This window comes from Chlorocebus sabaeus, chromosome 16 (genome assembly GCF_047675955.1).
Source record: "Chlorocebus sabaeus isolate Y175 chromosome 16, mChlSab1.0.hap1, whole genome shotgun sequence".
NCBI classification, from domain to species: Eukaryota; Metazoa; Chordata; class Mammalia; order Primates; family Cercopithecidae; genus Chlorocebus; species Chlorocebus sabaeus.
In genome coordinates, this window is record NC_132919.1 from 53040189 (window position 1) to 53111476 (window position 71288).

Below are 71288 nucleotides of genomic sequence, written 5' to 3' on the forward strand. Positions count from 1 at the left end.
CAGAATCTGGTGGAGGAGGAGGCTGTTGCACACATCAGGCTGAGGGGAGGCCAGCCCCCTCAGTTGTGGGGAAGCTGACTTTGGGGAATTATCTAAGCTCACAAGTTATCTGATATTAAACTCTCATAGCTTCCTGTACTTCTTTCAACACCTCTGTCACAAATGCAAATCAAAGATGTATTATGTTATTTGCTCAATATCTATCTTGCTCACCATAAGCTTCATGATGGCAAGGGCTGTATCTGTCATGGGACATGGCATCTCCCCGACACTAGCAAGGCGCCTGGCACACAGTAGACAATGAACATTTGCCAAACGAATGAATGAGCAAATGAAAGAACATTGGTGTTCTTTTACCAATGCTCACACCCCCACTGTGATTATTTTCACATCTGTTTTCCTTCTAGACTGAGACCCCTATGATCACACAGAGTCTTACTTATCTTTGTATACATAGTTCCCAGAACAATGGCTGGCATTGTTTTGTTTTTAGTTGAACCCAATCAAATTCTAAAACTCCAGTGGATCCCGTTGCTGAAAAGATCATCTTCCCTGCCCAGAGAAGGAGGGGATGTCAAAGTAGGAGTCTCCAAAATATTGGACTGAATTCCTTTTTCATGATATACTCATAGATTATAACTCTGTGTGGGTAAGACCAAGGGTCACGTTTCCTGGGTACCAGGACTGAGCCAGGGCAGGGCTCAGCCTTGAGCAGCTTAATCCACAGGGTAGAGAGGTTGAAGCTTTGAGGTAAATAACTCCGGCAAAAGGACTCCATCTGACCTTCTTTTCTGTAAATCTAAGATTGCGAGTCAACTCTCAATTAACCTCTTCTCCTAGATTCTGTTCAATGCAAAATATTTTATTCCAAAGGCAGAAAAACTATTTTAAGGTTACCTCTGTTATTGTATTGATACCAAACCAGAACAGGTCAGTGAGCTTCCTGTGCAACCAGAAATACGTCGTCACAGTCACCAAGTGGACGGAAGATGCCATGCAGCAGGAGAGGCTGTCCCGGCTGTTCCTCCTCAGCCTCCTGACCCCTCCCTCCCTTGTCCACAAGGGCAGCTGAAGAGAGGTGTTGTTATTTTGGTTAGAAATCCTGTTAAAATGATGAGGCTCCCACTTTCTCTTCCTATCCATTGACTCCCCTACAAGAAATGTCCAACCCACAAACCGTCTTTGATAGCCAAAATGGTGCCTTTTCACACAAAAGGACAGGCAGCAGCCGGGCGCGGTGGCTCACACCTGTAATCCCAGCACTCTGGGAGGCTGAGGTGGGAGCATCACCTGAGCTCAGGAGTGCAAGACCAGCCTGGCCAACATGGCAAAACCCCATCTCTGCTTTAAAAAAATACATATATATACAAAAATTAGCCAGGTGTGGTGGCACGCACCTGTAATCCCAGCTACTCAGGAGGCTGAGACAGGAGAATTGCTTGAACCTGGGAGGTGGAGGTTGCACTGAGCTGAGATTGTGCCACTGCACTCCAGCCTGGGGAACAGAGCAAGGCTGTCTCAAAAACAAAAAATAAAAAAATAAAAACAAAGGACAGGCAGCAAGTCCTAGGGAGGTCTATTTTTGGAAGATTACTAAGCTTGTATCCCAGCCTTATTTTATCCCAAACTTATTTATTCATGAGCTTACAGTTTAGGCAGTTTTGTTCAGGGCACCTGCCAGGAAAAAACCAGGGGACATGGAGAACCAAGTGAGATGATGCAGAGAGCTCAGGGCAGGTCACCTTACTCCCTGAAACACAATGCTAAGGGCTTCTGCTCCTTGAAGGAAGATGCGTCATGGAGATATTGATTTGCTTTCGTCTGTGCCGTCTTTATATGAATGAACTCCTGACTTTGATATTCTCCAGAATGCTCCAGACATACATTCATTCACCAGGGACTGTGAGAGCCACCATTTCTCATCTAAATAGTTGGGGTATTAATGGGGGATGAGGAGGGAAGGTGGGAGGAAAGTTGATGGTGGATGGAACGGATGGATAAATAAATAATGACATAACTGTGAAGGAACATTATACAGCCATTAAAAATATATGGGCAAAGAATCATTAATGACATGGAAAATGCTCATGATATAAAATTAAGTAAAAAAATGTAGGGTTTAAAATTACATATTTAGCACAAGCCCATGTCATATGTTGATGGAAGACTGGAAAGAAACATACCAAAGATTGCTTTCTTTATACATGTCTGTATTCTCCCTGTTTCCCATGATGTGCCTTTATCCTCTCTGTTTATTTTTATTTTATTTTTGAGACAGAGTCAGCAAGACTCTGTCCCCCAGGCTGGTGTGCAGTGGCATGATCTCAGCCCACTGCAGCCTTGACCTTCCAGGCTCAAGCAGTCCTCCCACCTCAGCCTCCCCAGTAGCTGGGACTACAGGTGCATGCCACCACACCTAGTTAATTTTTGTATTTTTTGTAGAGACAGTGTCTTGCCATGTTGCCCAAGCTGGCCTTGAGCTCCTGAGCTCAAGTGATCCACCTGCCTCAGCCTCCCAAAGTGCTGGGATTACAGGCATGAGCCACCATGCCTAGCCCCTGTCTAGTTTAAATTTTTCATTTTAAAACCTTTTTGAAGTACAAAAATAAGACATTCCCCATGTAGAAATAAATGCTAATTATACTGAAAAATAAATTCAAATTATGTAGACATGAAAGCTGTACCCCGCCATTAACTCCTATTAATCATTTGGTATATAGTCTCCAGAAATTTATGTATAATGTATATGTATTTTGTACACAAATGTACACAAATATGTATGTGTATATGTATGTGTATACGAATTTTAACATAAACAAGATCAATTTATCCAGATACACATTATTCAGAATTTTTATGTTGGGGGATATCAGGCTACTTTTTATACTAAGAATTGTTTAACCTTTTTTCCTTTTTTTTTTTTCTTTTTTTGAGATGGAGTCTCACTCTGTTCTCCAGGCTGGAGTGCAGTAGTGTGATCTCAGCTCACTGCAAACTCCTCCTCCTGGGTTCAATCGATTCTCCTGCCTCAGCCTCCCAAGTAGCTGGGATTACAGGTGCCCACTACCATGCCAGGATAATTTTTGTGTTTTTGGTAGAGACAGGGTTTTGCCATGTTGTCCAACCTGGTCTGGAACTCCTGACCTCAGGTGATCCACCTGTTTTGACCTGCCAAAGTCTCGGGATTATAGGCATGAGCCACTGTGCCTGGCCTAACTTTTTTTTTCTAAATACACAAGTTTTGGTTTGCAGATGTGACTTTAAAACAGGGAGAGTATCCTATCGTTATCCAGGTGGGTCTAATGTAATCACCAAGGTTTTTACAAGAGGAAGGCAGGAGGGTCAGAGTCAGAGAGGAGACTCAATGAAGGAAGCAGAGACCTGAGTGAGGCGGTTGCTGGTGGAAGGGGCCATAAGCCAAGGAATGCAGGCAGCAGGTGGAAACACGAAAAGGCAAGGAGTGGCTTCTTCCTGGAGGAATCCAGAAAGGCACAAAGCTCTGCTGACATCTGATGGAGCTCAGCCCCCTGAGACACCCACTTTAGACTTCTGACTTCCAGAACTGTAAGACAATACATTTGTGATGTTTTAAGCCACTCAGTCATATTATGTTGCAGTGGCAATAGAAAACTAAGACACCTTATCTGGCCAGGCGCAATGGCTCACGCCTGTAATCCCAGCACTTTGGGAGGCTGAGGTGGGAGGATCATTTGAGCTCAGGAATTCAAGATCAGCCTGGGCAAAATAGCAAGAGCCCATCTCATTCTTTTTCATATAGTTTTTGGTAAATTAATAAAAGAAAAAAAAAAGAAAAAGAATACACCATATCTCAGGTTACCTTCTGGAAGAATCTACCCCAAGATCCAGATTTCACTTAATTCTCTCGTGTTCAGTATGGTGCCTCCACCATGCCTGGCTTCTATAATGGGAGTCTTCCTATGTATTTCCCTTAAAAACACACACTTTTTAAGCAAAAAGTTCTAATGTGGAGGTGAGGGGATATAAAGTTGCTAAACAACTCTTATAGGCCAAGCACTGTGTAAGCATGTGGGTACCGCAGTGAGCAAAACACAGATTTCTGCCCTCATAGAGCTTGTATTCTAGCAATTCTGGTTGGGGGAGACAGTAAATAGCAAGCAAAAGAAATAAGTACATTATGTAGTAAGAGGGGATACATACAATGGAATACAAGCAAAAGCACGGGAGAGGAGAAAGATTGGGAGTGTAGGATGGAGGTGAGAAGCCAGCGGCATGTTTGGTTTTCTTTTCTTTTCTTTTTTTTTGAGACAGAGTCTCGCTCTATCACCCAGGCTGGAGTGCAGTGGTGCCATCCCAGCTCACTGCAACCTCTGCCTCCTAGGCTCAAACAAGTCTCCTGCCTCAACCTCCCAAGTAGCAGGGACTACAGGCATGCACCACCAAGTCCAGCTAATTTTTGTATTTTTAGTAGAGAGGGGGTTTCACTATGTTGGCCAGGCTGGTCTCAAACTCCTGACCTCGAGTGATCCACCCACCTTGGCCTCCCAAAGTGCTGGGATTACAGGCATGAACCAATGCGCCTGGCCCTGTCCAGCATGTTTAAATAGGGTGACTGATGTCAGCTCATTTGATTTATTCCTTTAGTAGTCGCTTATTTCACATACATTCTGGCTATAAGTCCTCTACAAATATTAAATTGTTTACTCCTCATTCTAACAGTACAAATTAATGTGATTATTTCTCCATTTTACAGAGAAGAAAACTGAGGCAAGGAGAGGTGAAATACCATTTGCAGTGTCAGGTGGTCAGTAAGTGTCAGCAAAGGCCCTCGAGGCCAGGCTCTGGGGCTCCCATCTGTGCTCTTATCCTCTGCACAATGCTGCCTTATACCTTGAAATAAGAATTTCAAGGCAGTAACGGAGTCAGCCACGCAGGTCTCTGTGGGACAAGACTTCCAGGCAGAAGGAACAGCCAGTGCAAAGGTCCTGAGGCAGGAGAGTGCCTGGGTTATTTGGTCATAGGGCCAGGCAACCAGTGTGACTGCTGTGGCGGGGGGGCAGGATGGGTAGCCAGGGGAGGCGTGGTCAGAGCGGTCACTCAGGCCACATTGCGAGGGGCCCTGCGGCCATGATGCAGACTCAATTCTTATTCTCGGAAAAGGAGGAGGTCTAAAGGGTTTGAGCCATGAGTGGCTCACCCTGGCTGCCGTGCTGAGCGTGGGCTGCCAGGGTCAGGATGGGGCAGGAGTCCTAGCTGGAGCCAGGCAAAAGCAGTTGAAATGGGGAAGAATTATGTGGGATTCTGGACAGTTTGAAGTAGAGCCGGCAGGGTTTCCCAATAGATGGAATGTGGAGTGTGGGAGAAAGAGATGCGTCTGTCCTGGCTCACAGATGTGTGGCCGGAAGAACAAACTGGAAGGACGGGGTTGCTCTATGCCGAGATGTGGGAAGAGTCTGTTTGCTTTCCGAGCGTGGCAACTCCCTCTGAGGATGAAATCGCAGCATAACACATTGGAATGGCAATAACTGTCTTGAGACAGAGGTGTTATATCCAAGAAAAAGCGTTTTCAGAGGAGGCCGTGGTTGAAATAACAATGATTGTTTTGATGCATTCCATATCCAGCGGATGGAAAGCACACTTAGCAAGTCAAGAGAAACATGAAAGAACCCTAAGGGCTCCAGGCCAAGACCCAAGTTGACATCCTAAAGCCACCTGGGAAGTTGGGAGGAAACTGTCTCCTAACTGCCCCCTCCTGGGAGTTGGGGCAAATGGCACCATGAGGACCCTAGCTTCCACCGGTGCACCATGGGCCACATCTTGCTCCAGCAGCCAAGCCTCTGAGCTGCCGATGTAGGGATGTGGTAAGGATTGCCAATGCCTGTTTCATCGCTTGTACAGGGACTCTCACAGCATCTGCCATTCTTTGCAAGGAGCATATGAATGAACTTCAGATTGAACTACACACAGAAGAAATTCTTCCTGCCAAAGACCCTTAAAACCCCTCCCATCAGCACCGAGCACCAAGAATTCTGTTTGTGGCAGAGAAAAAAACAGCCAGCAGAGATAATACCAAATAGTATAAAAATAGAGTGGGCTTAAGGCAGAGAGACAGAGAGCTGTAGTGTCTCACGCTCACTACAAACATTTACAGAGCATGCAGCTTGGAGGCAAGGCCAGCCAAGGAGATCACACCACGAAGCTCTGGGCGAAAGAAACTTGCTGATACTGACATCCATTTGTTCAGGCCATCATTTGATGACTATTGAGGTGTACAAAGCTCACAATGGTGTCATGTCAGACATGCTATTGTCTCTGATGGTGCTGATAGACTGAAGGGACCGTTTTCGACAATTTGAGCCAAGGTGCTGATGTCCAACATGTGATACCTGGGTAAGCAACCATCTCTAACACAGGCATCTATATGAGCAGGGCAAGAGCCATGCTGCCCGGGACCACCTGTCCCCGCTCCCTGCCTTCATGGTCATTCTGTTTTTACCCCTGGAGTTAGGGATCGGAGGAAGGCTGCCGTTTCCCAGCGATCATCTCTCCTTCACCCTTACTGTTCTCTGTTTCTGCTTGTGAGGGCCGTGTGGGTTTGTGCCTAGGAAGGGCATATTGTAAGGCTTTCTGTTTGTCAATCTGTGGACAAATATCTATATCCAGTTTACTTCAGGCCAGGCCTGTGCTAAGCGCTGTCATGTAATACGCTCTCAATAAATATTTGTGAGTCTTCAGGGATATAAACCTTATGAGCCTACCTGGGCAGAAAGCCAGGTCCCATCTCCAAGAACTTGCAGACATTTTCCCTCGAAGCCATGTCCAGGGAGAGAGGCCAGTGGGACATGGACCGGGGTGCCCAAGATGGGTGGGGGATGGGACCTCAGTTCTCTGCATAGAGTCGCCCCGCACCAGGCATTTGCCAGGTCTGCTGTGGCAATGACGTCCCACCCTGTTAGTTTCTCTCGCTTCCAAAGCTCCAGGAAAAGCACTCAAGCCAATGGCCTTGGTAAATACAATCTCCCAGCCACAGCCGTCACCCTCAAACCTGATTCCTTCTCTCCAGCCCTCAGCCTTGACTGTTCGAGTGAACCTGGTCTGCATTTCTGACCGACCTGTCACTTGGGTCTCTAGTCTCATGCTCTGGGGCTAATGGATCACATCGTCTGGGACAGGTGCCCATGGCTGGGCAGACCTATATACATGCAGCCATACTCGGTTATAAATATCTATAGAGTGCAATACCAAATGATTGTGGGGCATATTTCACCCTGCCTGTTGAACACATTGCAAGAAAGGAATTGATCCCTGCTGTTTCATTTATTAGATGGTGTAATACCACAAAAATCGTTTCCACAATATCCCAAACTAAATCATTTATTCTTGACAAAAATCCAATAAAGAGCTCAATCCTTCTCCATCGGCAGATAAAGCACAGATTAATGGGACTGCCTAGATCAAAAAATGCTGGGAAAATGAAAGCAAGATAGAGAGAGAAGGCTCCTTCCTCCTCCTCACTTCCCCAAGGCTGCCTCAGCTCAGGGTTTTATTACAAAAAGCCGCCTAAGTATTACAGGCTAATCCGTAAATCCCAGCCTAGTAAAATATGTGACGGATTTGTAAATTGTGCCCTTTACAAATCTGATTGAACTTTTTTTTTTTTTTTTTTGGCTGGGAATTTTGCCTTTCTCCTTTTCCTCATCTTCTCACCTTGTCCCATCTCTCTAGGTCCCCAGTGACCCGGAACCCTGCATCTGACAGTGTGGGCCCCCAGCACTGGCAACGTTCCTGGAATGTTCAACCCTGCCATGACCTTCTATGATTTGACTGACAGAGGGTGGAGATTGTTGGTGGTACGAGAGGCTGAGAAAACCATCATTCTCTTTATTTACCGTCTATGGGGAAATGAGATTCAGATGGGGCCAGAGCCCCAGGGCCAGGCATAGCAATGTCAGGGGCACAGGGCATGCTTGTAGCCAGGTATGAACGTGGTGAAGGATTTGTACATTGTTTCCAGTGGAGACAGGAGTAGATCAAGCTGGTGACCTTCAGACCCACAGACAAGCTGCTCAGAAGAGCCTTTGCCTTGGCCGGGAGCAGTGGCTCATGCCTGTAATCCCAGTACTTTGGGAGGCTGAGGCGGGCAGATCACGAGGTCAGAAGATCGAGACCATCCTGGCTAACACGGTGAAACCCCATCTCTACTACAAAAAAAAAATACAAAAAATTAGCCGGGCGTGGTGGCGGGCGCCTATAGTCCCAGGTACTCGGGAGGTTGAGGCAGGAGAATGGTGTGAACCCGGGAGGCAGAGCTTGCAGTGAGCAGAGATCATGCCACTGCACTCCAGCCTGGGCAACAGAGTGAGACTCTGTCTCAAAAAAAACAAAAAACAAAAAACAAAAAACAAGGAAAAAAAAGAAGAGCCTTTGCCAGCAGATCTCATTCTGCCCTCTGACTTGAGCCCACTACCTTCAACCACCCAGAGCAAGTGGTTCTCCAGGGTCCATCCGCTGTACCTGGTCCACACTGTCCTCGGTGTGCACTCCATCTAGGGTACCAGTCATCTCAGTGTGCCCGAGACTGATGGGGTTCCCAGAAGGCAAGACTTTCAGTGCTAAAAAGTTCCAAGCAAACCGAGATGAGTCACTCACTGGCTGTGCATCCTCTGCCTGAAGTTCTGGTCCTTCTGTACCCTGAGAAGAGCTAATCACTCAGGCCAGCTTTTAGCCGTCTCTGCCTGAAACCGCTTCCCTTGCAGAAGCAGAAAAGTGCCTGAGCGAGATCATGGGCTTGGCAGTCATCCAGCCCTGGGTTTGGGTTCAGGATACCCATGGCCATTGGAAAGTCACATAGCCTTTCTCGGCTTCAGTTTCCTCATATGGAAAGTGGAGATAATAATACCTACTTCATCGGATCATTGTGCTAATTAAAGAGACAACGAAAGTGAAGCACCTAGCACAGAGTAAGCACACAGCAATATCGTCATCATCGTTTGAACACATCTCCTTAAGTAAGGCTGAAAAAAAAAAAGTATGACAGTGGTGAAAAGCCCTTTGAAAGCTGGTGCAATGACATCACCCCCGACCATCTCACTAGAGATACAGCTCCTTACTCTTGCAATCTGAGCACTGGCCAAAGCCCAGATGTCAGTCTTTAAAGGAGCCAGTAATGCGAGCAGCTGGGATGCAGATGATGGGATGGAAACCAGGTCTTTCTACTTGGCGCTGTGCCTTTCATAGTTTCAATCCTGTGGGGCTATACCCCAGCACCCCAGGAAAACGACTGCTTCCTCTTCTGACAGATTTTACAAAGGCAGAGGAAAGAGCAAGCGGGGATGGTTGCCCTGGCAACTTTCCTCAACCACCGCCCCCCACACACTTAGGCCTGTCCAGCATGGAAGCAGGGCTTGAGAAACAAGGAGAGGAGAACGGTCCTGAACCAGCAGCCTGCAATGGCATTTCACAGGCTCTAGAAATGCGATAGAGAGTACCAGCCCTGCGAACGAGAGTGCTGCTCCCCCGATCCTGCTCATTCTGTTGCCATCTAGGGGTGAAATTGTCTTTAGAATTATAGATTGATTGACTGCTGGGAAGTTTGCCCTGCTGTTCCACCATCCCTCCCAAGGAGGAGGGTGCCTTTGGAAGGGACAGGTGCCCATGCTTGGGCAGACCCATATAAATGCAGTCATACTCGGTTATAAATACCTAGAGAGTGCAGTGGAGGCTGTGGGGCAGTGGAGGGCTCAGGACCTTTTCCAGGTCCATGAGCCTAACAACGCTGCATCTTGCTTGGGTCCTAAGATAGGCCTTCTGCAATGAGGCAGGGGAACCAGGAGCAACTTGTGGATAGCGGATTCGCCTCCCCAGAACACTCTAAAAAAGTGGAGTTCCCATCTGCTGCGTTTCTGAAAGCAGAGGGGTGGATCCTGTGACTCAGGCTGCTCCTACAGAGCCAGGGTCCTCCTTTTTGTCCCTTGGAACAGCTAGTTGGCGCCTCCACTGCCCCAGTCAACCTTTATCCCTCTATTTCCTGCTGAGAGTTAATCCTATTTCCTGCCTTCTGGGTGTTTAGCTTGGCAACCCAGAGAGCCACTCGGCTGGACCTCTCCCATTCTGCTGATCGCAGCTGGGAGGAGGTCAGAGAATGTGACTCCCACAGTCATGACCCTGGATGGGGTCTCCCAGGCAGTTTATCCTGCCATTACGGTTCTTGGCATTAAGATGCAATGATTCTAGTTCTGTTATTGAGGGGGTGTTGTATGGGTGTGAGAGAAGCAGGTGATCGGGCAGGGGGTTGAGGGGCAGTTGCCAGGGTGTGGGAGAGGAGGGGGAAGGCTATGCCCATTACTCTTTTGTGGACTTGGAGGTGGAAAAAAAAATCAATGAGACATCCTGTTTCAACTCATCCTGAGTTCAAGTTTAAGGGCATTTGAGAAAGTGCTCATTTTCTTTTCTGGGGTGAGTGGTCATGACACGAAAGAGGACGTACCAAAGGATGGGGTTCCCATTCAGCGGAGGTTTCATGTTGTTATCCCTCCGCCCATCACTCAAAAGGCCTAAGATCTGGGAGGCAGGCTGAGGTCTTCGTAGATAGCACAGGCTGGGGTCTAGCTTTGGGATCCCCTTGGTCATGACCTGGCTCCCATTCCCATACACCTGTTGCTCCATCAAGAGCCCATAGATCAACCACCAAAGCTCCATTCAGGGTCTTGTAGATTTCGTTCCCTCGTGGAGGATTTTAAAGGGAAGGCAGCTAGCAAGGCCAAGAGGCATGAGAATCAGGGCCCCTGTGTTACCACCACACCAAAGCTTACCTGAGTGGGGTTTGGCATCTCTTTTCCCCCTGATTCTCCCAGGCATCCTTCCAGAAGTCCTAAAGTCAAAATGCCAGAGACCTGGCCACTTGGGTTCCTGCTAGCTTGCTCCAGCCAGCACCCAGAAGACCACAGGGCATGATGAGTAGAGGGAGTGCCAGAGCAAACCCATTGGACTCAGGGTGAGCATCTCAGTAACTTCTTATTTATTGGCCTCCTCCAGTCCCACAATCACGGGCTTCTGCTCAATATTTTATTCTTGTTGCACCTGCTCAGGCAGCAGAGCTGCAGGCATTTTTGATAAATGGAATGAAAGGTTTGTCTGCTTTTGCTGAAGCTTCCATAAGTGCCTCTGTATCTTCCACAGAAATTGTATTTCCCAACTTCCTACAGTGATTTCTCTCCCCTGGTGACTCCTCTCTTCCTATTTGCTAACTCTTGTGCACTCTCTCTTCTCCCCATCTCCTACACACACACACACACACACACGCACACGCACACGCACACCATGCAGAGATGCCCATATCCATGAACTCGCAAACTTAACTGCCCATATGACCACTCATGGGATCAATATACAAGGGAGCAGAGAATATATCTACCCATTGACAGGGACACACATACAACAGCCGTGCACACAGTACATCCCCTCATGCACACAAGTATAGATGCACACATGAGCTGTGGCTTGTGATGGAAATATCCATGCTGCTTTTTCTGAGCTCATCCAGACTCAGACCCTGATGGCGGGCCGCAGAAACCACAGGTCCACCCTGAGCAAGGGTGGACATGGACGGGCAGACACCAAGAAGGAGAAGCATGGCGCCCCAGTGATCCCCGCCGGGGCCCCAGTGAGCCTTCGAGGAGCCCTGCCCCATCAGCCGGCTGACTCCCCCGGCCCCCCTCCAGCCCTCCTTCATCCTCACCCGCCTGCCTGGCCCCAGCGGCCCCAGTGGGCCAGCTGGAGGCTTTATCCCAGCCACATCTGAAACAGCTCAGGAGCTGTGCCTGGCCGCCAGCCGTTTCCATAAATAACTTGCTGGGCCTGGCTCCTTGCCCTCCTGGTGATGTCATTGGCCTTGGCCCAAATGATGAGGTCACAGGCTTCCCTTCCCTCGCCACTCCCTTGGGGTGGGATGGGGGAAGCATGAGGCCCTCTTCACAGAGCCTGTCTGCCGGGAACCTGTCTGTCTGCGCCCCATCCTGTTCCAGCCCGGCCAGGCAGTTGATGTGGGTTCTTCACCATCTGGGACTGCCTGCGTGGTGGTGCCAGACGGCAGCCTTCCCCCTCCTTGTCACCAGTTCCTGAACAGCCTCCCAACTTTTCCATCTCCCCACTGCCTTCTCCCTTCGTCATGATGTGATTTCCAGAGGACAGTGGACTTGGTGCCTGGATGGAGCTCCCCCTAGGTCCAAATCCTGGCTACCCCACCCACTAGCTGTGTGACTCCAGACAAGATGCTTCACCTCTCTGTGCCTGTGTTTTCTCACCTTTAAAACGGAGGCACTGAGAGGACCTATCTCAAGGGTTGTCATGAGGCTGACATGGGCTCATGCCTATAAAACACAGTGCTTGGCGCATTAGTAGACAAATAAATTGATTCCATGGTCACACTTCCCTGTGCCTGCGTGTGCTGGGGAGAGGGGAGGCTCTCGCTTTGTGCATTTTCAAATATGTGGCAGGCAGAGGCACCCATGGTCTCCTCTCTATGATTCTTATGTTCCCCACAATCACCAAAGCTGCCATTTTCCCAACTTGGTCTCTCCCCGTCGCCTCATTCTGTTCTAATGGTGGCCCCAGCTCTTTCCCGGAATCATTGCTTTGGTCCTGGAAGTGGGAATGGCCAAGATGTGAGAGGGTCTTTGAGAGCTCCAAGGTGTTCTGAGGCCCCACAGCCACGCCACTCCACAATTACCTCCAGTAGAAGACAGCCAGACTCCCTCCCTGGTCAGCACTAAAGTCACCAACATGAACAGTATCAGACAACACAGAATGACCAGCCAGGAGCCCGTGGGCATTGGCTACAGATGTGTGAGTTTGAAGAATGCCCTGCGGTGGCCATGGGGAGGTGGCCGTCTCTGGACTGGAGACTGGAGAAGTTTCACTTTGATTTCATCACTGTGCTGTTGGATATGGCAGCCCTGAGCCACTTGTGGTTACTGATCACTGGACACTGGGCCAGTGAGGTGCCAGACGTGTGGGATACACATAGGACTTTTAGGACCTAGTATGAAAAAGAGATGACAAGATATCTCATAACTAATTCTTTTATATTTATTATGCATGGAAATCATGGCATTTTTCATATATTGGGTTAAATGACATATGCTATTGTGAGCAATCTCACCTGTTTCTTTTCACTTTTTTAAATACGGCTGCTGGAAAATGTGAGGCTACGCATACATTCTGTAATTCTGTGTGGGTTGCGGTGTCTTTCAAGCAGGTAGCTCGGGCCTGTTCTCTTGCTGAGTCCTAGAAAACATTCATTGGCTCCCATCCCAAGGGTTCTGACATGGTAAATGTGGCGTCTTCCAGAGCTTAGGGCTGCTGCCTTCAGCCAAAATATCCCCGTACCCCCTCATCAGTATCTCCAGAGGACCGGGACCGGCCGCTGTACCAGGTGCTCTGGTTTCCTCCCCACATGTGGTCACTGCCTGCCCACCATCCAGCACCCTGAGCTCCGCCTTACATATTTAAGGGGGGGCTCCCTAAAGTTGACCAGGACACCCCCAGGACATCAAGCACTCAATGCCACGTGGCCCCTCCTATTCTTCCCGCCACACCTTGGAACCCCTGCCTAGACGTTGTGCCTCTCTTCTCCATTCATGTAGATCTTATTCATGCTTTAAAACCTAAATCAGAAGTCACCTCCTCCATGAAGCCTTCCCGGACCCCTCCACTGGATGGATCACTCTGGACCACATCATAATACTTTGCCTGAAACTCAATGAAACTGTTTCTCAGAGTGTGTGTCCTGATAGAAGGTGTTACATGCCAGGCCATTTCTGTCCACATAAATCTTCATAACAATCCCAGGAGGCAGAAAGTAGGATTATTCCTATTTTATATGAGGAAACTGAGGCAGAGAGATTAAGCGTCTTGCCAAGGTGGCAGAGTTTATAGTAAAGAAGCAGAATTCCTGTCCATGGGGTCTGATTCCCAGGTCATGCTCTATCTGTCATGCCTGATGGCCCAGTTACAGGTAGCATCACTCCTGGTACCCCCCGAAAGACAAAGACAGTATTGAGAGTGGGCCCCAGTTTATCCATCACTGTAATCCCCATGTTATTCAATCAGGTTTAGGCACACAGTAGGTGCCCAATAAATGTGGCCTGAATGAGACCAGCATTTAATTATTAGCCCTACTGTGCTTTGAAATTGGGTCCTAGCATCCATGTCCCCAAGGCCAGCCCTGGCCATCTCCCACCCCTCACCTCACCCATCTCCATCCTGCCTTCAAGGCCCAGTGGCCTCTCCCTGCCTCCGCAGGGAGTTTTGAACTGTGCTTGTTCAAAACTCAGTTATTGTCGAGGACCTCTGATAGCCGGAAATTAATTCCCCAGGTTACCACTGCATAAAAACTCAACTTCTTTTATGGCCTCTACATGCCTTGCCCTTTCCTTTTATGCAGGTCTCTCTGTACTTCTAGGGAATAAATAAGTACAGTGTAACTTTTAGCAGCCTTTATCCACTGTAGCCTTCGGGGCTCCCAGGGCCTGGAGCCACCCAGAACCCCAGCCACAGCTGGGGGTTGTGAGGTGGGGCATTGGAAGGATTCTGTGTGTCTCACCCTAGAGCTCTCTGTTGTGGGGACTCCCTGGGTCTTCACCAGCCAGGCATGGTCCCCATTGTGGTCCACAGCTGCACCCCTCCTGCCAAAGCTCCCTTGAGGAGTTGTTGCCCCCTACTGCACCCCCTTCTTGCACCTGTAGCCACACTTGAGAGTGATGCCATTAGCAGCAGCAGAAGGAATGCCCACCGAATTTCAGTAACGGGTCAACCCCAGTGCTGATAAAGGCTGGGCCGATGGGCACAGGGTTTGGGGACTCCAGCTGCTGAAATCCCCTCCCACCCCAGGGAAGGGCACCAGAGAATATTTTTGTCTGGCTTCTAGACCATGCCCTGTGATTCCAGGGGGTCCCTCATGTAGGTGGTGGGGTCTATGACCACCCTGGAGCCGTGAAGCTCCCCTCCCCAATTTCAATCAGGGCTGAATAATCTCCACCTTGCTCATGTCCCAGTGGGACCTGGACTCGATGCTCTGCTCACTAGTCTGAGATCAAAGGCCGGTAACTCTGACGATGTTTCTCATCAGGAAGGCAGGGGGACATCTCTGTTCTCCTAGTTCCCACAGAAAGATCTTTGTGTGGGTTGAGTCAATACTCTGTCGGAAGAGAGAAGCTCTAGTCTCTGCAGGGACAAGCCAGCAAAGGGCCCTGTCCATTTCATTTCCTTTTCACCATTTCACCAAGAAACATCCCAGTCTTTTTTTTTTTTAAAGTCTCCATGTAGTAAATGATGATTAACACCAAAAAAAATAAAGGCCTCTTTCCCTTCCCTTTCTAGTTTTCCTATGTCTGAATCCCAGGGCAAAAACACCTTGATAGGTAGCCTGGTCCGTATACCCACCTCGACCTGGATCTACAAGGAACCCTTTGGATTTTTGTACCAATCCTCAGAGCTGGGAATCCTTTGCCTCTAGCCTACAGTCCTTGCGCTGCCTCGACTGGATCCAGCAATTGCTTGGGGACAAACGATCATTTCTCTGCTTAGGAATTGTGAGAAGAAGGTATTTAGGCTCTAGGTAGAACTGCCAGATTTAGCAAGTAAAACCACAGAATCCCTAACAACGAAACTAAACCATGGATAGGGTTTTGGCATAAGTATGCCCCATGCAATATTTGAGATATACTAGAATCTTTCCTCTTTGTTTCTCTGAAGTTGCACTTTAGCTGGGCATCCTATCCCTGGGCTGCAGCCTCAGGCTCCCAGAAGCGATCGTGGGGGTCTGTGGGTTGTCAGCCTGCAGAGAATTATGTCTATAACTAGTCCCACCGGTGACTGCACAAAGTCTTTACGGTAAGGTGGGGTAAGTTTTGTGCTCTGGGATGAGCTGCTGTTCAGGGTGGTCCAGCTCTCCCTTTACCATGGAAGAATGAAGCCTCCCTCTCTTTCTGGCCTTGAAAATGCCCCAGCCTTTGCTCACTCTCTCTTTCCTCACCCTAAGTCCCTGTAATGGATCTCAGGGTCCCCTGTGGGCCCCAATCTCCTATAATGAGTCTGTTGCCATGGGTGTGTTTGGCTCCGGCAACAGTGGCTCTCGGGACCAGTTGAGTGATGTTCAAATACACCTTTGGAGTCCACGTGCTCCTCCACTGCTGCTGCCCTCAGCTCAGCAGGAAGCTCTCAGCAAGAGCGTTTCTATATCTGGGGCCTTCCCAAGCTCTACACCCCCATCTCACCGCTCCCTGCCCTCCATAAAAAAGTTTCCGGGGATGGGAGCAGCTATCTCTGAGATAATTGCTTAATTAAGGGAAAATTACTTAAATTTCAGCAGCGGCAGCGGCAGCAGCAGCAGCAGCCACTGTGCCGTTCTGACTACAAAAACCTCTAAAACCCAGTTCCCTCAGAAAGGAGATCACTGCCCACTCAACACTTACTCCTCCTTCTCCAGGGAGAAGGCAGGAGAGAACCTGAGTGGGATGTCAGGGGCCTCTCGCACACACGCTTGCACACGCACACACACCTACATCCATGCGTACACACACACGCGCAGGCCCCCACCACCTCAGCTGGGCTCTGCTAGACGTTGGTGAGCTTGTGATTTTATCAAAGTCCAGAGGCGGACACATGTTATGCACTGAATGTTTGTGCCGCCCTGAAAGTCACAGGTTAAAGCCCTAACCTCGAATGCGATGGTATTTGGAGGTGGGACCTTTGGGAGTAGATTAGGCTTAGATTAGGTCATGAAGGTTGACCCCCAAGATGAGATTCATGTTTTCTGGAGAAGAGGAAGATAACAAGGCTGCTTCTTTCTGCCATGTGAAGATACAGGAAAAAGTTGGCAGCCGGCACGCCAGGAAAAGATCCCTTACCAGAACCCAACCATGCTGGAGCTCGGACTTACAGCCTCCAAACTGTGAGCAAAAAACGTCTGTTGTTTAAGCCCCCCAGTCTATGATATTTTGTTATAGCAGCCGGAGCTACGATAACACACTTTCTGGAAAGAGCCTGAGAGCAAACATGTTAGGCATTTGTTTCAGCTACTCAACGAGGCCATTGTAGCATGAGAGCAGTCACAGACGATACTGAAATGCACTAGCAAAGCTGCGTCCCAATAACACTTTATATGTGGCCCTGGAGCCAGAGTCTGCTGATCCTGTCAAAGGCTAACTGTTGGGATGCCGCTGGAATGATTGGGCTTAGGGGGTTCTCGGCACCGTGGGAGAGGATCTCTGTGGGCAGCCCAGCTCCACCAAGGCCCAGGGAGCTCCGAGAAATGATTGTGCTCAGCTGTGAGGCTGTCGCAGTTGCAAATATGGGCTGTGGGGTTAGGCAGTTCTGGCCCAAATTCTTGCTATATGATCTTCGACCAGGTATTCAACTCTCTGAGTTTCCATTTTCTCATTTCCAAATTGATCGTCATCATGGTTCCCTCCTCTCAGGGTCATGGTGGCAGGGCCCGGGGATCGTGGGGTGAAGCTGAGTCTGGTCTATAGTCAGTGCGTACGGGTGTCAGCTTCTGGGAGTGTGTTTTGGATCTCAGAGGAGAGTCCTGGCAGGAGGGTTTTAGTGTTTCTCCTCCCTCTTCCCCTCCAAACTTGTCACAATCCTATCTTTCCTTGGGATTGTGCCTCTTCTGAAGAGTCAAAGAGAAGAGAGCGGAAAGCCACAGGGTTCCTGACTTCCCTGCTGCCCCGGCAGAGGCAGATGCTGGCCAGGGTGAGCTGACCCCACCCCGCCCACCCGTGGCAACCGTTTGTCCTGCCTAGCTATCCTGGCAGCCCTGGCCTGCAATGAACATTATCCTGGCGGGGACCGACCATCCTCCAGGCTACCCACAGTGGGCGCTGGAGAGCCCCCCTCCCCAGCATCCTTGTCATCCAGTGTCTTCTCTCTCCTCCTTCCAGGCTGCCTCCTGCCTGCCAGCTCTCCTGTAGACAAGGCCACCCATCCAGAGACACTCCCCTCTCCCCTGGGAGCCCAAACAGCCTCCTGTAACATTGCCATGGGCTGGGGAGAAACCTCAGTCTAGAAGGAGTAGTCCATAAATTGTGATCAGGCATTGGAGACAAGATGCCCATGCTGATATTGGTACCAGGAGAGACGGTGCAGGCACCCATCAGGCCAGCTGCCAAAGGTGGGGCAGAGTTGGCAACCCAGGGGCAGGGAGGGGAGAGAAACCCTGGTAGTGGCCATGAGCAGGAGAGTGGAGCAGAACAGGTGCAAGGGAGCTTGGGGCCATGGGTTCAGAGAGTTTGGAAGCAGAAACAATTCAAGATATGGATCCCAGGGGAGCCAGAGGCTCAGGAAGGTTAACCAGGAATAACCATGCTTGGGTGAGAACTTTGGGATGGAGATGGGCAGGAGATCTGGCAGAGCAGTGCCTGCACACATTCTTGACTGGCAGATGGACAGACGGACATCAGGCCCAGCAGCGAACTTATTCCACTATGAAGTGGGTAATAAAACTTTACATGTGGCCCCAGAGTCAGGCCAGTCCGCAACTCTATATGTGGAGTCAGGGCCACATCTAGCCTGAGAAGCCAGTCTGTTGACAGGTCTGAAAAATCCCCCAGAAGTTAATTAGATCACTCAGATCCCACTGAAGCCTTCACCATCCTCCTGGTTGCTCTTCTAGGTACTCTGAGTCCCTTGCACAGCCTCTCTCCTAGAGAGAGTTTTAATGTGTTTTAATTACTCGGGAACATATTGGTCTTCCTTATCTACAGTGAGGTTCTAGAAGCAAGGACAATAGTCTTACTTAGCATTGTATTTCCAGTGCCAACCAATGGGCTGGTGCAAAGTAGTTGCCAATACGTATCTATTGATGGCAGAAACCAGTATAACTCTTCCCGGTGTCTATCAACATCCCACCCTCACCGCCAGCCATCCTACCAAGCCCACCCACCCTACCATCTTGACACAGCGCCCACTGACTGGACCCTCAGGGCCTCCTGCTTAAAACATAACTAAGTGGTCTAAAGTCTAGATACCAGCTTCCTTTAAATCATGGTCTGATGTTTTGTGTACTTTAAATAAACTGCTGAGTGGATGAGACTGGCAAGACCACCACAGGAGAAGAGACTTCAGGGCTAAGACACAGGGATGCAGCCTTGGGGTCAGAGGCAGAGCTGAAGGTTGTCCCAGCACCAGGAAATTGGTGGAGATGTCATTTGGGCTCTGTTAGCTGATAATCTCAGGAGCACCCCTTCCTGGGGTCTGTCTGCTCACCCACTCCCCTTCCAGCCCCCTTGCCTACACCTAGGCTGCTGAGAAGAAATGGAATCAACTTCCAGCTGCTCCGCCTGTGGGCTGGATTCTTCACTCTTCCTGGGAGATGTCTCCCTCCCACAGGCAATTGGACCAGCAGCCAGGCCTTGGGACTGAAAGAGAGGTCTGAGCCGCGTCTGTGTCACTGGTGCTTAAGTCTTGAACAAAGGCTATCTGGCTGGGTTCTCCCAGGCTGGGCTGCCACTCAGGGGCCAGCAACAGAGTGCCTTTTTCTTTTCTCTCTTTTTTTTTTTTTTTTTTTGAGACAGAGTCTTGCTCTGTTGCCTAGGCTGGAGTGCAGTGGTGTGATCTCGGATCACTGCAACCTCCACCTCCCGGGTTCAAGCAATTCTCCTGCCTCAGCCTCCCAATTACAGGCACCCACCACCATGCCCGGCTAATTTGTATTTTTAGTAGAGACAGGGTTTCACCATGTTGACCAGGCTGGTCTTGAACTCCTGACTTCAGGTGATCCACCTGCCTCAGCCTCCCCAAGTGCTGGGATTACAGGCATGTGCTACCACACCTGGCCGACAGGGTGCTTTAACTAGCCTGGCACCTCATTGCACACAGTGAATCAGTCTCTCCCTCACTATTTCTGGGCCTGCTCTGTGGGATTCATACCCCTGTGCGCTCCTGACCTGCAAAACCAGGGCCATATGTAGCTGTGTTGTTCTCCCAGACATGAGGCCTAATTGCCTAAACGCAGAGAGTGTAGGCGTCTTGGCCCACTGCTCACCTCCTCAACCAAACGAGTTGGAACTCTGACCCCAGCCCCAGTCTCTGGCTCTGTCCTTGCTGCTTTGGGACCTCTGCCCTGCCTGGGATCCTGTTCCCGTTTCCTGGCTTTGCACTTCCTTGTCCTGACCATCTTCTGCTGCTTCAGCTCCTCCAAGGCCATATCCTGATTCTGCTACCCGCTCCCTGCCTCTGAGCCCTGCCTCTCCCCATCCACACCACGCCATCTGCCTGCCCTGAGACATCAGTGGTCTCTCAAGCCAGTCTCCTCATCGTCTCTCATGTTATTCCCATTTCTTTCTACCTGCTCTCCTTGCTTCCAGCTCCTCCACAGATCCTCTCTCCAACACAGTGGTTCTCAAACTGTGGTCCCTGGACCCAAAGCAGCAGCACATGGGAGCTTGTTAGGAATACAAATTCTCCAGCCGCAGCCCAGCCTTGCTGAATTAAAAACTCTTGGGGGAGGGACCAACGATCCGTATTTTCACCAGCCCTCCAGATGATTTTGATGCAGTCAAGGTTGAGAACCTCTGTGTCTAGCATATTCTCCCTGCAGCTTCCAGAGTGTTCTTTCTAAAATCCAGGACAAGCCCTCTTATTCTCCTGCCCCAAAACAGCGCATACCTCTCTCTTGCCTTCAAAGTTAACTTTCAACTCCCTTCTTAAGAACAGTATCAGGCTGGGCATGGTGGCTTACGCCTGTAATCCCAGCACTTTGGGAGGCCGAGGCGGGCGGATCACGAGGTCAGGAGATCGAGACCATCCTGGCTCACATGGTGAAATCCCACCTCTACTAAATACAAAAAAAGTTAGCCAGGCGCGGTGGCAGGTGCCTATAGTCCCAGCTACTTAGGAGGCTGAGGCAGGAGAATGGCGTGAACCCAGGAGGCGGAGCTTGCAGTGAGCCAAGATCACACCACTGCACTCCAGCCTGGGCGACTGAGCAAGACTCTGTCCCAAGAAAAAAAAAAAAAACAGTATTGGAGGATCTTTACCATCTTGCCCACACTTTCCTCTCCAGCCTTCTCCTTTAGGTTGTGGAAGGCCCGGTGGTTCCAATGTTGCCTTTCTGAAGCTTTCCCCATCCTCCTGGTTGCTCTTCTAGGCGCTCTGAGTCCCTGCACTGCCTCTCTCCCAGAGATGGTTTTGATGTACTATAATTACTCGGGAACATATTGATCTTCCCTATTCGCAGTGAGGTTCTAGAAGAAAGGATAATGGTCAACCACTGGGTCGGTGCAGAGTAGTTGCCAGTACGTATCTATTGATGGCAGAAATCAGTATAAGTCTTACTAGTGTCCATCAACATCCCACCTTCACCCCCAGCCATCCTTCCAAGCCCACTCTTCCTACCATCTTGACACAGCGCCCCCTGGTGGACCCTCAGGGCCTCCTGGGATCTCTCTCCATCCCATCGTATTCCTGTGAGTGCTTCGAGGCCAGGTCACTTCCAACCCAGTCATTCTGCAGCCAAACAGCTCATAGGAAGAGTGAAGGCGAGGGCCTTCCCGGGCCCCCTTGTGCTCACAGAGATCTGTTCTCCGTCACAGGGGTGTCGGGGGAGACAACCTCAGTAACTCCTTCAGGCCCCGTCCAATGGTACGAATGATTCCCAGCTCCCGGAGGAAAGATGCCCCGGCTTCAAACTACCCTCCTGTGACTGGACTTAAGGCTGCAGGACAGGGCTTGGGGTGAAATTCATTTTGCCTGCTCCCCTCTCCCACTAGATTTACCTTCCCAATGATGTCTGCTTGCACCAGTGTTAAAATGAGCCTGCATTCCCTGTGCACACAGCAACAGCTTGGCAATCCGGAGGCAAGGTGGGAGGCGGAGAAACACTGAAACGAAGTCTTTCTGCCTCAACCCACAAAGTGAACCACTCCCCAGGTGAGTCACCAAGGATGGTAGTCATTGTTTCAATGGGATCTGAGTGATCTAATGAACTTCTGGGGGATTTCTCAGACCTGTCAACAAACTGGCTTCTCAGATGTGTTTTGCCAAAGAACGGAGCCGAGATGCACAGAGGAACTCTCGCCGGACACTCAGGTTCAGGTTTAAGGAGCATGGGCACTTTTGGGGCGGGGATAGAACCAGAGTCCCCAGTTCTCTTGGAGCCACCCTTTATGGCCTGGTCCAGGCTCCGCTGAGCCCTGAAGCCCCTCCCACTCCAGCCTCTCCTGTGTCCTTCAAACTCCGGCTTCCGAGACCGTTGGAAGGTGGTGAAGGGGGCATGGTGTTTGTTTCTCTGTGACTTCCTGGCTCTGGCTGCAGAGAGCAGTTGGCTTGTGTCACACTCATCTTCAGTCATGATTAGATACACGCCCACTGTTCCCCGGAGCGTGGCTCCAGAAAGAGTCTGCAAGGGTCCCTCTGTAAGTAGAAGCAGCCTCCATCTCATTGGCCCCCCTGGAGACGGCCCGGGTCCCCTTCCGCGATGATGCTACACACACCCGCTCCATCCTCTCCCCACACCTTGCCCTCAGGTCACCTGGCAACCTCAGGGCAGCCAGCCTGGCCAATCACCTGTGGCTGCCAGCATCCATCTGCCTCCCTGGGCTGGAGGGGGCAGGAACTCAAGTGCTCCCCCTGCCCCTGGCTTCACCCCCACCCTTCAATACCCCCCACTTCCCAGACCATACAGAGGTAGCACAGTGACCAGCATTTCGCACCTCACCCTTTGCTCCCTGCCCGAGGCCCGCTCTGCAGCTTAATCTGTGACATTTAACATAAATAGTTTTCTATTCCCAGCTGACCTTTAATGGCTTTTATCATCAGCTGTGGTTCCTGGCAGCCGTACAAGAGCTGCTGTCGGTTGCCCAAATCTATTCCAACAGAATACCCACGGAGAGCCCATGGTTTTCGCCACATGAAGCTGGGTGGGGGGCACCTGGAGATGTCTGCAGAGACTTGAGCTTGCCACTCTTGGCCCGGAAATATCATTATGTGTTTCAATTAGAATTAGTGGGGAAGCCAGTTATTAAGTGGTTAGTTATTATGGTAATGGAGACACTCCACAGTAGCTGGTGCGGGCCACTCCTGCCTTCCTCTAATGGCCACTTTTTAAATCCCTAATCTCTCCCTAATGCTCTGTTTGCAAGTGCAGTAGGATGGAAATGGAGGGAAGAGACCAGAAAGGGGTGGGTTTTGCATCCCCCTCTTCCCCTCCGCACCCCTTCCCCAGCCGAGATACCGTTCCCAGCAGGTGTGTGCTGTAGTGACATTAGCAAACCCTCCACCTGAAATCCTAAGCCGTGTCTTCACACTCTCAGAAGCAGAAGAAGTCATTGTCAAGGCCAGCGCCCACTTCCACCAACCCCTCTGGGCGTCTTTCCTCCCACTCACAGATGGTCACTGTGTCATCACAGAAAGGATGTGAGAGGACCCCTGTGGAGGTTTGGGCTTTGCAAAGACCCTGCAGATACTGAAGGTGCAGAGAAGTGAATGAGGACTCTCAGGCTGAAGGGCAGGAGAGTGGAGCTCTGGGTCCATCTTGCTAATGACCTTCAGCAAGTCACATGTCTTCCGGAAGCTCCAGCCCCTCCCTGCGTACTGAAGGTTCAGACCAGCTCTTAACCCTTCCTCTGCTCACCTAAAGGATATGGCATTCCCTCCTCAGGGGTGACGGCCCATAGCCGGGTAAATGGGGGACGCTTGCCCAAAGTCACTGCAGCAAAGTTGGGCAGAGGCATGGCAGAGTCTGGAGGGGCGTTCCTGGTACCCTGCTCCCCTCCCTCACTGATGCTCAGTCTTCTCTGCCTGGAGGAGATGCTTGCAGAGGTGCCTTCTTATCTATCTTGCCTTTTTTTTTTAGACATGGTCTTGCTCCGTCACCCAGGCTGGAGTGCAATGGCACAGCTCACAGCTCACTGCAGTCTTGACCTCCCAGGCTCAGGTGGTCCTCCTGTTTCATTTTTATTATTATTATTTTTTGTAGAGATGGGGGTCTCACTATGTTGCTCAGGCTGGTCTCAAACTCCTGGGCTGAAGTGATCCTCCCACCTCAGCCTCCCAGTTAGCTGAGACTACAGGTGTGTGCCACCATACCTGGCTAATTTCTTTCTTTTTTTTCTTCTTTTTCTTTTTCTAGTAGAGATGGGGTCTTCTATGTTGGCCATGATGGAGGAGAGGACCGTGGGTGGTGGGGTGGGAGACTGGTGGAGGGAGAGGTGCTTAGTTTGTTTCCTGCTTAGCTGAGCCAACAAAAAAGAAAATGAATCTGTGGAGCCCATACAAGGTGGCAGAGTTGCAGTGCCGAAGCGCAGCTCAGTGGAGGAGGCGGCAGGCACGGGGCCCAGAGAAAATTATCTTTCTAACCACTACGTTGGTACCATAATCACCTTCACGCAGCAGCTCTGGTTCCTGGGGGAGGGGCCACCGGAGAGCCACTTGGTTTGATTCCTTTAATCTTTTGACACCGCCTCTCACGGAGGAGTATGTAATTAGGCCGCACTGTACCTTCCCAGCAGCCCAAGCCGCAGGCACCTCGCAAGATGAGAGCAGGTGCTGCTGGAGCCGCCGGGTTGGGCCGGGCTCTTAATTGGCTTATGTGCTTCTCTTGGAGTCTGTCCTGTTTTTCCAGGGATGCAGCTACCTCCTGGACTGTGGTGGGGGTTGCTCTCTCAAGGAATCTCTGAGGGACCAGGGACCGTGCCATGATACTGGTTTGGGGGCAGGGTGGTAGCAGGTGAACTCCGGCCTGACCAGCTAATGGCCTGAGAATGTGCCCTGCCTGCTCGGAAGAGCTCTCTGACCCCAAAGAGCCTGCTGTGCACACATCTGAACCCCCATCCCAGGTCTCTGCACCTTGCTATAAAGAGTCAGCCATGAAGATGTGTGTGGCGACCCCAGGAGCACCAGGAGGGAGGCTCTCCTTGCCTGGAAAGAGACCAGCCTCTTGTTTTCTACGGTGGACAGGCCAAAGGGATATAGTCGCAAGGGTTTGAGGATTTGGGAAGTGGAAGAAATTTGAGGGTGGCCAGGAGGGGTTTGGAGCCCTGTTTTGCTCAGCAAAGAGCAGAGTAACACAGGGCTGTTTATTCAGGCCCTCCATGATGGGGATGCTGGTGTCTGCCCAGCAGCTGACATGCTGTGGGGGTCTATTCAGGCAGCACTGCTTCCTCCTTCTCCGTGGAGCCTCAGCCTCTCCTTGGGTGTGCAGGAATCTTCCCCTCCAATCCGCAGTGGCCATTTTAGAAGAGGGTGGCAACTGTCCCCTCTTCCACAGCCAGCGCCTGCTCAGCAGTCTTCCTGCGTGAAACACGGAACAGGAGCCCCTGGTCGAATCATCCCCCAGCTGGGAGCAGCGGGGCTTCATGTAAAAGTGTGGAGCCAACCAGAGCAGGGAGAGGGGGTGACCTAGGGAGCGGCCACGTACAGGGATGCCCTGGCCTGTCCCTGAGTGTCCTCCACCACTCTGCTAGGCCTGGGAGGCCCAGGCATGGACAGGAGGGCAGGGTACCCTATTGACCGTCTGCAGGATTCTGGAAGGCTGAACGACATGGTGATAATCAGCTCAGCTCTGGGGTCCAAACGCCACTTCAAATCTCAGCTTCACCAGACAGGGGTGACCATAGGCATGGTTTAACCTCTTTATACTCTGTCTTCTCATCTGCAAAATGGAGTAGTAAAGGAATTATTGAATCCTAGAATTGCTGTGGGCACTAAAGCGGATAGCTAAGGCAAGAGTTTGGCACGGGAGACAAGCTCCACAATGTCAGCTGTGGGGTTTCTTCGGCATCGTCTCATCAAGTCCTTTGACCCCAGATGGGACAGGAGCCCGGGAAGTTTTGAGATCCTAGGTTATTCTATCGAAAGGTGGCTTCTAGATCTCCCGGCCCACACTTCTCCAGTACGTCCATCTCGGCCACCCCAGGTCCCACTTCATTGTTCAACAGCATTCCCAGAAAGGAAAGCTGTGTTCTCCTCTGGCCCAGCCTAAGTTGTAGCGAGGTGAAATGCCTTCCCCTGCCCCCTCTAAATAGTAGTTCTGGGTCTTCTGGAAACTCACCAGCAGCCACTCTGGATCCCTGTGGCCTGTGGACCCGCAGCGTCACTGTCCCCCGGGGGCTTCTGAGAGACACAGCGTCTGGAGTCCCTGCCCGGGCCTGGGGAGTCAGAACCTGCTCCTGGACCAGATCCCCCGAGGATGTGTGCACGCAAAGAGTGTGGGAAGGCTGCTCCATGCCTCCTAGGAGACCACAGTTCTCTCTCACCACCGTGACAAGCCTCAGCGATGTGTCCCTGGGAAATGCGAGCTACCTGCAAGTAAATTATTGTTAATAGTTACAGTACCAACATTTGCAAATAATGTCATTTTTGAAAAAGGAAATTAGAGCTGACTCGAAGTTATTCCTATCAAGACATCACCCTTATGTCTGCATTCTAACATGCTTTCTTGAAGGAGAATTACTGTTGTGATGCACACGCATGGGGGACCTCGTCAGCAGGTGTCCACGAAGGAGGGAGGACCTAACCCACCCGTCCTCCTGAACAGCAGTCCTACCCACTGTGCTCCCAAGAGACGGTCAGTCAGATGGTGTAGGAGGCAGAATGGCTCCAGGCAGCCACATCGATGCGGTGCAGGCCTCGTTCTCGGAAATTCTTCCTTACGTTGGTCTGCAAGACGCCCCCCTGGAACTCTTACCCTTCCTTGCTAAGTCTCTGGCTGCGCATGGAATTAGCCTGCCTCCTCTTTCACAGGACACAGCTGTTCCTTCCCGTTGCTGCCGTAACTAATTGCTACAGACTGAGGGGCTTGCAACAACAGAAACTGATTCTGTCACAGCTGTGGAGGCGGGACGTCCAACAGCAAGGTGTTGGCGGGATGCGCTCTCTCCAAAGGTTCTCGGGGAGGATCCTTCCTTGCCTACTCCCAGGTGTCCCTCGGTTTGGGACTGCCAAGCTCTAATCACTGCCTATGTCATCTGTGGTTTTCTCCTCCTCCCTCCCGAATCTCTCTCTGCCTCTCTCTGTCATGACACCTGCCCCTGGATTTGGGGTCCCCCGAATCCAGAATCTCATTTTGAAATCCTTAACTCAGTTACATCTGCTAAGATTCCTTTTCCAAATAAGATCGCATTCACAGGCTCTGGCAAGCAGGACGTGGACAAATCTTTCGGGGGCCACTAATTGACCCACAGGAGGTCCATTCAAATATTTAAAGGCATGCTCTCAACCAATTGCCTCTTCTCCATGCAAAGACAAATCCCAGAATCCTTCGGTAGATCTTCCATGTGATCTACTGTCAGCCTGACTGACACCCCTGGCCCTGGGCAGAATGTCTGTCTCCTCTCAGACAAAGGACTTGAACAATTTTTTTTTTCTTTTTTTTTGAGACAGAGGCTTGCTCTGTTGCCCAGGCTGGAGTGCAGTGGCGCAATCTTGACTCACTGCAACCTCTACCTCCCGGGTTCAAGCAATTCTCCTGCCTCAGCCTCCCAAGTAGCTGGGACTACAGGCGTGCACCACCACACCCAGCTAATTTTTTGTATTTTTAGTAGAGACGGGTTTTCACCATGTTAGCCAGAATGGTCTCGATCTCCTGACCTCGTGATCTGCCTGCCTCAGCCTCCCAAAGTGCTGGGATTACAGGCGTGAGCCACCGCACCCGGCCAAGGACTTGAACGATTTTAACCTGGTAGGGTAGGATGAGCTATGGTGGGCAGTGGGTGGTGTCACTTAGGTAGAGAACTTGAAAAAGGAGGTTCCCAAAAGCAGGGCTGGGACGTGGGGGAGGCAAGAGAGGTGCCTGGAATCTAAGGCACTGCTCTCTTTCAGTCTCATGCAGGCAGGCCTGTGAGCGTGAGTGCTTACATCCATACCCTGGGCCTCGCTCTCCTCTCCCTAGCCCCGGCCTGCCCTAAAGAAGCCAGCTGGGGGACTTCCAGGACCCTTCTCTGGAGAAACGTTCCAGAACTGAGCCACCCACCGACACGAGTGAGCTTCCTGCGAGAGTGAGGGGAGACTCCCTGAACCTCTGCTGGGTGCTCCCCACCGCTGCCACACCAGGTTCCCAGGGGTCAGTCCCATCCCTGCCTGGAGCAGAGTCAGGGAGAGTCCTGGGAAGAGGAAATGGCACATGGTAAAGGGTTTCCTTCCCTGAGGGTCTCAGCCACCGTACCTTATTCACCACGCATGGGAGTATCCAGGGATCGTGCCCCCTGGGGTTGGCCGGGGTACAGGTTCTGCGGTCGTTCCAGGCATCTCTGGGCAAACCACCGCCGAAGACTCAGACTCTTTCATGGACCTCCACTTGTAAGCCCCTCTGGAAGCTAAGGGTGAGTCCTGCCTGGCGTGGTGCCTACCCCACCTCATCCAGGTAGCCGCTGGCACTGCAGCTTAGGAGCTGATGGCTGGTCCCCCAGCCTTCCTCCCCCTCAGCCTCCTGGGCTCTTTTAACAACCCTCAGTTGCAGAGCTGTTTTGAAGTTCTGCAGAGAACTTTTTACCTCTCCTTTAATGGGACCTTCACAATGACCTCGACATTTATTCATGAGCCCATTGTACTAAGATGACCCTGAGGTGAAGGCAACAAATCTGCTGCCCCGGGCTCCACAGCTCAGAATCTAGGGTCAGGACTGGTCTCCTGGTCCATCCCTCCCAGTGATCTGCTCTTCCTTTGCCAAGCATCTTGGACTAGACGTGCATCAGGAGTGTCGAGTGAGTCCAGGTTAGGCATCAGCCTGCGGGCACAGGCCTGGTTACCTAGAGTTGCCTCTTCTGACCGAGAGGAAGAATTCATGAAGAGCCAACCTCCCGGCCTGGCAGGCAAGGGTTTCACCTGGTTATCAAACTTTTTTAAGAGGCACCAAGGAAGCAAATAGCAGGTGGCCAGGCCAGGATGGACATGGTCAAAGTGAGTCAGCTGGTTTCCTGGAGCTGCTAACCCAGCCGCCACCCTCTCCTGCCTAACAAGTAGCAAATTCTCTGGTCCCGCTCGCAGTCAGCTTGTACCTGGGTTGCTCATGCTTGAAGAAAGCTCGCTGCTGGGCCCGCCTCTGTCTCTGAGATGAGGCCAGGGAAGCTGGGGTGGTCTCACTCTGTGTCCTGGTTCCACCACACCCGACCCCCAGGACAGCTGAGAAAATCTGCAATCTTTCACAGCTGGTTGACTTTCAGCACAAATGGGCAGGTGCCTAGAGCAGCCGGCAGGATCTGCTCATCTGAAACCACTTGGGAAGCTCCAGGGAATGGCTCTCCATCCAAGCTGGCAGGAAGTGAGGTGGGCCTCAGCCTGGGCCCAGATTTGTCAGGGTAAATGCCACTTGTGGGAACTCAGGCTTTGCCTGGCAGGGGCCCTCAGAGCCGTTCTGAGATGACTCTTGCTTCTGCTGCCAGCAACGGCGGGTTCCATCTCAGGGAGGGCAGGGAATCAATCCTCCATTAATTCTCAGGACTGGTTCTTTAAGCCCACCTGGGTTTAGTCCTTGATTTCACTATTTGCTGGGTGACCTGAAACCAGTGACTCAACCTCTCTGAGTGCAGGCATCCTTCTCTGTTAAGTGGAAATAACCATAGAACCTCCAATCTTACAGGCTGTTAAAAGGATCACATTAATTGACGGATGGAAAAGTACTGGTAATGTGTAAATGCCTGGCAAATGCAGTTACTGGTTGTTTTTGGTTTGTTTGTTTTTTGTTTCTGTTTTTGTTTTTTTGAGACAGAGTCTTGCTCTGTAGCCCAGGCTGGAGTGCAGTGATGTAAACTCAGCTCACTGTAACCTCTGCCTCCTGGGTTCAAGTGATTCTTCTGCCTCAGCCTCCCAAGTAGCTGAGATTACAGGCACCCACCACCATACCTGGCTAATTTTTGTATTTTTAGTAGAGATGGGGTTTCACCACGTTGGCCAGGCTGGTCTCGAACTCCTGGCCTCAAGTGATCCACCCGCCTCAGCCTCTCAAAGTGCTGGGATTACGGGTGTGAAAATGTAGTTAGTGTTAATGTCATTACTGTTGTGATGGGAAAAATGCCAAGGGGCAGTCAGCAGCCATACCCTGCCCACTTCCCCACCTTTGTACTCTCCTCACGGTCCCCCCAATACCACGTTTCATAATGCCAAGGCTCACTGCTACGGTTATGAGCAGAAATGGGTCCCCTCCAAATTCATATGTTGACACACTAACTCCCAGCACCTCTGAATGTTACCATTTTGGCGACAGGGTCTTTAAAAGGTAATCAAGGCAAACCAAGGCCACTGAGGTGGGCCCTAATCCAGCACGACTGGTGTCCTTATAGGAAGAGGATATGTGGACAGAGACATGTGCAGAGGGAGGACCACGGGAGGACACAGGGAGAACACAGCCAAGTCACCAACCCTGCCTACATCTTGATCTCAGACTCCCAACCTCCAAAACCACAAGAGAAGGACTTTCTGTTATTTAAGCCCCCCAGTCTGTGGTGTTTTGATAGGGTAGCCCTAGGAAAAGGATACCGTTATGTGACCCATCGTAGGTTCGGGAAAGCATTTGTTCTGTAGGACATCAATAGGGCTTGTGTAAAAACAGGATTCTGCAGTGAAACAAATCTGAGAACCACTGGGTCGAGCATAGCTCACCAGGTTTTCTTTACTGGAAGCCTCCTCACAGCCATGACTCTGCTCATGGGTGTTCTGAATCCCTAGGAGGGGAGAGATTGGGGGCATTTCCCACCCTTTCTTGAACATGGAGTCCTCGCCATTGCAAAGCACGGGCTTTGTGTTCTGCAGAACAGGCCTTGGCAACATGCTGGAAGCCGAGACCAGTTGGGGTGGGGAGGAGGCATGGGGGCAGGGTGAGACCCGGGGTCCTCTGCCTGTGCTGGCGAGTCCCTCCATCTCCCTTATCAGACAAGCAGCAGGGCCAGCCAGGAGTGCCACGTTTTATGGCTCTATCATGTGTGAGATCTTGCCCATTAGGGAGAAGCTGTCAACACAAAACATAGATTTCAAGATACACTTTCTACTCCAGGATTATGAATAACCCCTTCGATCATTAGAACCAGAGCAGTTTTTTAAAAATCCAATTTGTTTCCCACTTCAGAGCCCATTTAGTTTGCTTCCTGCCCTCTGGGTTGGGGAGGGAGGGCTGGAGGCTGGAGCCTTCTAGAATCCTGGCTCCGGAAACCTTGCACCCCCCAGAAATTGTGCAGGTTTTTCATCTGAAACCTTGATTTTCCTAGGAATCATCTGTTATCCATTTCCTATAACCCAGCTGTGTATTTCTATTGGAAGGTATTCCCTTTATAATCAGACAGAGCTGCAGGGGGCCCTGTGGAGTGGGCAGCATCCCCAGAGGGTCAGGAGGAGATATTCCAGACAGTCTTCCAGTGGAGAAGTTTGGGAAGGTGCTGATTTCATCTGTCAAGTCCTAAAGCAATGCGCTAATCCAAAATTAAACGAAAACAAAAATATTCACCAGGCAAAGGAGTGTGAAAAATCCCCATTTCTGTCTCTCTCTCCTCATCAGCGACGGAAACCAGGGCTTCCTAGAAGAAACAATGCATTCCCCACCTCCCTCTGTTTGTGCTGCAGTGAAAACTGACACGAGAGATTCATTGGAACATGTGCCCTCATTCCACTCTCATCAGCCCACCACGGGGACAGGAGCTGTTCATCTTTTTGGCTCTGCTCACAGCCTCCAGAACACTTGTGAGGGGCACCTTGCGGGCACCGTGGTCAGAGGAGGCCCCTGGAGCTCTTCCAGAGGCTGGCACTCTCCGCAGTTGTTGCTCACCTACCTGCTCAGGCCAGGACAGGCCGGAGTGGACAATGTCTTCCCAGGAGGCTGAAGCTGCCGTATCACTCACCAAACCCCCTCATCTGCCGGCCTGACCCTGTGCTATGCTGGAAATAGCACTCGAGGCGGACATCCTCCCTGACTTGCAGAAGGGCAGTGCCCTGGAAGGAGAGGGCACAGAAGCAGCTGTTTACATAACCTCCAAGGGCTGCAGTGGGGCAATGGGGCGAGCAAGAGAGCGACAGGAGCCCGGGGCAGCTGGTGACTCACCCCTGGAGGCATTTGTGAGGTGTCGGAAGAGGGGGCCCCTTGAGCAGGGCCTGCAGGGATGGCTAAGAGTCCATCAGGCAGATGAAATGATTTGCTTTCCTCACACTTACCAAGCTTAGAAATGACCTCCTTCATGCATGTGAATGACTTTATTCATGTGTATGACTCACCTTCTTCATGCATGTGAATGACTTTATTCATGTGTATGACTCACCTTCTTCATGCATGTGATGATCCTATTGTTTGCGACTCACTTTCATGCATGTGATGACCTTATCCATGTATGTGACTCACCTTCATGCATGTGATGACCTTATTCATGTAGCTGATTCACCTTCTTCATGCATGTGATGACCTTATCCATGTATGTGACTCACCTTCTTCATGCATGTGACAACTTTATGAACGTGACTCACTGTTTGTCTTCCCATCCCCCTAAAACATAAACTCAGTGACAGCAAGGCCTCTGTCTACTTCTTTTTAATCAGCATGTCCCCAGTGCCTAGCTCAGTACACAGTAAGTACTCAAAACTACGTGTTGAATGGTTGGGAATGAAGGCCAAGGGAGAGTCAGGGTGGGAAAGACCTTAGAGAGTGACAGGTGCCTGCCCCATCCCCCCAATCTTAACAGGAATCACCCCCCGACTTCCCACCCTGACAGGTCCCAGGACAGCCTCACCAAGAGCTGCATGGCCATGAACCATTCCCCTTCATAACTCCCGGATGCACCAAGATTGCCATGGAGAAGGCCCAGATGAGGTCCCTGGGCTGTACCCACTTGCCAGCAGGTACAGAGCGGCGGGTGGGGGCCGCTGGCTGGCCCTGCCACGCACCCCTCAGGCTCCCGCTCCTGCCTCCCCGAGCCTCATGCCTCCCCGAGCCTCAGTCCTTTTAGTTCTCATTTGTAAGTGGGCCTCAACCCAAGCGCAAGATTCAGCGGGAATCCGGCCGGGTTCCCAGACGCTTAATTGGAGCTGGGCTCTTCATTACCCGCACACCTGTTCCCCAGCACCATATGGTCTGAGGTAAATAGTCTATAATTGTTTATCCAGAGTCCATTCTGCCGTGAGTGAGTGAGTGCGGGGCCGCCTCCACCGCCACCTCCAGCTCCCCCACCATCGCCCCTGCCACTGATCCCTCACCGGGCTGCTGAAGGACGAAGCCCCACACAAGGTTAAAGAGTTTACAGCTGTCCCGGCAGAGCCACCTTCCATGTCCGGGGGCTCACCTTGGAGCAGCCTCTCCTCCAGCTCCAAGGAAAAGTCCCTGCCCAGCTATGCAACTGCTGGGAGCTTGGCAGCCGGGTCTCCCTGCCCTTCCAGCGTGGCTGAGCAGCCGGGCCCCTCGCTAGCACTGGGATCATTTATCTCTTTCCCCGTGGAGGCTGGAGGACGTCTGAGAAGGGCCTAGGCTTTGGACCTGGAAGGCATGGGCCTCACCTGTATCTCCGCGCTGCCCCTCTCCAATTTAGTGGCCTCAAGTGAGTTTCTTCACGTCTTAGGCTTTGGCTGTTGCGTCTTCCAAAAATCAGGACATGATTTTTTTCTGCATCATGTGGTCGTTCGCAACAGAAGGCGTTAATGTTCACGGGGTACGTCCTGTTGGGTCAGCACGCTGCCCTGTGCTTTAGAGATAGGGCCTCTTGGAGGAAGGCGCTTTGATTATAAACACTTCACAGAGGAACAAAGTCAGGCTTAGGCTGGTGAACCCACTTGCCTGGTGCTCCCCAGCCAGACACTGGGGGAGCTGGAATTCTAACCCAGTTCTGTCGATTTTGGAAGTTGATCTCCTGACCACCGTCCTATATTTACATGATGAGATCATGCATCACAGAGGCCTGGCCTGGTGCCTGGCATATAGAAGAAAATCAATAAATGCCCATTCTTTTCTCTCTGCCCTTCCTTCAGTGGACAGATGCCCCTGCCACCACCACTCAGGCTTCTGGGAGGCATCCAGAGCTCCGGGCCCCCAAGACACAGTGTAAATAGAGCAGAGCCCAGTCCCCTCCCCAGTCCCCTTGCCTTTGTTCCTGGCCAGCCCTACCAGGAAGAAGTGGCCCTTCCCCACCGTGCAGCCGATCCCCAGATGGCCCTGGACCACCATGCAGCCAGGCAGGAAAAGGGGGAAGGCAGGATGGCAGGCAATGCCCCAACAGAGCTGAGCCCTCAGCCTTGGAAGGAGTCAGATGAGTCTGTCTTAAGAAAGAGCAGGGGCCCCTGAGCATTTTGGGGGATCTGACTGAAAGCATGACCCCGTGCAGGAGGCAGAGTGCTCGGCACCTTGGGGGGAACCAGAGCCACACGAGAGCCTGGACACTCGGAGCACCTGGGGCCTCTCTTCAGGGGCACAGGAGAAGGCTGCTCTTCACCATCTCACCACCTGAGTTTTTCTCTTTCCTGCCCAGAGCTCCTCTGCCCGCCCAGAGCTGCTCCAGGTGGATGGATGGCTTCCCCAAGCCCAAGAGAACAGATGCTGTGTCCTCTTAATCTGCTCGGAATTGGTCTTTAATATGATGAAGGGCTTCTAGACCTTTCAGCTCTGACGGATCCCCTATATAGCAGAGTCACTGGCTCTTACCAGAGGCTACCTGGGCAGGCAGGCGCCCTCGGGTGGGTTCAGAGACTGTCTCACCCCCAACCAGTCGGCAGCAGCTCCCCCAGCCCAGAGGAAGGATGAGACCCAAGTCCTATCCTTAGAGACACTGTCATCCCCCTAGATAGACAGACAGCAAGTTCCCAGTACACACACTCATCAGTCCACAAAGAGGAGCTCCACACATGAAGCACATGGTCACAAGGAAGCCAGGAAACCAGGCGGAGCAGAAACAAGCATTGCTGGAGCCTGTGGGGTAATTGGGGAAGTCTTCCTGCAGGAGGTGCCCCCAGGGGCCTTGAGAGCTCTGATCCCCATGAGGTACCTGCTGGCCCTGTGGAAGGTAGAGAATCAGGCAGGAACGAGAATTGCAACCAAGAAAAAATAGATATGGAAAAAAAAAAAAAAAGAAAGGAAAAGCTTTTCCTAGCAAGTTTTCCATCTGCCTGCAGGGAGACCCTTTGAAGAAGAGCCTGCGGCCGGAGCAGCAGCAGCAGCCGCCCCTCCCATCTCCCGGAAGGGGAAGGAGTTTTAAACAATACTTAAGCTGCTGTATAAATTAGCCCCTAAGGGGATGCCATGCAGCTCTGCCTTGGCCTGATGAGCATGGGGATATCTGCAAGCCCAGGCATCAGGCAGGGCTGCTGGAGTGGTCAGCAGGGTGCCCGCCTGCCCTCGGCATTGGAAAGATGCAGCGTCCTGGAAGCAGGAGTCCCACTCCCCGGGAATGTGAGCCTCTGAGGAAATCTCTGTCACTCAAAGACTTGGAGGGCCAGGCGCGGTGGCTCACGCCTGTAATCTCAACACTTTGGGAGGCTGAAGTGGGCAAATCATGAGGTCAGGAGTTCGAGACCAGCCTGACCAAAATGGTGAAACCCTATCGCTACTAAAAATACACAAATTAGCCGGGCGTGGTGGCATGTACCTGTAGTCTCAGCTACTCGGGAGACTGAGGCAGAAGAATCACTTGAACCTGGGAGGTGGAGGTCACAGTGAGCTGAAATTGTGCCACTGCACTCCAGCCTGGGCAACAGAGTGAGACTCTGTCTCCAAAAAAAAAAAAAAAAAGACTTGGAAACCAGACTCAGGTGTTCTGGTCGGGGTCCTGGGTGAGGGTCGGAGCCCTGGATGAAAGGGAAGAGGAAGGAATGTGTCCTGGACTCCTGTTCTACGGCTGGACACGGGACCAGGCACTTTATAGACACTCTCACCTAACCTTCGAAGACCTTCCTGCTAGTTATCATTGCTACTCCCATTTCACAGATGAGAAAACTAAGGGCCAGAGAGATGAGGTCACTTGCCGAAGGTCACAAAGCCAGAAGGGGCCAGAGCCGGCATTCAAACCCAAGCCATACGCTGTGCCTCTCTTTGAACGTTCCACTCTGGTTAGGGAAGGTAGAGCAGCTGGAGACAGTCCCCAGACCTTTGCAAACTGTCCTGGACTTTGTGGCACAGCCTCGAGCCCTGAGGTGCAGGGGACACACAGAGCTGGCAGGGTTTGAGATGACGGAGAAGGGCTGTTCTCCCGGGCTCGTTCCCTTATCAGAACACCTGTGTCCAGTTTCAAAGCCACGACTGTCATTGCCAGGGCCCCGTCCACACCTCCCGGGCACCCAGCGGGCAGCACATGGCACAGGCATCTGGGACTCACCTGAGGGCTTCTCTCAGCCCAGGTAGGGGCCGAGCTCAAGGGACTGGGGAGTGAATGGCCCTGGAAGCAGCCTCGGCCAATGTCAGATGGACTCAGGATGAAACCTCCAGCTGCCAAGTTCCCCAGTGGAATTGGGCCCTACTGCCCATAGCGGTAACCTTCTCAGTAGCACAGCATCCTGTATTCACTTCTTCCTGCCCCCGTCTCCTTCCCCACTCCCCTACTAGTACTTCCCCAGATCACCTCCCAAAGAAATCAATGCATACAACCCCTTGTCTTGGGTCTGCTTCTGGGGGAACCCAAGCTAAGCCCTCCCCTGTGCACCCTTCCTGCCCCCATCCCTGTGCCTTCCATCCACCTGACCCCCATGCATCAGGAGAACGAAGGTAGGTTTTCTCCTCAAGGAGACAAAACTAATAACAAGATCACAAGCAACCCAAAGACACAGACATCAAATATTACACACCCGGAGTGAGATCCGTATCTCTCTATCTGGAGCGCCATGCTTTAGAGTGACGGCACGGCTGCCGACCCTCTCATTGATGAAGTATGTTATAAGTGCTAAGTAATAATAATACTGTAAAATGCCTCAGTGCTCAAGCATGAGCTCTGGGCTCCAGATAAAATGCCAGACAGATAGATTAGCAGGCAGAGGAAACGCTCCAAAAGCCATCTCCCCAGAGCTCCCTGGGCCTAACAGATAGGTCCAATCAGCCCGCTTCAATTACTACTTGGGGACTAATAGCCAAGAGACTGATTAAATCCCCTGTCCAAGCGCCTGTGCTGTGCAGAGCTGGTGACAGCAGGACAGCAGGACAGGTGAGAACAAGGAGAATGAGACGGGATGGGGGCGCGTGCAGGTCATCTGAGCAGATCTGGGCTAATCCTACTGCAGTGCCCCATCTGTCCTTACTGAGCCATGTCCGAAGCCCAGGCCACCATCCCCCAGCACTGGCTGGGCCCAGAGCAGGGCTGCCCATCCTCTGCTGTCCTCCTTGGCTGACTCCTCTCCACTTTCCATCAAGAGAAAATGGAGAGGCTGAATGAGGCCACAGAGAACCAGAAGGACAGCTGATTTGCTTGTCCTCGGGGGATAATCTGGGGGAAGGAGGTGGTTTTGCCTCAGAACCAAACCCAGGTGGAGGGGAGCACCAGGCAGTGAGGCCTGCCTCAGAGCGAAAGGCAGGAAGAGGGAACAATGGCCAAAGCATTAGACAAGGGCCCTTGAGGACTGTGAGCCCCAGAGGCTAGAACTTGAGTAGGGGGCATGAGAAATGCAGAGAAGGAGAGGTTCCAACTCCCAGAGACGCTGCCTTCCATGGGGCGGGGGTGGGGGACCAGTGAGAGCACCCCAGGAGCCACAGCTGGGTGACTGTCAGCCTCAATCTCCACTCGCCCCCAGACACCTGCTCCCCGTGCCCCATCTGTTCCAAGGTAGGAAAGGTCAGAGTGACAGCTGTCGCTGCAGTGGGAGGGGCAAGGCCTTCCCCGGTGGAAATGTATCATGTATGTCCTGCTGAGCTGGGAAGTCTTTTTCATATAGGGCCTTTGACCTTCAGAAAAATATTTGAATCAAGGAGTGCGGGAGGAGGAAGAGGAAGAAGAGAGAAAGGGGGGAGGGAAGGAAGAAGGGAAGGGGAAGGAGAAAGCCAAGAGGAGAAAGAGGAGGAAGAGGAGCAGGAGGAAGGAGAGGAGGGAAAAGAGAAAGGAAGGAGGAAGAGAAAGAAGAGGAGGAGGGAGAGTGTGGGAGGAGAGAGAGGAAGCAGAAACAATTTACGCTAAATTTTATATTTGAGAGAGAACACAAGGAAACGTTTGATTTTTTTCCCTAGTCCATCTGAGAACAAAATAGTGTGAATGTTGCTGAACATGTGTTTTTTAAAAATGAAAAACAGAGAATGTAAAATCGTATCCAGGCCTCCCAACAAGCAGGATCTGAATGCTTACAACTGGGCCTGCTGCTCCCAAGGGACAGGGCCGTGTGAGGGAGGAGGTGGGGAAGGAGGCTCCTTTGACAACAGGCTAGGAAGCCTCTGGGTGCCAGAGACCATGAAGCCGGAGGAACTCGCCCCTCCTTGTGGAAGAAGAACATATAAATGCTCCACATATGGAAACTCAACTTGTAAACTCTCATTACTCATGAGCCGGAGGTGAGCAGATGGGAAATGAAACGGCACCAGCAGCGAGCCGGGGAGCCCCAGTGTGAGTGTGAACCGGTGCAGCGCGGGGAGGCCGAGCCTGGGAGGGGCAGCCAAGGGCGAGAGAGGGCGGGAGGAGGCGGAGGTGAGGCCGCGGAGCAGGAGCAGCGCGTGGAGGCTGTAGCCGGAGGGGTGGGATGTGGGAAAGAGAGCAGCAGGGAGGGGGCCGCTCACCTGCAGGTGGGCACAGCGGGAAACATGAGTGAGGGGCTCTTTCTTCCTTTTCGTTCCAGAGGGTCTGAGAGCGAGGAGGAGTAGTGCCCGTGGATGGCAGAGCAGACCTCGCCTGGGCCAGGTCTGGGCTCTGCTGCCACAACCCAGGTACATCCCATAACATTCCAAATTCCCCCACAACCCTCTTTTGTGTTTTCATTCTAAGAGAGGAGGCGCCAGACTGGAGTCCTGCTCCGTAGAAACAGGTCTCTGGCTCTGCCTGGGGGCCCCTCTCTGCTTTCTCTCGTGTTCCCTGGCTTCCTCCCATGTTCCTCGTGCTTCCACCCAAGCTTCAGAAGCCTGTGGTCACCTCAGTGGGATATGGGGCTTGGCACATGAATCCGTTTGCTAGGGCCGTCATGACAAAGGGTCACAGGCTGGGAGGCTTAAATAACAGAAATTTGTTCTCTCGCAGTTCTGGAGGCTGGAAGTCCGAGATCAAGGTGTTGGCAGGGTTGGTTTATTCTGAGGCCCCTCTTCTCCTTGGCTTGGAAGTGGCTGTCTTCTCTGTGTGTCTTCACATGGTCTTCCCTTTGTGTTTGTCTGTGTCCAGATCTCCCCTTCTTAGAAGGACACCAGTCATACTGGATGAGGATCCACCATCATTTTCATCATTTTAGCTTGGTCGCCTTTTTTTTTTTTGAGACGGACTCTTGCTTTGTTGCCAGGCTGGAGTGCAGTGGCACGATCTCGGCTCACTGCAACTTCTACCTCCCAGGTTCAAACGATTCTCCTGCCTCAGCCTCCCAAGTAGCTGGGATTACAGGCACACACCACCATGCCCAGCTAATTTTTGTATTTTTAGTAAAGATGGCGTTTCCCCATGTTAGCCAGGATGGTCTTGATCTCTTGACCTTGTGATCTGCCTGCCTCGGTCTCCCAAAGTGCTGGGATTACAGGCATGAGCCACTGCGCCCTGCCTTGATCATTTTTTAAAGACCCCCATCTCCAAATGCAGTCACATTCTTAGGTGCTGGGGTTGGGTGTCCACATCTGGATTTGATGGGGTTGCAGGGCAGCCCATGGCAACAACCAGCAGAGGAGATGCATAACAAGGGTAGGGTGGGGAAGGTAAGAGGCAGGGGTTTGGGAGGCTGAGGCGGGAGGATGACTTGAGATCAGGAATTTGAGGCCAGCCTGTCCAACATGGTGAAAACCCATCTTTACCAAAAATGCAAAAAAAAAACTAGGCGGGCAGGGTGGTGGGTGCCTATAATCCCAGTTACTTCATCTCAAAAAAAAAAAAAGAAAAGAAAAAGAAAGAAAGAAAGAAAAGAAAAAAGAGGCAGGGGCCAACTGCACAAACAGACCCTCTTTTAAGCCCTCAAGTGATGGTGCTAATGGTCACCAGGGCAGAAAGTGGGCAGCCCCTCATTCGGGTAGACCCCAATTTATAACTCCTGTGGCTTCTGTTTCTCCTTTTCCTCCTGCTTGGGCAGGGCCTGCTGTGTTCTGCCACCCTAAGTCTCAGGCAGCAAGTGGGACAGAGGTCTGAGAAGCAGGGGACCCGGCTGTTGTTGTCAACACCCCCCTTCCACCTTCTCCCGTCCTCAGGACACGGCAGGGAGCAGGGAGAGGGCAGGACCTTCAGCCTAAGTGGCAATGATTGTTGGGGAGACTCGAGGCCAAGCCACCGAAACTGAAGGGAAGAGGAAGGGAGAAAAGGCCAGGGATACTTGGTAAAGCTCAGAAGAAAGGAAACCAAGTCCATCTCTGCCACATCCCAGCTGTGGAGTGCTACACATGCCTTCCAGTGTTTCAAACCCTCATCACCACCATGAATGAGGATGGCATCATCAGTGGCTCCATTTTCAGAAGAGCAAACAGAGGCCCAGAGGGGTCTGGTGACTTTCTAACACCATAACCAGCAGGTAGAGGACTTGTAGTTTGAACCCAGGTTTGTCCGACTGGCCAGCTCCCTTTCTGCTGCCTTTCCTACGCTGCACTGCCAGGCTGTGTCTGTGTGGTAGGTCCCCAAGCTGGAGGGTGAGCCCCCAAGGTTACCAGATGCCAATATCAGGCAGATCGTCAATCCAGGACCTCAGGGAAGGTTTAGAGGATGGCACAAACCGGAAGTCAGAAGTGAGCCCAAAGCCAGGAAACCCAGGATGACGGAATGCTGGGAAGAACAGGTGGTCTCCCAAATCTAAGAGGAAAGGCTAATTTGGTCAAAGCCCCAGTCATGGGAGCCCTGAGGTGTGCTCTCGAAACGCATCTGAGCAGGTCTTGCCCTAACCCCACGCAGTTGCAGGCTCCCTGGGCCAGGCAGTGAAGGTCAAAACCATGCTTGCAGCATGATCTGAGTCCAAATGAGGGGAACACAAAAGTGAGTCCTGAATGTCTCAAGTTCTCTCGATTAAGGAAGATGCTGTGCTTGGGGGATCAGCCAGGTCACAGCAGAGAGCAAGAAGCAGTTGAAGATGCAAACTTAGGTCACCCAGCACTGACCTGGCCCAGCCATTGCCCTTGGAAGCAACACACTGTTGGGTGACTGGGAAGGAAGTTCTTAACAAGAGCTGGGATGGAGCTGTAGTAGGAGGGGATCACATATCTCCTCCGGAACGGGTTCTCGGCACTGACAACCGGGTGGGGACCCGAGGCCAATGAGTGAGCTTTCTCTCTCTAGCCCATCTATGTCCAGGATAATGATGATGACAATAAGACCAGTGTCAGGCTTCCTGGGTTTACTGCATGACCTTGGCCAAGGGACATAACTTACCTATAGCTTTTCTCATCTGTAAAATGTGATAAACACAGCACTCTCCTCACTGATGAGTCAACCCAGGCAAACACCTCCCAGCCTACCTGGCCCACAGCGAGCACCTCTGAGCGTTAGCTGTCAGTGTGTGCCGGGGACGGATGTTGTCCTGCCCTCCCAGCAGCTGGTAGGAGATTTCTCTTAGAGTGAAAGAACTGCCTTGCTTTTTAAAATTCGTTGGTAAGGTCCCTGGTGGAAGAAGCTAGGGCTTCATAACCCGATGGGGGATGAACTGCTCCGTAAAAGACAAGGCAGGAGTGTGTCGGTTGCACTGGAAGGGGAGGAAGCACAGAGCCAGGGTCAGGAGGGTGGGGAAACCAGGGATTGCAGAAGGCTGGGAGGTTGCCCAGGGATTGCAGAAGGTTGGGAGGTTGTCCCCACCCTGCACCCCTCGAGTCTCACTAAACTCAAAAAATTCTCCAGGCCAATGGATGGTTCTGGGGAAAGGGTGAAGGGCTGTGTCTTGTATCTTACCCATGTAAGGTCCCCAGTGGCCTCAGACAGATACTGAGGTTTGAAGCAAGCTTTCCTAAATCTCCAAGGGGTGAGGGATTCTATATTCACCACTGGGCTTCAGCTGGATCAGCTAGAGGCCAAAAAACGTGAGCCACGCAACAGAGCCAGCTTCCCATGGACACGTCCGAGGGGGAAACCAGCATCTCAATAAAACTAAGTCAGCTCCAACCCGAGGTCTCTGCCCGCTGGCTGCAACACAGCCCTCAGCTACCACCCCATGTAAGTGTTGTCACATTTCAAACAGCAAAGACAGTTGGATGTCAGAGATGGTTTGAGTCTCCGACTTTTATGGAATTCCCAGTGCGAGAGCCTCCGGGCTCAGGCAAAATTTCCCCAGCGGCAGCGCTTTGCTCCCAACATGCGCCTCGCCTCCCAGCCTCCCCGCTATTGAATCCAGCGTGATTGTCTCTGGGGCCCATAATGGAATTTTATCAGGGATTCCTATAACTGGATTGCTTATTTGCAGCCTTCCGCCAGCGGCAGCTCCAGATAAAGAATGCAGAGTATGTGCTTCGGTGTCACAAACTGTGCCTGGCCACCATCCATCATCCTGTCAAGACATCACTCCAGACAGCCCGGCTTCAAGCAGAACCAGGTTGGGGATTTTCCTCCCAAGAATAACAATCAGCAGCTAAGTCAGGTTAGGGAGCCCCTGCTTCTCCGCCATGCCTTCATTACAGATGAATGGATTTCAGGTTTCCTCATGTTGTCCAGCCAGTCCCCCTCCGTTTCCTCAGGGTCTGGAGCAGCAAAAGTCATCAACCCTCATCCAGTTTAAGATGCCTCTAAATGTCACAATAAGTTTATGCAACCCTTGGCAGGTAGGATATGGAGACTGGAATAGCAAAAATTCTTTGCAAGTAGAGAGCATTTATAAAATTCATCCATGTATCTTATCCCATTGATCTTTATGGCCACCCTATAAGGCAGGGATTGTATTCCCCAGTTGCCAGTTGAGCTGAATGAGACTGAGAGAAGTTAAGTGAGTTCTCCAAGGACACACAGAGTCAGGGGAAGTCGGGATCTGCACCCAGTTCTTTCGACTCTAAATCATGCACTCCTGGTACTCCTTATGTTTCAGCTATTCTTCCTTCCCCATACTCCTCCTCTCCTCAAGCTGTGTCTCTCAGTTGCTGTCTGTCTTTCCATACCTAGTCCTGAGCATGCAGTGAGGGTCTGGCCATCTCAGTGGCTACATGCAGTGAGGGTCTGGCCATCTCAGTGGCTGCATGGAGGGAGGGGCTGGTCGTCTCAGTGGCTGCATGGAGGGAGGGGCTGGTCGTCTCAGTGGCTGCATGGGGCGGGTGCTGGTCGTCTCAGTGGCTGCATGGAGGGAGGGGCTGGTCATCTCAGTGGCTGCATGGAATCTGGGTCTAGCCATCTCAGTGGCTGCATGGACTGGGGGACTGGCCATCTCTGTAGCTGCCCTTGGTTGTCTCCGAAGAGGCACTGATCATCAGTGAGTCTGCCCTCCCCTCCTCTGAATCATAACCAACCAGGATCAGCGAGGCTGGAGCTATGAGGGGGTTGCTTAGAGTGATCCAGTTCTTTTCTTTGATCTGTTAGATCCAGGAGCCAGCTGAGGCCAGCACAGTTCTCTCCCCTGTGAATGTGACAATTGGCCTGGGTCCTGATTCCCCACATCCTGCTGCCTAACCTGATGCACCCATCATCTCCAACCAAGAGACAGGGATCAGAGGTTCAACATGTCAGCAAACTACAACTCACCCGCATGCAAGCCAGCTGTCCAATGGGAATTCTTCTGATGGAGCAATGGGGTGGACTGAGGTTTCATACTTGCTTCCTCCAGTGATGCAGAGCACTATTTCCAAACCCAAGTAGTCCTCTGGCTCCCAAAATGAGGGAGAAGAGAGGAGGAGAAGGAGGAGCTAAGCTGCACCCATTGTCAGTGAGCACAGGTGCAGGAGAGAGGGGGTGCCAGACACATCTCCACCTCCATCCCTGGATCTATGATTGACAGGTACTCGTATAATTCATAGAGGCCAAAGGGGACGAGGCAGGCAGAATAACAGCCCCCTAAAGACACCCATGTTCTAATCCCTAGAACCTGTGAATGTTAACCTTATATGGCAAGAAAAGGATTTTATAGATGTGATTAAGTTTAAGTTCTAAAAATGGAGAGGTTATCCCGGATTATCTGAGTGGGCCCCATCTGCAATCACGAGACCGAGGCAGAGGCAGATCTGACCCCAGACAGAAGAGGAGAATGCAGCAGCGCCCGCAGAGGCAGAGGCTGGAATGGAGCAGCCCCAAGGCAAAGCATGCTGGCCACCATCAGAAGCCAGAGTACGTGAGGCACAGACGCTTCCCCGGAGCCTCCAGGGGAGCACAGCCCTGCTGATACCTTGATTTGGGCCTTAAGACTTATTTTGGACTTTCGTCCTCTAGAACTGTGGCAGAATACGTTTCTGTTTTTTACACACTTTGTGTGTAAGACTGTGTTACCGCAGTTGCAGGAAACTCACACCAGGGACTAGAGGAGCACTGTGGTGACCGCTGGTGCTGGCAGATCTGTCCAAGTGGACCAGGCCCTGATTCCAGAAGTGAGGCCCTCATGCAGAGGAGAGGGCTGCACACCTGGAAGGGAGGTGGTGATTAGGTAATGAACAGTTCTTCCATTCCTGTACCAATTGAACATGGCAGTCCCCTCTCTCCTATTCACCCTCATCCAGCCTCCTCCCCACCAACCCCATCTACCTCCCTAGAGGGCACTTCCCTTCACCTTGCCGCTGCTCTGGTGTATTTGTTTTTGCACTGCTATAAATAAATACCTGAGCCTGGGTAATTTATAAAGATAAGAGGTTGAATTGGCTCATGGTCCTGCAGGCTGTACAGGAAGCATGGCGGCATCTGCTTCTGGGGAGTCCTCAGGGAGCTTTTACTCATGGTGGAAGCCAAAGTGGGAGCAGGCATCTTACATGGCAGCTGCAGGACCCAGAGAGAGAGCAGGGATGTGTCACACACTTTTAAAAACCGTATCTCACTAGAACTCACTCACTGTCTCAAGAACAGCACCCAGGGGGATGGTGTTAACCCATTCATGAGAATCCACCCCCATGATTCAGTCACCTCCCACCAGGCTCCACCTCCAGCACTGGGGATTACATTTCAACCTGGGATTTGCATGGGGACACCGATTCAAACCACATCACCCAATATTTACCCATGGGATTTGGGTAGGGACACTGATTCAAACCACATCACCCAATATTTACCCATGGGATTTGGGTAGGGACACTGATTCAAACCACATCACCCAATATTTACCCATGGGATTTGGGTAGGGACACTGATTCAAACCACATCACCCAATATTTACCCATGGGATTTGGGTAGGGACACTGATTCAAACCACATCACCCAATATTTACCCATGGGATTTGGGTAGAGACACTGATTCAAACCACATCACCCGATATTTACCCATGGGATTTGGGTAGGGACACTGATTCAAACCACATCACCCAATATTTACCCATGGGATTTGGGTAGGGACACTGATTCAAACCACATCACCCGATATTTACCCATGGGTCTCAGGGCTTCTGCCCTCTCCCCGGGGTGTCAATATAGGCTAAGTCTATGGTCTGTCCAGGAACCCAAGCCTGGAGCAGGGGGTCTGACTGTACATTGTAAGTCTGACATGGATGGTAAGTGTCCGCCTCACTCCCCACCACCTCCCTGCATGGGAGGTGAGTGGAGCCAGCTCACCTGCTTCTTCCTCAAGGCCCCAGTGAGACCCAGGACCAGCCCCAGGGTCTTGTGAACTTTCCCTTCTTTCCTGCAAGTCCCCACCTGCCACACACACACAGTCAAAGGTTAAGAGGCTCTTTCTTTCTTTCTTTTTCTTTTTTCTTTTTTTTTTTAGATGGAGTATTGCTCCATCTCAAAAGAGATTTCAGCTGCAGGCTGATCTCAGCTCACTGCAAACTCCGCCTCCTGGGTTGAAGTGATTCTCCTGCCTCAGCCTCCTGAGTAGCTGGGATTACAGGTACACTCCACCACACCCGGCTAATTTTTGTGGTTTTAGTAGAGATAGGGTTTCACCATATTGGCCAGGCTGGTCTCGAATTCCTGACCTCAGGTAATCCACCCGCCTCAGCCTCCCAAAGTGCTGGGATTACAGGCATGAGACACTGTGCCCGGCCAACAGGCACTTGTTAAAGACCACATCCTTACAGGTGGAGAGGGCGCCTGGAGGGGGGGGTGCCACAGAGAGAAGAGGTGGTGGGCAGAGCTGTTCACCTGAAGATGGCATGCACTTAGCCCGGGGGCAAAAGTGGTGAGTAAGGGGGGTGGGGCAGGAATGCATCATGAGACTCAGCTTGAAGATGAAGAGTGAGGGAATAGGAGGAGAAGGAAGGCCAGGGCCACAGGAGCAGAGTTCAACGTAGAGAGAAGCCAACCAGGAGTGCAGGATCAGGTGCCTGCGTGGTGATCCCTCCCGAAGGAGGAAAAGGTGGTCTGCAGAGGAGATGGGCAGGTAGAAACCAGGCAGCCTTTGGAGGTGCCTGGCAACAGGGAGCAACAGTGGAGTTCATGCGAGGTGACTGGGCAGCTGAAACACAGTCCAGAGAAGCCCATTCATTAATCATTCATTCATTCATTCATCCAGCAAAACACTCACTGGGCTCTGACTGCATTGGGCTAGGCTCTGGAGATACAGAGATGGGTGAGAAACAGTCTGTGATTTCCAGATATTTGAGCCAGGCAGAGAGATGGCAGCACTACCACTTCCACTGTGGGAGGCTGGCCAGGTTCAGTGGGTACCAACTCAGGTGAATAGCTCTGTCCTCCCCTTCCTCTCCCTGTTGCACCGCCCTCCAGGCACCTGCTCTACCTGAGGAGACATGGTTTTGAAGAAGTGCCCCTTAACCTTTGAGTGTGTGGCGAGCGGGGATGGATGGGCATCCAGTCTCCTGGGGGTGGTAGGAGAGCACTTTCTCATCATGGTGACTCTCAGCCTGCATCTTGAAATGTAATTCAAACTGAACATGCAAGCAAGAGGTGCGGAGGGTGCAGGCAGATGGTGTCCCGGGACCAGGCACATTGGCCTGAATGCAGCTGCTCCCTGTGTGGCTGGAGCAGCAGATGGAAGGACCATGGGCTGCGCTGGATGCAGAAGGACGCTGTCCCAAGAGGTCTGGACATTCTCTCAGGGGCAATGCTGACATTCTCTCAGTTTCAGGTGGAGCAAGCACCTTTTTGTGTTTTATAAAAGTAGGAAAGATGCATGGGTGAGAGGAGGGGTGGGACCGGAGCAGAGGGAGGGAGGGAGATCACTCGGAGACTGTTGTCACACACCATGCATTCCAGAAGGGGGTGACATCACCCCCAAAGTGGCAAAATTGGTTCTTGGGGGGGCTGCCAGAAATCTTACCCTTTCTGTTTAAAGGCATAAAAATACACACAGCATAGAAACAGACACGCAGTCTATCTGTGGCATTGCAGGTTCATAGGGGTAGGCAATTAGGAAAAGACTTCTTGACAGGGAATAATGAAAAGAAGACTGGCCGACACTGACCTGTGCTGTGCAGGTCGGGGCCACCGCCGCAAGTCAGAGGGGAGACGAAGGATAGGAGGGTGTGGCCAAGGAGTGTCAGGAACGACTGGTAGAAGATGAGAAATGGAGAGAGGAGAATCTGCATAAGCCCCACACTTCTTGGGTCTGGGTGACTGGGCTGGGAGAGGAAGGGGAATGTAATTTACCAAAAGAAAGCTTGTTGGGGGAGAGCTAAGGGTGTACCAGGGTGAGTGGTGACCCTCTTAAATGCATGTCCAACCGGAACCTCTTTATTTGGAAATAGGTCTTCCAGTTCTAATTAATTAAGATGAGGTTATATTGGATTACGGTGGACCCTAAATCTGGGGTCTCAAAAGCTGATGTCCTTAAAAGACCGTGTGAAAACACAGAATGACACACAGGGAAGAAGTCCTTGTGAAAATGGAGGCGGAGGCAGAGGCGATGCAGCCACAAGCCGAGGAACGCCAAGGATTGCCCGGAGCCCCAGGAGCAAGGAGCGATCCTCCCTCGGAGCCTTCAGAGGGAGCACTGCCCTGCAACACCTCAATTTTGGATTTCCAGCCTCTAGAACTGTGAAAGAATAAATCCCTTGTTTTAAGTCTTCCAGTTTGTGGTACTTTGCAATGGCAACTGCGAACAGCAAGTTCCTTTTGGGTCCCTTGGTTTGGAGGTTCCTGTGGAATGTGCAGCTTGACGGATCCAATAGAGACCTGCTGTTTAGGGAAGCAGTGATGGGTGGAGACACTGATTGCTACCAGCATGCAAGCAGCAGTGGGAAGAAGCAACTTAGCTGAGATGATTCAGGGTGAGAGTGGAGTGTGAGAAAGGCAGGGGGATCAGGACCAACCCCAAGGAAATACCATTCAAGGACAAGCATGAAAGAAGCCCCCTTAAAAGGAGACATCAATGAATGAATAAATGGGGAAACAGAGAGAATAGTGTACCAGGACCTAGGGAAGGAGAGAATAAAAACCAGGAAGAACACTCTGCAGTCCCAGAACCAGCCTCACTCAGTGCTGGGATCCTTGGGAAGTTGTTGCAAGGAGTAAAAAGCTGTGGCATCTGTGCCCAAGGATGTCACAAAGGGGCATGAAGCCAAAACATAAGCAAGCAAATTTTAAATCACCCTCAAAGAGTTAACTATCAGCACAAGGCTACAGGAGAAAAAAAAAAGATGTCTCAAGGCAGCACAGTGCATGATTAATTAACAAATGAATTGCACAGGCTAAAATTATATAAGAGTTCAGAGGACAGAGAAAGCACTTAGGACTTCAATTGTCAGGGATGGATTTGCTGAGAGGTAAGATTGGACCTGAGTTTTGAAGAAGGAGGATATAACTTGTACAGGAAGACATGTGAGGAAGAGCTGGTTGGGAACTGCCAGGCTGGGAGAGGAGTTAAACGAAAAAAAAAAAAGACAAGAAATCAGGGTGCATTTGGGCAGAGGGCAGACAGGGAAACTGGTGCAAGGAGTGGGTGCTTAGGGGTGAGGCTTGGAGGTCGTGGTAGAAAGGGGTACCTGAGGGTTTGTAGGTGAGACTAACAGTTCCAGACTAGGTCCTGCCCTGGTTTGGACAAATAGAAGATTTTAAACAGGGAAGTGATATGTCCAAAGCAGTATCTCAAAGTGAATCTGCTGGTAGGATGAATTAGAGAGGCGTAGAGGGAAGGAAGATAAGTCATTGGTTGGGGAGGTCATGAACAGTGAGCAGATGAGAGTGCTGGTGGCAGGAATGGAAAAGAAGCCGGTGGATGGGAAAGAAGTTTCTGGAGAAGAATCGATGGACAGGAAGACTCGAGGTATGAGACAGAGGAGCAGAGAGGGACTAGGGGGACTTTGCCTGGCAGCTGTAGTGTTCAGACTCTGGACTGGGGAGCCCCAAAGCCACCCCACACCTACCCACACAGGAGTACTTTTTCTGTTTGTTTTTATTTTACTTTATTTAGTTTTACTTTATATTTTGTTTTTGCCCTGGTGTGGGATCAGCAGGGCTTGACCCCCAGAGTTCTACTCAGTAGCAGCATCTGGGATGGTGTGGGGAGCTCTGACTCCTCAGGCGGCCTCGTGAACTAGGCTGGCACCCAACTCTGCCCCTCCATGCGACCCTCAATGGAACTGCCTCCTGCACAGCCTGCAGGGCACGAGCTGCCTACTCCTTATCTCCCACAGCGCCTTTTACAATAAACAGACAGAAGCGGGAATCAGAAGAGAGAAATTCATTCTCATTTCTTTTCCTCAATTCAGAGCTCTATCTTGCCCACAGCCCTATTTTGCAATCTCTCCTCTGGCACGTTTTAATATTTATAGCTGCATGGACAGAATGTGGAGTGTGAGGGCTTGTCAGCCTCAGGAGCACAGACTTACAAGAGCTGTCACCCACCTAAGGCCCCAGGGATCTTCAGGAGCTGCCACCAGGGCCATCACTGGGCAGCCTCACCTGAGAGGGCCCTGGTGGTCATCTGGTCACTCCCTGTTCCCACCTAGTTTCACCTTCATGTCGTTGTTCTCTATCATGTCCCATATTGCCATGAACCCAACCCCAATTACCCTACTGCTTGAATGAGGACCAATTTTCCTTCCTTCATTAAAATATTCTTCATTGGTTTATTAGTTTTCTATTGCTGCAAAAAAAAAAAAAATTACCCCATAACGTATTACCTTATAATAACCCACAGTTATTATCTCACAGTTCTTTGGGGTCAGGAACCCAGACATGGCTTAACTGGGTCTTCTGGCCAGGGTTTCTCACAAGGCTGGAATCAAGGTGTGAACTGAGGCTGAGGTCTCATCTGAAGGCTCAACTGGAGCCAATCCACTTCAAACCTCATTATGTGGTTGTTGCCTGGATTCCATTCCTTATGGGTTGTTGGACTCAGGACTTTTATTTCCTTACTGGTTGGTGGTCAGAAGCCACCCTCAGTTCCTTGCCACATGGGCCTCTCCCACATGGCAACTTACTTCATCAAAGAGCATATCTTGATCAAGCAAGAGGGAGAATGAGAGACAGAGTACCTGAAAGAGAGAATATAACCCAGTCTTTTAAAGCCTAATCTCCTAGAACTGTTGCTGTATTCAGTTCATTAGAAGCAACTCAGTGGGTCTGGATCGCACTGGAGGAGAGAGGATGACACAAGGGCATGAATCTCAGGAGGGTGTTTCTTTGGAGGCCATATCAGAAGCTGCCTCCCACAGTGGGTATCTGCATGTCTGGCTCTTGCTGCTTCACAGTAGAAGTGATGGAGTTCTCTAGGATCCCACAGAAGAGTGACAAGTAAGACAAGTAAACCACAACTGAGTACTGAGTGTATATGTTACCATACAGCAGGCCACAAAGAATGTGGGCATCACTGACAATATTCTATGGGAATGCACAGGATGATTTGTAACCCAAACGTGCAGGGAAGGCTTCCTGGAGGAAGTGATGGGCAGGGACTTCCTCTGTCCTAGGACCTGCCATAACCCTGATAACCCCATGCATATGGCAATAACCTGGGGCTGCCTTCATAGGAACTGCTTCTGGATTGGGGAACCTGAAAGGCCAATTGGAGGTGACTACAGAACTCCTAGACAGGAAGAATTGAGAACAGAGAAACAGAGGGAGGGAAGGGAAAAGAATGGCCTCTTCAGTGACCTACAAATATCTTTCAAAGACTATGGGGTATGGTGAAGAGATGGAAATTTTAGAGCACACCCCACATGCAGTGTATTAGCCAGGGTAGACCAGCTGCTATAACAAACATCCCCCAAATTTTCTATGGTTTAACACTATACAGGTTTAATTTCTTGCAGTAATAGCCTAAAGTGAGCTAGCTGGGATGTTACACTCCTCCCAGTCTTTTGGGGACAAGGCATCTCCTTTCCAGTATCTTGGTAGTCTTCTAGGCTGTGGTAGTCTTCCAGTCTTCTAGGATGCTCCACTGCATCAACTGCATCTGGGTGGGCTACCAGAGAAGGCAGAGAGAGCCTTTTAGGGCCCAGCCCTGGAAATGGCAGCAACTCTTCTGCCCAGATTCCGTGGGTCAAAGTTCAGTCTCCTGGACCCACCTAACTGGGGAAGGGTAGAGTGGCATGAAATGCAGACCAAGGAGGAAGAGACCAGGCATATTGGTGAAACACTGCCCAGCCTCTGCCCCATGCAGGTGTCATCTAATAGATGGAGCTGGGCCCTTCCCAGCCTAGGTCCTCCTTCCCCCTGCTGTCCACCCCTTCTGCCCCCACCATGAAATGTTCTTTCCCAGTGCCTCCCCCAGATTTCTCTGGCCACCTCCCCGCAAGGCTATAGGCAAGTTCTTGGGTTCCTGAATGGCACTCTCTCATGTGATGTCTTTTCCAGCACCTCTTACTCACCTCATTGAAACCTTTGCAGGCACAGAGTTCGTCTCACTGTCCCACAAGCAGAATACATCCAACACTGGTCTTGAAGTGCAAACCCCAACTTCAACTCTAGCCACTGCACTTTTCTTTAGACTGCTAGGTCTTGGTTTATTAAATGGGTGATAGGAAGGGGAGGGGGAGATTTGAGCTAAATGATCTCTAACATCCTTCCAGTGTGTCTCACGTGAACTAACTCAAGCCTTGATTTTCACCAGATGTTCTTGCTCATGCAGCTGTTTCCTGGGGCTGCAGTGCCCCTCCCCACCCAAATCGCACACTTCTGAGTTTCACACAACTGTCACTTGCCCATCCACCACCTCCACCCCCATCCCCCTGCCACCAAAGAGGGAAGCTGCCATTCAGGGAAAGCTGGGGTTGGGTCATTCTCTGCACATGGCTACACTGTCAGACACTAGACCAACATTGCTCAATATAATTTTCTGTGATAGGGGAATTGTTCAGTAATTGGTGCCACAAATATACCAGCTACAAGCCACGTGTGACTACTGAGCACTTGAAATGTGACTTGTGTGACCGAAGCACTGAAATGTTTCACTGTACTTCATCTCCATTAATATACATTTAACCTTAATAGCCACACATGGCCCATGGCTGCCATATTGGGCAGCACAGTGCTAGAAATGAAGTCTAGAGCTTTGCCCACTGACTTGTGTCAGAGGCTCTTTCTCTTAGTTATTGGAACTCTCCATAGAAGCTCAGTATGACTGGGGGAACTGAAACCTTCCCTGGGGTTGATAACTAACACTGTGCTTCTCAAGCATTTTAGTGCATGTAAGTCATCTTATTAAAAAACTACAAAACAAATTAGCCAGGTGTCATGGTACACACCTGTAATCCCAGCTACTCAGGATGCTGAGGCAGGAGAATCCCTTAACCCAGGAAGTGGAGGTTGCAGTGAACTGAGATTGCGCCACTGCACTCCAGCCTGGGCGAGAGTGATACATCACAAAAAAAAATTAAATTTAATTAAAAAAAAAAAAGGCAGACTCTGGCCAGTCCTGATGGCTTACGCCTGTAATCCCAGAACTTTGGGAAGCTGAGGATGGAGGATCGCTTGAGGCCATGAGTTTGACACCAGCCTGGGCAACATGGTGAGACCGTGTCTCTACTAAAAATCCAAAAAATTGGCTGGGCATGGTGGCAGGCACCTGTAGTCTCAGCTACTCAGGAGGGTGAGGCAGGAGAATCGCTTGAGCCCGGGAGGCAGAGGTTGCAGTGACCCAAGATCACGCTGCTGCAATCTAGCCTGGGCGACAGAGCCAGACCCTGTCTCATTAACAATTTTTTGAAAAAGCAGGTTCTGATACCCTAAATCTGGGGTCGGTCTGAGGTTCTGCATTTCCTACAGGGTTTCCAGGTGGTGACAGTGCTGCTGGCCCGTGGACCCCACTTTCAGCAGCAGGGTACGGCAGTGTCCCTTCCTTTCCCCAGCAGGCAAACAGTCCAACTTCCTTCCACCTGGCTCCTTCATGCCATTAGCTCACGCCACCATCTTCCGCATTATTCCATATATCCGTTTGAAGGAAGAGATGCCTGAACCTCAGCTCTCACTCCCCCAGAGCCCTTAGACCAGGCTGAAATCATGGGAGAAGGGCCTCGCGGGTCCCACACTCAGCCACACTTAGACGCGCAGCACCAGCTGGGACGTTTAATAACCATTAGAGCAGCCTCACCTGCTCAGCACCAGCCCACTGGCCCCAAAGGACCTCTGACTTGCTTGTCCTCCAGGTTGCAGGAAGGAACATCCACAGGAGAGCCCTAGAGCCTTCCACTGGAAAGGTCTATTCAGAGCTGCACAGCACCCTCTGGAAAGCAGCGGTTCAGCCACGAGATTGAGCCCAAAAGGCTGATACACGGCCCAGGTTTCTTTTCCTGCAACACATAAAGTAGCCTTCTCAGCAGGTCATACACACCAACTTATCTCACCCTCACCACATGGTGTGGAAAGTGCTGTCAGCTCCTCTTACAAATGGGGAAACTGAGGCACAAGGAGGTTGAGCAAGTGATCTGAAGGTCACACAGCTAGTAAATGGCAGAGCCCAGAATCCAACCCAGGCAGCCAAGGCAGCCCACTCACCTGCTGCGAGTGCTGACCGGCCCTGCCTCACCTGTTAAAACGGAGATCCCAATGGTATCAGCCTCACTTGCTGCCCAGGGAGACTGAGATGTGGAAAGCCTTGTGTCCACCGCACTAGAGAAATATTGGTTATTGTGGATGGGGTTCGGGAAGGTCTGGGGGTGGTGTTTCCAGGGAGCAAGTTCGCCCTTTTGCCCGCACACACACTCAGGTGTGCACAACATCTCCATGACGCACACCTGACGCCCTCCTGGGAACAGGGCCTGTCAGGCTCATTGTGGCTGCTCCCTGGTGCTCGGTGCTAAATTCTCCCTGTCTCTGAAGGGAGCCTGCAGTACTCACTGATCCACACATGCATACCTTCCTCCCTCCTTCCCTCCCTCTCTTCTCCTGGACACACCTCCATCCAAGAATTTTCAGGCCGATCCAGGTTGATACTGTTCCTGTTCATGGTCAGTGACCGTTCCTTGGGCCACCCAGCCTTCATTCCTGTTCTTGAGCTTTAGGACACATCATCATCATCACATCCCATGTGAACCTGATCCCACTCCTGACTCCCAGAGCACAGGACCAGTTCATGGATGCCCATGTGCTTCAGTCAGGCACAAACTTGGCTTTTATTGGTTGAGGAAGAGAAGCGCGCTCTTTATCCCAGGGCTGGAGCCGTGGGCCACCATCTTGCCCCAAATGCCTGAGCAGAGACCAGTGCAGAAGGAAGCAGAACTGAGAAATCCAGAGACCAAATCTCGATTCCACCATCGAACCCCAGGTTTGGCCAGGCATAGGTATTTCAGTCAAGGGAACCAGTGAGAGACATGCCTGCACTTTTTCGTCTTCATGAAGCCATTTTGAGGTGCATCTTCTGTCACTTCTGGCCAGAAGATCTGACACAGCCCTTTGCCTCCTTGACCCTCTACAAGCTGCCTTCCCAACCCCACACACCACCCTGTCCCACAGCTGCTGCCCTGGACTCTCAGAGGGAGGCAGGCCTGCTCTCCTCCAGCCTGAGAGGCCTGGGTTTGCCACAGTTCAGCAGGCACCAAGACGGGGGTGCCCAGGGAGCTGCCCGCTGCCCTTCTGCTATCCAGCTGGCAGCAGTTGGGCTCAACCACCCACCACCAGGAGCTAATTCTGCAGTTCTCAAGGAGAGGGAGCAAGGATGGCGCCCCTGGCATGGCTGCTCATAGCCCAGTCTACCCTCCACATGCCTTGACTTGGCCTGGGGTGCCCTGGCAGAAAGCCATGACCCCAGAGCCCAGTGCACTTAGCAGGCTGGGTCTTGCCCCTGTCCCGGACCTTAGTGAAGACAGAGCTGCCATATTGATGCAGTACTGGGACATCTACCCCAGACCCTCAGACTGCAAGTCAGTAGCCTGCAGCTTTCTCCGCTCATGTTGTCAGGAGCACAAATAAATGTGCAAAGCTGTCATATGTTCCAACACCCATCCTGCATCCCCAAGGCCTGGACGATGATTCACAGCCCTGGGTGGTGAAGGGAACATGGGACACCACCCTCACTGCAGCTTCCTTAGCCTCATCAGGGCTAAGACCCACTTCCTCCGGGAGCTGGCCTAGCTTAGTCCAACTCTGCCCAAGTGTGTCAGATTCAGGGCAATCAAGCATAGGGTCTCCAAAACCAGACAGCAGCCTTCCAATCCTAGTCTGTCACTTACCAGCAGTGGGACCTTATTAATGGGCTTCCCTGGTCCTCAGCATCCTCATCTGTAAGACGGGGCCCTAGTGCACCTGCCCAAGCACAAGACAAACCAAAGTGATGGGTGAAATCACTGGGCCACCACAAGTGTGAGGGAGATGATGGTGGTTATCAATATGATTATTCGATTATCAGACATCATCACCCGCAATTACTATCACTAGGCAGGGCCTCCAGGGTCTCTGCCTCCCGCAATACACACAGACCCTTCATCACACACGTGCACACGCACACACATACACGCCAAGTTACATCAGCATTCATTCCCAGTTTGCCTAAAGCAGACTTTTCACCTGAAAATTCAGGACTCCTTGCCAGGTCCCTCTTTCTGGCCTGGCACGCAGGGGCCCTGCCCTTGTTCTGCTGTCAGAGACACATATCTGCAAAGCCAAGCCAGTTTAGGAAAGGAAATTTGTTGTAAATTGGAATCCTAATGCATTCCAAATAGAGGTGATTTTCGCGTTATTGGCTGTGTGGACAGAACTGTGCCACTGCCTCCCTCTGTGGGGTCGGGGAGGGCAAGAGCACAGCTATTGTTCCGCATTGGATGCTGGGTTTGAGTCCATTGCAGAATCAAAGTCCGGAATCTCAGAGTCAAGAGGCAGCTTTAAGACCATTGCATCCCCAGCAGCTCTCACAGAGGCTGCTCTGGACAGCCCGATTCCCCTGGGCCCTGGCTCCTGAAGGCCTGGCCCAGGGCTCTTCATGCAATTTATTTCCAGGTTATTTGGGCTCTATCTGTTTGGTCCTGAGAGTCTCCTGCCTACTTCTTTCAACAGGGATGCTCACAACAGGACTCCACAGCCAGTGCTGTGTGCGTCCTCTGTCCCATGCCCCACAGCGCCTGTAGCAGCTAGATCTGGGTCTCGTTCATCCATGGTGATATCGGCCAAGACCAGAGCTGGAACATCCTTCCCCTCCCAGGAAGCCTGGGTGTCCAGAAAGCCCCTTTCCCTCAGGGATCTTCAGCTGGGCTCTAAGATCTCAGAAGTCTCTCCCATGTGTGACTATCTGCATTTTGTCAACAATCTCATAGCTGCAAAAACTCCCAAAGTGGGCACAGCAGGAAAGAAGCTATTGGAAGGAAATATTTCCTGGGACCTGCCCCAAATGGGAGGTGGGGACTGCTGGACAGGCCAGCTCCATGCCTTCTCCAGCCTCCCTCTCCTAGCACTGCTGAGCAAGATGTTGATTTTAAGAGAAGGACGTTGATTTTAAGAGCTACCCATTCCGGTGGCAGTTAAAAGGCTCTGGCAGAGGCACGGGGCTTGTGCTGAGAGCTGGGAAGAGGTTTAATTAATTGCTCTAGTCCCTGGGAGCCTCATCAGCTCAGCCAGGAGCTCCATCGATCCGTACTCTCACACCTGATAGAGCCTTGGCAGGCGAAGCCAGAGGGGACACAGGGCTGAGGAAGGGACTAATCCCTAGGTAGGAGAAGGATCTGCTTTTGCTCAGCACCCCATAGCACACCCACCAAATCACACCCACCCCTACACACACATCCGGCATACACAGATGCACCTTCCCATACAAAAGTAGAGGGCCTGTGGGCATGGGGATCCTACTTTCCTGTTTGCCTGAGACACCTCCCGTTTTACCTGTTATTGTGATGTAATTATTAATAGTACCTTTCCTAGTTTAGAGGATAATTTACCTGATCACCTACTTGAAGGGAGCTTAGGAGAGCCAGAGGGGTAGGAGCAGATTGGAGAGATGCTACCGAGGATGGAGACATCGGTCCTCTTTGCTTTGTTCTCTGTCCAGATCCTGTATCCTGGGCAGAGACCCCCTGAGAGTGGCTAGTCAAGATTGCTATATCCTCTTCAACTCAGATGAGGATTCCCCCATGTCCAATTCAGGAACACGAATCATGTGATACTCTGCTTCAAAACCTCACAGTGTGGCAAAAACCCTTAGCTTTTAGGCAGGGTAAACAATTATATCTGCTATTATAAATCACAAAGACTTTTCTTATCGAGGTATCTGCATATCTGCTGCATGGTTATTGGTGTCAGGGAATCAGTTTTAAACTGTAAGTCCCCGGGGAAGATGTGGAAAGCATGTTGCATCTTGGGTGTCATCTTGGGTGTCAGCTCTGGATCTCGGCATTCGTGGCTGCCTGCTGGATTGGAGTATGCAGAAGGATTCTGAGGCTGTGTCCCAGTTGAACATAGGAATATCATGAATTACATCTGCTTGGGGCACGGGAGATGAATTGATGAGATCCTTGACTGGTATCTGTCACTCTCATCCCAGAGGGTATCAGAAGTCTCAGGGTGTCTCTCTCTGCAGAGCCCTGGCCTAGTGCTATGCTTGAATGAATGTTTGGGAGTGACCCTGGGAATACTCTACATTGCCTACAGGGCTCTCTCTCCAACTGCAGTACAGTCTCACTGCAAAGAGGGCACGGTGTTGGCTGCCTGTTATTGGGTAGAAAATTGGACAAGTCTGGGACCAAGAGATAGCTTGGGTGGGCAAGATACCTTCTCAGAATAGCATCAGCCCTTGGAGAAATGCTCTGCCCCTGCCTGGTACCAGGCACCACTGTGATACATCCAAAAGGATACTTGGACATCCTGCCCCTCTCTGTCCCATCTTCCTCCATCAGACCTCAGCCCCCAGCTTCTCAGGCAGGACAGCAGGGAGGCTGGCTCTCCCTCTTACTCTCAGAACCTTACTCTGGCCTGCTTATTAAAAGAATTCCACCCTTAAGAAATACCTAATGTAAATGACGAGTTAATGGGTGCAGCAAACCAACATGGCACATGTATACCTATGTAACAAACCTGCACATTGTGCACATGTACCCTAGAATTTAAAGTATATACATATAAAAAAATAGAATTTCACCCTTAGGGAGGCAGCAATGCAGAAGCTTTCTTGGCTCCACAGTCAGAGCTGCCACTTCTGTGGCAGGTGTTTCTTTGAGGTCTGTTTGGTCTCTTCAGTCACAACCACCCACCTCAGACAGGATGTTGTGTGTTCTCGGGTATCAGAGGAAGTATTTGCAAACAGGCCCATCTGTTCAAATGAGAACCAGGCTCCTCTCCCAAGCCTCACAAGGTCGCAAAGCCGGCGGTATCAGAAGCTCTGCCGAATCCTTTATTATGTGTCTTTCCAGCCAGCGGCTGATGAGAGATCATGTGTGTGCTGACTCTCGGCTCTTTCAAATCATGTTGATTTGAAATTCAGCTGATCCAGAAGGGGCCGGTCCCCCATGTTGGCCATTTCAGGCCAACTCCATAAAGGATGCAGAGGATGTGTTTTCAGGATGGAAACACACGGCTGATATTGGCAAAGCTAGTTCATCCAGGAACATGAGTACAGGGTGAGTTTGGGGGAGTGGGTGAGGTACAGGTGGCAATTAAGTCACTGCGGTGTGACTCCCATGCTGTCAGCGAAAAGACTGACCTTCCTGGTTGGGTGCGGTGGTTCACGCCTGTAATCCCAGCACTTTGGGAGGCTGGTGGGGTGGTGAATCACGAGATCAGGAGATCAACACTAGCCTGGCCAACATGTTGAAACCCCGTCTCTACTAAAAATACGAAAAATTAGCCGGGTGTAGTGGCAGGCACCTGCAGTCCCAGCTACTCGGGTAAGGCAGGAGAATCACTTGAACCTGAGAGACAGAGGTTGCAGTGAGCTGAGATTGTGTCACTGCACTCCAGCCTGGGCAACAGAGTGAGACTCTGTCTCAGGAAAAAAAAAAAAAAAAAGGCCGGGCATGGACGCTCACGCCCGTAATCCCAGCACTTATGAGAGGCTGAGGTGGGCAGATCAGGAGCTGGGCAGATCACAATGTCAGGAGTTCGAGACCAGCCTGACCAAAATGGTGAAACCCCATCTTTACTAAAAATACAAAAATTAGCCAGGCGTGGTGGTGCATGCTGGTAATCCCAGCTACTCGGGAGGCTGAGGCAGGAGAATCACTTGAACCCGGGAGGCAGAGGTTGCAGTGAGCCGAGATTGCGCCACTGCACTCCAGCCTGGGCAACAGAGTGAGACTCCATCTAAAAAAAAAAAAAAAAAAAAAAAAAAAAGATTGACCTTCCTGATTCTATGAACCGTGGCTGATGTCATGATTACCCAGAAAACAATCCTACTGGCTGAATTGTGAAGCTAAAGAATTCTGCACCCCAGAAGTTCCACTTCACCAGTGACAGCAGCCAATGAAGGAACCATGTCCACATACCACGCTGAGGCTAAGCCTCCGGACGGACCTCTCTGCTTTTCCCTTAGACTTTGTCTCAGTATAGTCCTATATGATGTCAAAATAGCTTCCCAGGTTCAGCCCAAATCTCTGACTCGGGAATATGGAGGTTTAAATGGCTTAAAATGTTCCTGTATGGAGGCAGATGAAAGAGACAGAGGAACCCCTTCCTTCAGCGACAGTGGGGTTGCTTCTTATAAAGGGCCGATTTTGTGCACTTTTTCTGAACTTGAGGCACGTTCAAAGCTGACTCCAAGTAAAACTATTGAGCAGTTCCACTTTTAATGTGTTCGTCCCACAGGTTCTTGGTACCTGTTTGAACTGCCCTAAAAACAATCCCTAAATCCATAGACCTTTGCTGTCACTGGTCTTAGTTCGGGTTTGCCCAAAAGCAGGTCCTGAGAGGAGGATCCAGTGTACCTTTAGGAGATACAGGACCACTGCCAGGGAGGTGGGAGGGGACACAGGGAGGACAGGCAGCAGGGGAGGAGGAGGAGCAGGGGATCAAGCCAGCACCCATGCTGGCAGTTGGAGCTTAATCCTCCGGGGTCCTCTAGTGACCTGTAGAACAGATGCTTCCAAGTCCTCCCTGCTGAGGGCAAGGTAGCTGGGGTATTTATACACCCAGTCCCCTCAGCCACTAGCTGAGGGCTGCTCTGTGGGTGAGATATTCATTTCCCCTCTTCTGACAAAGCGAACTTTTACAGCTTTAGAAAAAGCCTTCAGGCAAAGAGATGCAGACACTGGCAGGTGGAGTCAACAGGAGACCATGGAAGCCACCAGGCCCTGTCTATCGCAAGTCACAGCACAATGTAGCTCAGAGCCCAAGGTGACATTCCTGTCCTGGGCACAGGAGACAGGAGATTCGGCACCAGCCCTGGGCCTGAAGGCCTGAAGTGGCTGCTGTCTCAGGGCCCAGGGCTGGTGTCAGCCACACCAGCAAGTGGCTACGGTGGGTGACAGGCACATCGCTGCCTTCTTCCTCCTTGTGTGCCCTGTCCTATCCTAGAAGGTGGAAGCCGCAGGACAGACACTTACAGGAGCCTCTTTGCTCGGTCCCAATGCCTCTACCCTTTCCTGCTGCCACCTGGACCGCAGAAGGCACGGCCAGGCCTGGGGCAATAATATGCTCCTAGAAACATCTTGGAAGTCCTTAAATCCAAGACCAAAACACAAGTGCCCTACGGCTGGAGACAATCAAGAGTGATTACAAAAGGGCCACTGTGTCCTTTGCTTTCTGGCAGCAGCTGTTCCTGTCATGCGGTCTGAAGAAGTCCAGATGTGTTTGCGCAGGGTGCGGAGCCAAGAACTCCCAGAAGCAGGGATGAAAGAGCGGCGGCTAGAGCAGCTGGTACACAAAAGAGGCTGGTGCGAACCAGACCGGGGGCGGGAGGCCTCGCAAGCCGCGCCCGGACGTTTCTCTGGACAAGGAGCCGGCACCGCGCGCGGCGCGGCACAAGAGGCAGCGGCATCCACAGGCCTCAGGGCCCAGGGCTGGTGCTGAATCGCCTGACTCCTCTGCCCAGGATGGGAAGGTCACCTTGTGCTGTGGCTTACATTAGGCGGGGAACCCTGGAAGAACAGGCATTTTCTCCCAGCAGCAACTGGGCCTGAGCAAAAAGGTATGCAAAAAGCCTGGCCGCTACATTTGCAGCACAGAGGGCAGTGCAAATGGTGCATCAGCCAAGGAAGAAAGGCTGATGCAGGGGTCACGAAAAGACAGGGCACATCACAGCACGGGTCAGGAACTATGAGGTGGGGGTGTGGGGGACGGCATGTGAGAGTCTCCTAGGACAGCCATCAAGTGCCACAGTTATGGGGTAGAAGTGGCTTCCCCCAAACCTGTTCCTCTCCCAGTTTTCTCCACCTCAATAAACAGCAGCTCGCTCCCCAGTTCTCAAGCCGAAACCCCTGCAATCACCCTCCACTCCCCTCTGTCTCCCACACCCCTCGCTCTAAAAGCTCTACTTTCAAAATGCATCTACAGTCCGGTCCCCTCCAGCCACTTCCTCCGTTGCCACCACAATCCAAGCCGCCGTCGTTTCTGCCTTTGTATAAACATAGACTTGCCCTCCGTCCTCTCTCAGCTGTTCTCTGACGGAAGTCTCTTCCTTGCACTTCTCTGCACTTGACCCGTTACCTATGCACGTGCGCCTTCGAGGATGGTCTCTCTCTCTTTCTCCCCAGCGGAATGTGGACCTGACCCGTTACCTATGCACGTGCGCCTTCGACGATGGTCTCTCTCTCTTTCTCCCCAGTGGAATGTGGACTTTGCCTCTTTGGCTCTTCTGCTTGCCCAGTGCTTTGAAGAGTGCCTGGCACAAGGTGAGTAAATATTTGTTGAATTCATTCCAGCTGAAGTCTCCAGACCCCACAGGTGTCCCTCTGCTACCGGTTTGTCTTGTTCCTGTGCTCAAGGGTCCTGAAGCAGCTGCTAATATTTTCCCCACAGGGGGAGTGAGTAAGAAGCAGTCTTACCCTAGAATGCTGGAAGAAATACTCGACAATGGTAAGCAATATGGAGGTAGGAACAACGTCACTGCACCATTTCTGTCTAACCCGCAGGGGGTCTAGCCTATGCCACTGCACTGTCTCTGTCTAATCCTCAGGGGGTCTAGCCCAGTGCAGCTGCTCCAGACACTTGTTGAGATGAATTGAGTGAACAGCCTCCCTTCCTGGTAGCCCAGGCTGGCTTCTCCCTCCTGCCTAGGGGTTCATCCTCTGTGTTCTCTTAGCTCCCTGAACGTTTTTCTAAATGAATGCATATGTGACACTATCTTAAGTGTGACTCCTCTGACGCCAGCAGTGAAACTTTATTCTTGGTATCCCTGAGTCTGCCTGGTGTTACTAAGTCCGTATTCTGACACATGAGAGCTGCTCAGTAATGGCAAATGGTGAATGAATGAGTGAGTGAGTGAGTGAAAAAGTAAAAGCAAAATGGTCAACCCTAAACCAAAGCTAGCTGAAACCTCCTATAACCAGCTGGCACAACTACCACCCAAAGATGGTACGATTGGATGATCCATTGGAAAGACACATCCCTGTCCAGGCTAATGGGAGAGGCAGATGCCCACATAAGAGATGCATGTGGATACATCCCACAGCCACATCTCAACACATGCATAGCTGCAGGCAGCAGCTCAGAACCAGCAGGTGACAGGCAGGCCAGAGCCATCCAGTAAGGCTCCCTGAGCCCTGGCAGGTCCAATCCAGGTAGAGCCCTAACTCTGCTCAATTGCAATCTGTGTTTATGGGCCCATAATCAAATGGAAACTGAAAGTTTCTCATGAGAATCATCTGTCAAAATTGTGTGGTGTCCAGGCCCAGTGCTGGGAGGCTGGGTTATAAATTCAAAGCTCCACTCCAGCTCTGTTCCATCTCTAGGGACTCATGGGTCATTTTTCAACCCAGCATTAATCCGAGGAACTCGATCTTTGATCAGACACTATGTCTAACAGGCTGGGTATTTGGGATACTGATTGTCCCCTGTGGGATCGGTGCAGGGAGGCGGGGGGTGGGGGGGAAGTGGGAAAAGTGATCACGGGAAGAGAATCCATGAGCCAAGCTCACCTCTCCTACAAGCTGAGCCGCTTGTATAGCCACCTGCATCCCGGACCCCACCTGGCAGCTGCTCTTCCCTGAGCAGACACCTCCAGGCTCTCACCACAGCCAGTGGCAACTACAGAATCCTGAACCAAAGGACCTGTAACAAAACCACCTCTTTTAAAAACATGGTTTTCCTAATTACAAAGGAGCTCAATGTAGCAAAAGTGGAAAACCAAAAAGCACAAGAAAAAGAAAAATTGCTCATAATTCTCTACCCTGGAGAAAAGCTCTTTAACATTTTTGCTACAAAGATTTCTAGCCTTCTTTCTCTCTCCTCCCAGTCCTTTTTCTTTATAAACGCACGTACCATTGTACATACTATTTTCTAGCCTGCTTTCCCTATCATTCATGCCCCCTCCCCTGATCCTAGTCCATTATGACCATTCTGCCACATCACTATCTTTCTTACAACATGGTTTTTAATAGCCACATTCGTTTTCTTGGTCAGTCCCTTTTATTGAACAATTGGTTGGTTTCCATTTCTCCAATACTGTAGAAGATTCTGAGAAGAACATATTGTACATAGATCTTTGTACAAATAGGAGTCTTTCCTTAAGATAAATTCATAGGAGCAAAATTGTGCGGGGGGGTCAAAGAATCTGTACATTTTAAAAAGTCATTTGATACTTTCTACACTCTCTCTCACTGTGTTTTCATGTCTTTAGAAAGCCAACTATGAGGCGGACGTGGTGGCTCACGCCTGTAATCCTAGCACTTTGGGAGGCCAAGGAGGTTGGATCACTTGAGGTCAGAAGTTTGAGACCAGCCTGGACAACATGGTGAAGCCCCATCTCTATTAAAAATACAAAAAAATAGGACTGGGCACAGTGGCTCATGCCTGTAATACCAGCACTTCGGGAAGCCGAGGTGGGCAGATCACTTGAGGCCTTTGATCCTGACGCACAGGAGTTTGATACTAGCCTGGCCTCAACTCTGAGGCCAACATAATGAAACTCTGTCTCAAAAAAAAAAAAAAAGAAAGAAAGAAAGAAAAAGAAAAGAAATAGCCAACTACTGGGGGGATAATTTTAACTGATAACCACCTTTGAGTAATAGCAGAGTAAGGACACTTCGTATCTGCCACTAACAGGACCAGACGGTTCCTCTCTCTGCTTACACTGGTTCATAGTTCTGCTTTCTCGGAATCACAGTTCATCTCCTCTGGCTATAGCTCTGGAGGCACGGTGTGGTTTAAGAGTAGAGGATCCTCTTAGAAAATCAACTCTGAGCCCCCAAACTCCTTCTGACAGTGTTGGGTCTTCAGAATTTGTTTAAAAGGTAACACAGTACCTGCGCTCGGTTTGTGAAGACTTTCACCTGAACATGGTTACTTAATTGGGTGACCTGGTGTGGGGACTGGTCTGATGGAGTATGAAGGTAGGGAAGATGAGTCGGCTGGCTTAGCAGGGGAAGAACAGCAACGTCACAGCAATTAGAAGGGTTAAGAAGAGCAATCAGATGAGAAAGGTTTTGAATTGCCTGGGACCGGAGGGAATGGAGAAACGTCTTTTCCGCCGCTGAGCTCTGTGAAAGTTTGCACACACACGTGGGCATTGAAAGCTTAGAGTCAACCTGGGTGGCCCATCTAAATGCACCTAAAAAGTCACAAGGCACAGGGAGGCAGAGCAAGGCCCACTGCTATTTATCATCCATTCCTTGTACAAACTCACACACAGAATATTCCCTTGAAGAAAACACATCAGGGCACCCAAGAGGCAGGGACAACCTTTGGGAAAATTGTAAATAGAGACAAAATTGTCTTTGGGGGTCCTTCCGCCTCCCTGGCAGTGACTTTCTTCCCTCCTAGTCTCCCCACCCTCCAGAAGTGCAACACCAACTACCTGCTGCTGCTCTCAGCAGACGGCTGGCGAGGCGAGAAGAACACGGGCTTTCGGCCAGAGTGACCTGCATCTTACCTCACTGTGCAATCTGAGGGAAATTACTAAACCTTTCTGATCTTGTTTTTGCATCTGTACAATGGAGAAAAAATGCTGGCTTGATTTCTTCTTGCTGTGAAGTGAGATGGCTAATATATTCAAAAGTACCGGGCCAGGTGCAGTGGTTCACTCCTGTAATCCCAGCACTCTGGGAGGTGGAGGCGGGCAGATCACTTGAGATCAGGAGTTCGAGATCAGCTTGGCCAACATGGTGAAACCCCGTCTCTTCTAAAAATACAAAAAAATTAGCCGGGCGTGGTGACGCATGCCTGTCATTCTAGCTACTCGGGAGGCTGAGGCATGAGAATCGCTTGAACCTGGGAGGTGGAGGTTGCAGTGAGCCGAGATCATGCCACTGCACTCCAGCCTGGGTGACAAAGTGAGACTCTGTCTTAAATAAAATAAAATTTTTCAAAAGTACCCAGCACACACTTTGCACATAATGGACACTCACTGAATATAATCTACCACATTTTCCATCTCGACATCCAGGGCTACCATTCCCAGGAGGGCTACAACACTGTGCAATGACCCTGGCTCCAGCCTGGATGCTCTGATCCCTTTGGAAGGGACAAGATCAGCTGTGTGATGCTAAATGTTGGTGATCCTTCAAGCATTTAAGTAAATTATGATGGATTTAACTACAAAATTGTTCTTGACAACATTGTTTCTAATACCTGAGAACCAGATGCAATCCAAATAGCAAATGCAAGACTAAATAAAATATAAAACATCCATATAATAAAACACTGTCAGTATAAATTTTGGCCAATCTGTGAGGTTAAAAAATGGTAATACAATTTTGGGCATCCATTCACATTTCTTTAATCTTTTTATTGGCTCTCTTTCTTTCAGTGTTCACTGCCTACCCACATTGTAGGTACATCTTTATATTTAGTTATTTTAATTTTTTTCTTATGGGTTACCTCAATACTTCGTAAGTTAATAAATTGACTTCTTGTCTATGATTGGTGCTGTAAATATGACTTCCCATTTACCCCTTGTCTTTTGACCTCAATAGTCTTTTGTCTTGATTTTACCCACATTGATGCTTTCATTTTTCTGAACTAGATTGATCATTCTTTTCCTGTGTGGCTTCTGGTTTTCGTTTCCCACTTTGGAAACTGGTTTCCAACTCCAACGTTGTAAATATATTTGCCCAAATGTCTTCCGGAACTTTTATTGCTTCGTTTTTTTCTTTAATATGTTAATCCTTGACCCATCGGGGATATATTTGGGTATAAGGAGTTAGGTGAGGATCCTGCTTTATTATTTTTTTTCGAAGGGTTGGCCAGTTATTCTGACACTATTTCCTGAATAATCCCCCTTTCAGACAAACCATTTCAATAAATCCTTTTGTGAGGGGGTCACAGAACCCTTTGAGAATCTGATGAAAGCTACAGATCCTCTCCCCAGGAAAAAATGTGTGTCTATAACACACACTAAATTTCACAAACAATTCCGGCAGGGCACGTGGACCTTCTGGAGCACATCCGTTGACTCTCAAGAGGTCTGTAATCTCCAGTTAAGAACGCCCTCCTTTATACGGAAGAAACAGTTCTTAAATAGCGGGATTCAGCCTCCAGCACAGACCACTGAGAACTCATTTTGTAGTGGAAAATATACTAAAAATAGTCCCACAACCTCCTCAAGGCAGAACACTCTGGCCTACCATTAGGGTTATGGGATACTCCAGCCTTCCACCATCTTATGTCCTGGGAGCTTCAAACTTTCCACTCACCATTCTGCTGGCCCAGTGCATCCAACAGACAGCACATTACCCTTTCTCTAGAGTGCAAGTAGCCCTCACTGAACAACTCGCTCCTGAACGAATGGGGCAGGTGCAGGTACATTGCTTCATGTGACTCAGTTTCCCTTGATTTATAGCCCTCATATTTTTCTTGAGACAGGGTCTTGCTCTGTCCCTAGGCTGGAGGGCAGTGATGCCATCATAGTTCACTGCAGCCTCGAACTCCTGGACTCAAACAATCCTCCCTCCTCCGCCTCCCAAAGCACTGGGATTGCAGTTGTGAGCCACCATGCCCACCCAGCAGCCCATTTCAGACTCCGTTTTCCACCCCAGATTTGCCTACACCTCCTGAGATCTGCTCTTTCGGGTTGTGTATGTCCGTTCTCAAACCTTCACCCTCAATTCCTTCCCATGCATCGAAAGCCAGCGCTGGCCTTTGGGCTTTCTGGCCCTTTGAGAAATAAAGGTTTCAGCTGAGCTGGCCCCTTGCACCCTCTTGACTTCTGACTCGGAAGCAGCAGCAGCTCTGACCAGGCCACGGAGCTCGTCCGGACGAGCCTTCGCTCTGCTGGGATCCCCCGGTGCTACCCCATTCCTCTGGCTCTGAGGATTCTCAAAATTCTTACCTGAGAACTTCTGAGTCAGAAATTCTTGGGGAGAGACCCAGCAATGTGGGTTTTTCACAAGAACCTCAGGGAGGGCCAGCTGTGTCCTTTGTGGGGACCAGGGCAAAAAGAAAATGTGGAGCCCCTTATTCAAAAAATATTAAGAATCTCAGGATGGCAACAGAAGACCACTAAAGCCTTCTGAGTGTGGGGGTCTCTCTGAGTGTGGGGATCTTTGAGTGTGGGGGTCTTTCTGAGTGTGGGGATCTTTGAGTGTGGGGGTCTCTCTGAGTGTGGGGGTCTTTCTGAGCACAAGTGTCTTTCTGAGTGTGGGGGTCTCTCTGAGTGTGGGGTCTCTCTGAGTGTGGGGTCTCTCTGAGTGTGGGGTCTCTCTGAGTGTGGGGGTCTCTCTGAGTGTGGGGATCTTTGAGTGTGGGGGTCTTTCTGAGTGTGGGGTCTGAGTGTGGGGATCTTTGAGTGTGGGGGTCTTTCTGAGTGTGGGGGTCTTTGATTGTGGGGGTCTCTCTGAGTGTGGGGATCTTTGAGTGTGGGGGTCTCTCTGAGTGTGGGGATCTTTGAGTGTGGGGATCTCTCTGAGTGTGGGGGTCTCTCTGAGTGTGGGGATCTCTCTGAGTGTGGGGGTCTCTCTGAGTGTGGGGATCTCTCTGAGTGTGGGGGTCTTTCTGAGCACAAGTGTCTCTCTGAGTGTGGGGGTCTCTCTGAGTGTGGGGGTCTCTCTGAATGTGGGGGTCTCTCTGAGTGTGGGGGTCTCTCTGAGTGTGGGGGTCTCTCTGAATGTGGGGGTCTCTCTGAGTGTGGGGGTCTTTCTGAGCACAAGTGTCTCTCTGAGTGTGGGGATCTCTCTGAGTGTGGGGGTCTCTCTGAGTGTGGGGATCTCTCTGAGTGTGGGGGTCTCTCTGAGTGTGGGGGTCTTTCTGAGCACAAGTGTCTCTCTGAGTGTGGGGTCTCTCTGAGTGTGGGGATCTTTGAGTGTGGGGGTCTCTCTGAGTGTGGGGATCTTTGAGTGTGGGGGTCTCTCTGAGTGTGGGGATCTCTCTGAGTGTGGGGGTCTCTCTGAGTGTGGGGGTCTTTCTGAGCACAAGTGTCTCTCTGAGTGTGGGGGTCTCTCTGAGTGTGGGGGTCTCTCTGAGTGTGGGGGTCTCTCTGAGTGTGGGGATCTCTCTGAGTGTGGGGGTCTTTCTGAGCACAAGTGTCTCTCTGAGTGTGGGGGTCTCTCTGAGTGTGGGGGTCTCTCTGAGTGTGGGGATCTTTGAGTGTGGGGGTCTCTCTGAGTGTGGGGATCTCTCTGAGTGTGGGGATCTTTGAGTGTGGGGGTCTCTCTGAGTGTGGGGATCTCTCTGAATGTGGGGGTCTCTCTGAGTGTGGGGGTCTTTCTGAGCACAAGTGTCTCTCTGAGTGTGGGGGGTCTCTCTGAGTGTGGGGGTCTCTCTGAGTGTGGGGATCTCTCTGAGTGTGGGGGTCTCTCTGAGTGTGGGGGTCTTTCTGAGTGTGGGGGTCCCTCTGAATGTGGGGGTCTTTCTGAGCACAAGTGTCTTTCTGAGTGTGGGGTCTCTCTGAGTGTGGGGATTTTTCTGACTGTGGGGGTCTCTCTGAGTGTGGGAGTCTCTCTGAATGTGGGGGTCTCTCTGAGTGTGGGGGTCTCTCTGAGTGTGGGGGTCTCTCTGAGTGTGGGGGTCTCTCTGAGTGTGGGGGTCTCTCTGAGTGTGGGGGTCTTTCTGAGTGTGGGGGTCTTTCTGAGTGTGGGGGTCTTTCTGAGTGTGGGGGTCTTTCTGAGTGCAGGGTCTTTCTGCATTTGGGTGGACCTGTGAGACTGTGCAGGTTGCCCTCGCTGACACTGATGAGCACTCGAGTTTCAGAATCGCTGTTGCAGCCAATGCTGACGTTCACTGACCCAGGCATTTCTCACCTGGCTCCAGGAACCGTTCTGGGCCTCGGCAGGTTCATGTTCTCACTGCTCCAGACCCCTTGGGTACAGACTGCCCATTATGGGTACATGAATGACTTCTGGATGTCTCTTCTCCTGGCACTCCCCTCCTGGTTCTGGCCCTGTTCAGGCTTGCATTAACACTCTAGTGTCTCTATGGCTAACTATGAGAGCCTTGTTCTGGCCTCAGCCAGATAAAAGAGAATCTCATACCCTTATTATTGTGGGGATAAAAGTTTCTCATTCACACGCACACACACACACACGGTTTTCCCACGTGCTCCTCCAACCCCCGCATGTGCACACACACACAAACACATACATTCAAAGAGGACCCTGCCTTGGTTTTGACCTGGCCTGACCAGGATGACAGCCTGGCATGCAGCAGCCCCTCTACTTGTCCCGGGAGAATCAGGCCCTGGAAGGATGGCGGGAGCCAGGACCTGAGGCTGGAGGCTGAACCTCTCCTGGTTTCCCACTCTCCACAAGCTTCACCAGTCAGATGCCCAGATGTGACATCTGTTCCCAGCCCAGAGGCCTCTGCTACCCCTGGCAGTCCACTGCACCTGCGCTCAGTTTGAAATGTGAGTCTGTCAGACAGCATCCACTCAGAGGAGGGAGGAGAAAGCCAGTGTCCTGTCGGGGTGCTCTGTCCAGGCAGCCTCTGCCCCTGCCCTCTATGCTCTGAAATCCCTCTCATGTCACCAACATTAACTTAGCAGCTACTAAGCTCCAGTCACTGTGCAGGGCACTGGGAGTCATGAGTTATTAAAATCTAGTCCCTGCTCCTGAGCAGCCGTAGTTCCTGGAGATGGAGAGAGCTGTCACAGTGACACGTTGCAACCAGTTCATGCCGGTTCGTACCAGCTCATGAGAGCCTATGGCTAAATTTTCAGGAATATTACAAGCCCATCATCAAAGCATCAGTAGTTTAAAATTATCATCCTTGGAATATTTACACTATGGACATTGGTAAATGCCCCAAATCAAGCCCTTTTGTGGAGGACCACTGCAGCTGCGTGATGCTGGGTGAGTGACCTATCCTCCCCAAGACCTCCTTTTAGTATATCCTTAAACAGGATAATAATTGCACCTCCTTCACTGACTACTGTGAGGCTGAAATGAGATCATCCACAGCACGCTCACCATTCAGTGCCTGGCAGACAGAAAGTGCCCAACAATTCGGAGCTGCTGTCATTTTTAGAATGTAATGATGTTATTATGCAAATAAGTAAGTACCACAGTGCACTTGGTATAGATAGCTACAGTGTTAGAGGAGCATAGATAAGGAAGTGGTTAACTCTGCCTGGGCATCAGGGCAGCAATCCAGGAAGGCTTTGAACCAAGCCCTGAAGAATAAGTTGAATGTGCCCAAGTAGACCAGGTGGACCAGATGGGCCAGGAACAGAGAGGTTGTCCAAGAAGAAGGAATGGTGTGTGCAAAGGCAGGGAGGCATGGGGGCTTGCAGAACGCTCTGAAATGACCGGCCTACGGGACTAGCAAGGGAGTCATAACGAGCACCCACTCTCAGGCCCTTTGGAAACCATGATATCAATAGGTCTTCTCCATAAA

The 71288-nt window shown here is 51.1% G+C and overlaps 1 long non-coding RNA gene across 1 annotated transcript; it reads right to left on the reverse strand.

The window, feature by feature from the left end:
* Positions 1-25121: 25121 nt before the first annotated feature.
* LOC103243101 (uncharacterized) lies at positions 25122-43664 on the reverse strand. The gene is made up of 6 exons (XR_012088929.1): positions 43659-43664; positions 38618-38681; positions 31237-31376; positions 30574-30921; positions 26030-26276; positions 25122-25630 (listed from the first exon to the last, which is right to left on the reverse strand). It is a non-coding gene; the product is annotated as an uncharacterized lncRNA (long non-coding RNA).
* Between the last annotated feature and the right edge of the window lie 27624 nt (positions 43665-71288).